General features: G+C 39.0%; 2 protein-coding genes across 2 annotated transcripts; both read right to left on the minus strand.

Moving 5' to 3' along the window:
• Positions 1-2,759: 2,759 nt before the first annotated feature.
• Positions 2,760-16,148, minus strand: ripk4 (receptor-interacting serine-threonine kinase 4). The gene is made up of 8 exons (XM_084730534.1): positions 15,854-16,148; positions 11,769-12,060; positions 9,729-9,877; positions 9,370-9,419; positions 7,240-7,398; positions 6,356-6,471; positions 5,081-5,321; positions 2,760-4,547 (listed from the first exon to the last, which is right to left on the minus strand). Exons 1-8 carry the CDS (start codon positions 16,033-16,035, stop codon positions 3,292-3,294), a joined length of 2,445 nt encoding a protein of 814 aa, XP_084586660.1. The 5' UTR covers positions 16,036-16,148; the 3' UTR covers positions 2,760-3,291.
• Positions 16,149-25,612: 9,464 nt separating this feature from the next.
• prdm15 (PR domain containing 15) lies at positions 25,613-52,200 on the minus strand. The gene is made up of 24 exons (XM_084730535.1): positions 52,101-52,200; positions 51,484-51,523; positions 51,289-51,382; positions 48,699-48,852; positions 48,435-48,587; positions 46,360-46,468; positions 46,184-46,267; positions 45,759-45,971; positions 43,924-44,157; positions 43,679-43,773; positions 42,580-42,667; positions 42,296-42,463; positions 41,990-42,084; positions 41,737-41,868; positions 39,487-39,627; positions 39,089-39,252; positions 38,397-38,476; positions 35,519-35,638; positions 35,262-35,393; positions 35,047-35,130; positions 33,291-33,466; positions 33,101-33,181; positions 29,315-29,536; positions 25,613-26,691 (listed from the first exon to the last, which is right to left on the minus strand). The coding sequence occupies exons 2-24, from the start codon at positions 51,512-51,514 to the stop codon at positions 26,158-26,160; spliced, it is 3,384 nt and encodes a 1,127-aa protein (XP_084586661.1). The 5' UTR covers positions 51,515-51,523; positions 52,101-52,200; the 3' UTR covers positions 25,613-26,157.
• Positions 52,201-57,534: the final 5,334 nt, after the last annotated feature.

Consider the following 57,534-nt stretch of genomic DNA (forward strand, 5'->3'; position numbering starts at 1 on the left):
GAATTGTACTTAGTTACTTTCTAATACAGCCTGCTGTCAGCTGACCTGTGGACAGCAGGCCTGAGGAGTACAGGTCTGACCCATCAGACCTGGCAGGGATTCTGGACACCAGGCTGTGCCACATGCTGTCAGTAAAACAACAGTCAGTAATTTGTGAGGCTAGAGAAAACACCCGATAGGCTCCTCCTCAGCACAGTGGAGTCTGGGCCCCAGGCTGATTTCCTTCACTCAAGGCCCTATGACTAATACAAAGGTGAAGGACTGACTCCATCCATCTTTCATCAAGATCTGATGAACAGACTGAACTCTGAACTGAAGTGAAGTGAGCAGTAAGAAAAGGAAATGACTCATGGTTAAACTGTAAAGACACATTTACCCCAGACATTTTCCCTGTGCAATAATATCACGACAATGTCTGAATATAAGCCACAAAAAACATCTTGTCCAACAGTGGAGACATGTTCCCAAATATGTTCCTAAAACAACCACAAAGAAAGACAAAATGACCACAAAGAGACACAAAATAGCCACAAAAAAACCCAAAGCAACATAAGTGACTACAAAGAAGCATAAAATGACAGCAAAGAGAAACAAAACAACCACAAAGTGAAATAAAACAACCAAAAAGAGACACAAGAACCAAACAACCACAAAGAGACAAAAAACAACCAGAAAGAGGAATAAAATGACTAACTGACATCAGAGAGACACAAAACAACCACAAAAAGAAACTAAACGACCACAAAGAGACACAAAACATGTCTGTGCCCAGGATCCCATTGCCTCAAAATCTGTCCATGCTTTTTGGTCTGTAATAATAATTCTTATGTTAAGTTGTTGTTTTTTTCCTGCCACATTGTTTTGATTGGAGTAACAGTTGTTTTTTCTATTCTTTTATCCCAAACTGTTTGTGAGATTATTCATTTGCTGAAATAGATTTCAATTTTAACATATTTTGAAACTGTAATGTATGGAATACTTGTAATAGTCCTTTATGTTTGTCCTGTCATTTTATTAGTTATTTCAAAACTACCAATGATCTATTTGAGTGAAAGTATTTTATGGTAATGGCTCCTGGCTTGTTGCAGAAGAAGGAACTGTAGATCAGAATGAAAAGAAAACACAGCACTGTATAAGTTGCTATATATAACACAAACCTAACCTACCAGTCTATCAAACATAAGAGCAGTCTTGACAGGAGATAGAAGATGAGATTAGACTACAACACACCCATAATGTGGAGCTGAGACACATCACCAGGCAACAGAGAGGACAGAGTGCTGTGTACGTAAACAGAGACATCAGATAATACACATTTCAGCCGTCATTTTCTGGCTCTCTGCAAACACGAGCTATAAAAACAGGACAATTACAAGCACCAGCCACCCGCACTCAGTTTCTCCGGTTACGAAAAGCAGAGCCCCTGAGGCGTCAGCGATGGCACGCTGGTTTTAGTGAGTGCTGAAAAGTTGAAGTGGTCTAAGGAATTAGCCAACAGGCTGGGACTGCAGGTAGGAACCTCAGCGCCCCTTCTCACTCATCTATCATCCTACACTGCAGCATGTGATCCCCCTCAGGGGCAGTTCCCATGGTCTGTGCCAACCTGAGCATGCTCTGTGGGGTCTGGAGCAGAGACATAATAATCATAACACCACAGGTGAGGCTGCAGATGCAGACATGCCAACCCTGGCCGACATCGAGGCGGATAATTCAGCGAGATGCGATAAGAGCAAACCTTGTCCGAGACACGCTGACAGACTCTGGAACAAGACACTTTCTCCAACAAGCCAGCAGAAACACAGGAAGTTCAAAACATACTTTGACTTATTCTGGAGACTTTTAAAAATACTAAGAACAAAAGAGAGCGTGCATACAGTTCTTGTTTTCTTTCTCAGTGTTACATTTAAATTTTAAAGGGATTGTTCAGATTTTTTCATGCGGGGTTGTATTATCCATAGTCAGTGTGTTACCTACAGTAGATGGTGGTCTGCACACTCTCACTTTGGAGAAGCAGCAGGAGCACCGGTGTTGGAAGCACAGACATGTACTGTTGTGGACAGGGTCAGCAGCAAAATATACCTCAGCTGCTTAATAAAAGGCCAAACAAAAAGAAAAATCAGCATCAGTTTAAATGAACACTATATTTATTATATTTTCACTACTCCACTTTGCCATCATGCAGCTTTTTCCAAGGGGAAACCACCATTACATGTGCCAAATATTACTCTCCCTACAGCCACCAGACTCCTTTAGCAAAAACAGAAGACAGTGTTGAGAGAGATTTTTTCCCGAATACATACCAACCCTGCCTGTAGAACATAGCAGTTGCTGGTCTCTCACTGCCTCCACTGGTTAGTTAGTTTGTGTTTTTGTATGACTTCAGTGTTTTACTTTGAAAAGAATGATATTTGGCTCATATAATGTGAGTTTCCTGTTGGAAACGCCTGCTGACCACCATCTATTGTGGGTAATACACCACCTCATACAATTCCACTTCAAAAAATATGAATTATCCCTTTAAAATGTCTAACGCTAACTACAGTTTGTTCCCATCTTCAGTGACTAAATTGAATTGAATTAAAATTGGCATGCTTTCAGTAATAATGATATGAAAAATGCAAAACCATATTTTTCAATTGCTCTACATACCTTTTGAGGAAATATACAATAAATCTGACAGACTAATGTTTTATTTTGTCTTATAGAAACATTTTTTTTTTTTTGGTAAATGTGAAAAAACAACAAGTTCAACCAAAATAAAAGGTTTAAAATGTTTTAATGGTCGATGCAGCACTGATATGTAACAGGTACAGAACACTGAAGGTCAAAATGTTTTCATAAATGCAATGGCTCCATTGATCTACAGCATTCACCTAATACGGCCCGTGACCAAAGTTTGTGCTCTGTTAAATCTAACTGACAGGCATACCAGCTGCAGTACAGTATTACAGTGACAGGTCCACACAGGCCACGGTGGGCTTCCTCATCATCAGATATACAAAATGCGCTTATTCAGTAAAAAAAAAACATGTGCTTGTTCAGTAAAAAAGTAAACAAAGTCTAAAATAAATCAAACAGAGTATTTATACTTTCTATTTACAGTGTACATATTTACATCAAAGCTTTTACCACCATGAGGAAATACCTACAGTGCTGAAAGGGCTTTAAGTCCAAAAAAAGACTCTAAAGTTTGGAATGATCCCCGCCCTCCCCCACTCTGAGGCACCAGTGGAGGATAAAAATGAGATTGGAGATAGTTCTGTACAGGTGTGGCAGTGTCTTTTGCTCGTGTTAGCAGGATGCTGAGGCGCACTGTGAGCTGCAGGACTGTGGACAGTCTTTCTCTTTGTCGCTGTGTTCTGTCAGTTTGAGAATGACGACTTTCCTCTGGAGCTGTTTGGCCTCGGGTGCGGCGGGCTGTTCAGCAGCTGGCTGCACTGAGCTCTCAGTGACTAAGTCCTGGCAGTCCTGAGGCAGCAGCATAGTGATGATGTTTGAGTAGCCGCCCTGCACCGCCAGGTGTAACGGGGTCAGCCCCTGCTCGTCTGACAGAGCGCCGCTGTCTGGACAGTGCAGGAGCAGCTCTTTGAGGACTTCACAGTGTCCGTTCTCTGCTGCCAGGTGGCAGGGGGTGCGTAGGGCGTGGTTGGACCTGTAGGGGTCCGCCCCCTCCTCTATCAACATCTTCACAGTGGCCAGGTGGCCTCGCTGGCAGGCCAGGTGGAGAGGAGTGAGTCCGTGGGTGTTCTGGCCGTTGATATCCGCCTTGTGTTTGATCAAGAGGCGAGAGGTGCTGGTGTGACCCGTCTCCGCCGCCACGTGTAGGGGTGTGTTTAACCCAGGAGACGTCATGTGAACATCTGCCCCCAGTTCAGTCAGGATCCTCGCCACTCTGTACTGCCCCCTCTGGGATGCAAGATGCAGTGGTGTGCGGCCATCTGTCGTCTGCCCATCTACATCGGCGCCGGCCTGTTTGACCAGCAGTTTGACGATGCCCAGATGCCCCTGCCAGGAAGCAAAGTGGAGTGCCGTCCAGTTGTCCTTCCCCTTGATTCGAACATCAGCACCACGGCTCAGAAGCACCCGGATGACGTTCTCCTGGCCGTGCTGGCATGCCACATGAGCAGGCGTGCGTCCTTGGCCATCGGTCTCGTTTATGGCGGCGCCCCGGTCCAGCAGCAGGCGTGTGATGGCCTCGTCCCCATTCTGGGCGGCCCAGTGCAGAGCGGTGTACTGGTCCTCATCCTTGGCATTGACATTGGTGCTGCGGCGGCTGAGCAGAAGCTCTGCCAGCGGCTTCAGATGCCGCTCCGTGGCCAGGTGCAAGGGGGTGGAGCCACGGGCGTTTGCGAGGTTGGGATTGGCGTTGTTCAGGAGGAGGAACTTGACGGCCTCTTCGTTGGCCATGGTGATGGCATGGTGGAGCAGACTGTCTCCTCCGTCGAGGAGAAGATCTACATCCTGAGGCTGGAGGATCTTCATCAGCTTGGCAATGTCTTTGGTCCTGATGGCCTCACACAGCTTCCGTCTCTGGATCTCAGCAGAATCTGAGCAGTGAAGAAGAAAAGGATGAGTGTGAGGCAAAAATCACAAGTAGGGTACACTGGGGACGGTTGCAACAAGTCTTTATTCTGCAACATGCTAGACTGATGATACTCGTGCACATTGTCAGTTAGACCCTCTAATATATAATATTATTGCAAAAATAATGCATATTTTAAGAATACTTTTGTCTTATCATGACAAAAAGCAAAAGTTATTTCATGAAATTTTGTTGTGAAATTGTGTTGCAACCATCCCTTGATCATGTTGCAACTATCCCCAGAATAATCATCTTTAAATGGTGTGGGTAATTAGAAGACGTTTAGAAGTTTAGAGTAGAGAGTCGAGTAGTAGAGTTCAGAGTAAGTTTAAGATAGAAAAAAACTGGTTGATCTAGTCCAAATAGTCTCTGAGTAACTGAGAGAAATGGAAAAAGTGTTGCAACCCTCCCCAGTCTCCCCTAACTATCCAATACCCAAATAATATTTTTAGGGTTACATTCAATAGTTCCAGCTGCAGTTCTTTAATCAGCTCTTACCATATGTGCTTTCTTTCTCAAAAGACAGTGTGATGGAGTCCTGGGAGGAAAAGGCTGAATCTGCTGACGAGATGCCCGACAGTCTCTTGCAGGTGTTCTCTTTGCTGTGGCAGCTATCCTCCTTCACTCGATCAAAGCTCCTCGAGATCCCAGAATCCACCTGGTTCAACAGTTCCGACAGGCTGTAGTCCTTTTCTGGCAACATGGCCGACTTCGGACGCACCGGCTTGTTTTCTTTCACCTGTAAAACAAAAAGCCAGATAAGCATATTTGGATAAGTTGGTCATTGACATTCAGTACATGCCATTACTTTCATACTCAGGTATGTAGCTGCTGCTCTTATCCAGAGCCACAAACACTGTGCAGTATAAGACCCACTCAATGTTATCACTGTGATCATTTGCTGAACTGAAGTTTGATCCTGTCAAAATCCCTCGAACACATACGGAAGTAGAAAACAGCTTATCTTCTGTCCCTGCACACTCATATCATTTAGTAACAGCTGTCACCTCTCCTGAGCAGGATGTTTGTCACAAGTCACGTACACAACAGCCGACAGCTCGGAAATGACAAAGCAGCACACAGGTGGAACAATCCCATCAGTCAACATTCCTGCTGTGATGCAACTGTTGTTAACGATCAAACATTTACACAACATTTGACTTTAAAAGTCATAATCATGTCTGGAGCACTTTGGAGATAAGGCTCCCTTTGTCTGGCCATGGAGTTATACATTAATGAAAAATAAACAGCTGTTTTTAGTTCACTTTAGTTTCTGGAGTGGGTTCGCTCGTTCTGTTTTATTTTTCATTTACTTTTCTTTTCTTTTCTGTTCTTTTATTGTTTAAATATATTCGGTTTTAATTTAGTTTTATTAGTTTTAGTATTTAAATAATTTTTAAGATGATATTACTGGGGGTTTGTCAGAGGAAAGATGTAAAGAGTTCAGAAAAGGAAAATTCCACACAAACACAACACTTTGTGAACACAGTTGACTCACAGTCCTTAAGACATCCCAGAATTTCCTACATATTTGACTGTATTTATTACTTATTTATTTATTCATGAATAAATAAATGAACAAATAAATAAATGGGAAGGTTAGTTTTACAAGTACAAAATATTTTCTGAAAACATTATTTTAGTTTTCTGTCTTTATATAATGTAGTTTTTATATTTTACTTTCAGTTTTTTAGTTGATAACAGCACAGGGCTGCGTCTGTCACGTGAAGCCAACATAAGTGAATCACAGTTGTTGCAGTTAACATGTCTTACCTGGTCACTGGTGAGCGCGCTGGGGGACGAGGGCTCTGGCTCTGACGTTGATAACGTCGGCGTCTTGGGCTCCTCTTGAGGTTTAGAGCAGAGCTCTTCAGCTTCAGATGTGATTTCTGTGAGGACAACAGCTCTGGGTCAGGTTTCAGTAATAGGAGGGATGGGATTAGGGAATAAAAAAAAGGACAAAGAAAAACAAAGCAGCGCTAAAAGCAGGAGACAAAATCCTCAGTTTAACTGACGGCTGATTCTACGTGTGCGTTATATTCTGTGTTTAGTTAAAGGAACAGGATCAGTTTGATGTTGATTTACTCGCCGTCACCATGACAAAAGATATGGAGTCATAGAAGTGCCAAAAGAATAATTATTTATATTTAAATGTATTTTCATATCTACTTGTTTATTTATTTCTGTATATCTATCCACATATTTTACAAATACTTATTTATTTTTATCCCTATATTTTTCTTCATTCTTTTCCCTGTTGCTTTTGCTATTCCGTGAAGGGCTAAACTATCAATGAGCAGTCAGTTCTTGCACACATAAATCCTGCAGATGCAAAAACAACAGGGAAAATAAAAGGGGAAAAAAGGGATAAAAATGGATAAATTACATTATATAAAGATAAATACATTTTTTAAAATATACAGAAAAAATACAGTAATTTACATGCAAAACATAAATAAATATATAATTTTTAGATAAATACAGAATTTATTAATTTATTATTTTGATTTCTCTCAATATTTCCACATTTCTATTTGCTTATCTATTCTTCTTTATATTTCTGTTATTTCTTCTGTTTATTCTTATTTATGGCTCTCCTATGACTCCATAAGAAGAAGGTTGACATCAGTTTGTTGGAAGAGAGAGGCATCATTTACCCTGGAAGCTGGGTCTAGCTGCAGGGTTTGTGGCCCAGCAGCGCTGCATGAGGCTCAGGAAGCCGTTGCAGGTTGAAGGTCGACAGCGCGGCACAGCAGCCAGGTCTGGACGCACCCCCTTCACCACCTTCACCATGATCTGGAGGATGTTATTCTCTCCTGGGGAAAACAAACAGATACGGCAGGTTTATCATTAATGAACCAGGTTTTTATACAAAAAAATACATAAATACAACACAAAGTTTTGGTTCATATTTGTTGGGTGCATACATCAGTATATGACAACATAATATAAGCTGTTTGTAGGCGCCAGTGTCTATAGACAGTCAGCTCTGCACACTTTATCACCATCTTCCCGTGTGCTCAGATAAGGTAGTTTGTGCTGGTGTTTCCCATGGGAGCAGAATGGAAAAGCTCTCAACAACAGTCCCTGGTCTGACCTCTTTGTATCTGCCTGTGGGATCAGCCCAGTCAATGATTCAGAACAAACAGGTAGAGCCTTAATCACAACTACTTCACCTCCTATTGTAGCCTTAATACCCTCCGCAGGTGGAGGAGGAAGATGGGAAGGGAGGGTAACCAGGCCATTTCTCACTATTTAATTATGTCTGGATCAACATAGGCGGTGCCAGTGCCAACCTGGAAGCCCTCAGCTAGACACTGGTCTTCAAAAGGAGCCAGATTCCTTGATGTGAGGTGCTATCTGATACGCCTGGGAAAAATACACTCTGTTTGCCAGTCTAGCCCTGTCCATGTGTCTGCTCTGGAATCCACCGAGTAAACACAAACACTACAGCACCTGTACACACACACACACCTTGAAAGGTGTAACCTGAAGTTTTCACCTTAGGTTATGTCTTTACTGGAAAGCTTATTCCTGCCAGAAAAAATGTTATTCACACTGGAGATGAGAAGTTAGGCGGGATAAAAATAAATATTTATGGTAAGTCAAAAAAATTTGAAGATACCACATCAAATGTTTGATGTATGTAGTAGAAAACTTTCATAAGCTGGGTGTTATTTAGAGTATTTTTGTTAAGATTTTTTTACATAAATATTTATAAAATGATAGAGCAAATGTAGAATAAATCACATATTAAGTAAATAAATTGATGTTTTGATGACTCCAGAAAAACTCTTCATACGTGTAAAACAAAAAACCCTCAGCAACTTATTTTGTTAGCTTTAAGCTGTGCTAGCTGTTCATGATGGGAATAAAGGCTCTTTGAAGGGAGCTGGATCTTATGGCTCTGTTCCTTTAAATTACTCCCATCGTGGGACCTTATGTCAATGATCTGCACTGTAAACATTACACATGGTGACGCCATATCTCTCTGCTTTGTCAGGGAATTTATTACTTGGAATTTGCCCTCTGTATGAAACATGTTATGTAGATAAAGTTGCCTTGAATGTAATTCATGCAACACTCAATAGCCAACTTCAGTCAGACCGTTCAAGATAAAAAAAAAAGAAAGAAAGAAAGAAAGAAAGGGAACAGTTCTCAGATGGACGCTGGCTGAAGCCGACTTGCTGTGTGGACCTACAGGTTGTAATGTCAGTCCAACTCTGTGGTCCAGACTGAGATATCTCAAGTACTGGATGGAATGTGGTGCCAACATTCATGTTCATGGTTTATCACCAAATGCCCCAGAGCTAATGAAAGTCCCACAAGCCTCAGCTGCACTTTTTGTTCAGTGCTGATAAACAAATGTTAGCATACTAACATGCTAAACCATCAAGGTTACCATGGTAAACAATATGCTGCTACCTGCTTCACAGCACAATGTCAGTGTTATCATGGTGATGTTAGCATTTAGCTTAAAGCACCTGGGACATGTGTCCGTCTCCTTCAAAATGACTGACAGATGTAAGTGTGTGATATTTTAAATTAAGACCTGTGGCAAACATGAACTGGGTGTTTTTCACTGGGTTCCCCCAGGACCGCAATTCATTAGTATTTTTTAAAAAGTGCCAATTAAAATAGAAACGGAAAACAATGATATAAAGCCATTAAGATTAGATACAAATTGACTGACAAAGACATGAAAAACCGGACTGACAGAATAAAGCACCCAACTGGTAGGATTATGGAAATGTTCCATTGGTTTCATGCATCAATCATAGTCTTACCTTGGTAGGGTTTCTTCTGTGTGAGAATCCCCCAGATGACAATGGCAAAACTGGAACAGAGGCAAAATGAAATTGAAAGGCTTCAGTACGAGGAAAGTATTACACATAATGTTGCCAAGACACTGGCACACATTTTCTATTGAAGTTGCTTATCCTTCAAATTGTTCCCCTGTCACACTCTTACTGTATAAACCAGTACTTCCAGAATGGGATTCATCTGCCTTTATCTTGTTAAACATAGAATAACCCACTCACTCTCAAATGTCCCACATGTGACTAATGATGGTGACTGATATGAGTCAGATCTTCACTGAACATTCTGTAAAAAGTGATTGCATGCAAACTGCTAACAACCCTACCTGTATACATCATGCTTGGTGTCCGACACTCTGTCCTTTTCAATGATGCTCTCAGGTGGCAGGTAGGCGATGGTGCCGCAGAAGCCATCTCTACTGATGTCATCAGCCCGTGACAGGCCGTTCCACCGGGCCAGGCCGAAATCAGATATCTGAGGCAGAGGAGGGAGAGATCAGATAAGACCCTCAAACAGAGCAACCGCAGCGCCGCCTTTCTCATGAAGCAGCGTGACACTGATGACTAACTCTGCCCGCTGACTGTGACAGGCTGCTAAGCTCTTATTATGTGCACTCAGTGGTATGATGAGGGCAAACGCAGCCATGTCCCAGCCTGTAGGAGAGGAGAGGCCTTTCACGTTTGTGTTGAAGAGTGCACACCCACACACACACATTGACAGAGGGAGATTTAACAGGAGCTGTATTAATCCTGTCTGGGCAGGCCCGGGTGAGGTGTTTACATCCAGGTATTAAACTCCAGAAATGAAGGTTCCCACCCATTGCTCTCAGTACAGTTGAGCTGTTCAGAGGTTGGACAGCAGCTGAGAGACACCTGTCTGCCCAGAGCGTGTGCAGGGCTGTCATTCTGAAATGGATGAAAGGGACTAATAAACCCGCCCACAGCTGGAATTCCTTCTAAAACTATTAAAACTGGGACTTTCAATCAAATGTGAAGTGAAGATTTGACTTCGTGTCAAATCTGCCTTAGAGCAACAAAACAATCACTTTACTTCATAGGAGCTGTATTAATATAAGTTTCAATTAGGGCTGGACAATGTATTGGTTTTAAACACACAATATGTAAATTCTGCAACAAGGCGTCCATCTCACGTTAACACAAAAACAAAAGACTGATGACATCATGAAGTGGCGTGGGATCATGGGAGTTGTTATCTTCGCTCTTTAAGCAACCACCATAGCTGATGAAAATCACCCAGGCAGAAATCGTGTTCCTAGATGAGGTAATATTTACGTTTTTTTCATCTGAAACAACTCATGTCTCGTGTTTTTAGGCATTTTAATTCACATTTGTTACATATTATAGCTTTTAAGGCTGCATTGCCATAAAGTGAAAGACTTTTGCTTGCTGTTCTCTTATTTTCTTTACACACTTAGAGCTCCAACAATTAGTTGATTAATGGATTAGTTGATCAGTAAATGGAAAGAAAATTAGTTGCCAACTATTCTGATAACCGATTAAGTAAAAATGTCAAAAGTTTGATGGTTCCAGCTTCTTAAATATAAAGATTTGGTGCTTTTCTTAGTCACATATGACAGTAAATGAGGAGTCTTTGGGTTCTGGACTGTTGTTTGAGCAAAATAATTTATTTGGACTCTAGGAAATTGCGATGAGCATGTTTCACAATGACTAAACAATTAATCATGAAGATAATCTTAAGGTTAATCAGTAATGAAAATAGTGATTTGCAGCCCTAAATTAGTTATCAAAAATCTCTTTTTGTGAAAGGGCCAATAGCCATCCCTGCAAAACTGCTGCAATATTGATAAAGTATTGATTTTGAGGTATTTGGTCAAAATCATTAATTCTTTCACATATTGTTAGTGTCATAGAAAAACCTGAGGTTGCAACTTTTCTGATGAGGAGTTGTTTTAATTCACTCAATCAATCGTTTTAAGGGTATTTTTGGAAAAAACCAAAACTATGTACCTTTACAGTTTTACATCTCAATAAAGACAACAAAATCATCCGGACCATATTTGATAAAAGTACCAGCTGAATATGATCATCATCTTTTCTCTAATCTTGAAGTTGCCCTTAAAGGTGCAGTTGGTGATTTTCGAGAAAGATAATTGGTGATTGTTGAGTCTCATTTCCAGGTTGTCAAATACTGACATCTTGGGTTGCGAGATCTGAAGACCTGGGAATGAGACTCGACAATCAATTATTTTACAAACCTGTGACCGAAGTCTCCTGTCACAGGCTAGATTTTCTAAAGCCTGAAAACAGAGTCAAGATGAGGAGCAGAACTCTAGTTGCCTCCCGCAGCCTTAAGAGGCACTAAGGATTTGTGATGAACTCTCTACCTTGACATGATAGTGAGCGTCCAGCAGGATGTTGGCTGGCTTCAGGTCCAGGTGGAGCAGCGGTGGGTTCATACAGTGCAGGAAGTTCATTCCCACCGCCGTCTCGTGGATGATGCGGAAGCGGAGCTCCCAGGGCAGCGGCTCAGTGGCCAGCAGGGTCTCCAGGGAGCCCGTCTCCATGTACTCCATGACCAGGCCCTGGGGGTCCTCACAGATCCCGTACACTGGGAGGATGTAGCGGAACTTGGCCGCCTCCATCTTCTTGGCCTCCTCCAGCAGCTCTGAACGCTCCCTGTGATTTAAGAGAATATTGATTATGTCATTTTTATGTTACATCACGTTTATGTTACATTCAGTGAGTCAGGCTCTTCTGCTGGAGCGACTGAGCAGTTGACCCACAGAAGACCCACCCCTTTTTGCTCTGTGAACCAATAACAGTTGCGTAAGCTTAATACTTAGCGAAATAATGTCACACCCAAGTTGACTGCATTCCAGTACAAGTCGGAAAAAAACCCAACCATTCATGTCCTTGAAAACAATGCACTGCTGTTCTTTAGAGCTGCAACAATTAATCGATTATTAAAGTAATTGCCAACTAATTGGTTTGAGTTTGTCTTTTGTCTTTTTCCAGCTTCTTAAATGTTAAGTCTTCTAAGGCAGTAAACTAAATATCTCTGGGTTGTGAACAAAGACATTTGTAGATGTCGTCTCCGGCTTTAGGATGGACATTGATGATGGTCATTTTTCACCATTCACCAAAAATTAATCACTTAATCAAGAAAATAATCAACCAATTAATTGCCTATGAAAATAATCATCAGTTGCAGCCCTACTGTACTCCATAGACAGAACTTTGACAGTATCGTGTGTGCTGATTTAATGAGACACATAAGTCATGCTAAAGAAGTGCTAATACACTGCTTCCACTACTGTTGATGTATATTGGATTTTGAGGCTGGGGTTGGTGAGGTTTGTCTGACTTTCCAAGTTGGAAACTTCAGCTGGCAGAAGTTCAAATTTCCAATTGGGAGCTCAGACCTCTCAAACTAAACTCAACTCAAACTTCCCACTTCAAATATCCTCTGCTAGACTCGTCTATGTAGAAAAGAAAACCAGATTTTGAAGATGGTTAAAAAATGCTGCTGGTTGGACCTGTAAAAGTGACATAACCATTACTATAACTATTGTCACATCTTAAGTGAATCAATATGAACCAAACACCAGGTAACTAGCTAGCTGATGTACATAAATTGTTAGCAAGTGAGGAAGTTAACCATGGTTCCAAGCTTGCTCAACTGTTATTAAAGCACAGAGCAAAAAGCAGTCAGACTAAGGAAGAGTCCATTTTAAGAAGTACAAACCAACCGCAGCCAAAATAAGATGAAATGTTGCTTTCAAAGTACTTAGCTAAGCTTATTTTTAACCACATCCACTGGCTTACACGTATTTATCAAATCTATCACCTCGTGAAACATTAACCTGGTGGCTCTGAGCTCATGCTTTACTCACTGAGCTGTAATATTTGGCATAACTTTTGTCCTGACCCAAATTCCGGCACATTACACATCACCCTTTTTGAGCTCCTAGCTATGCAAAATCTTTCCTAACATTAACCTGAGAGGCTGTGAAAGTGTGACCTCTATAATTAATTTACCAGTATCCATCCAAAATATGTGGATTGTGCTCTTCTTAACTGTCCGCAGGCTCTTTTTAAGGCCTTGAGGACATTCCAGCCAGGCCTGGAATGCATCAGGAGAGCATTAAACAGAGCTCTTGTTCTCTGTTGTTGCTCAACCTTTGCACGGCTCTCTTTATCAGCCCGCTGGCTCTGCTGACATACCTCAAACAGACCTGTGCAGGTCATTCATGACCTCAGAGCACACATATCTCCAGGAAGAAAAAGCAAAGTCTTAATGAGGACAGATGGGAGAAAGATAAGTCACTGATGCTTGTATTCAGAGGAATGTGCTTCAAAAGAAGAATTAGGTGAGCTGGACTGGGAATTCTGTAAATAAAATGAAATGAGATGCACAGCGGAGACTCCTAAGACTCCTGAGAGTCTATTATGTGCAAAGTGTATCAGGTTACTAAAAGAGTCATGTTCTATAGGAGAGAGCCTGGCTGTAATTCTCCTTTATACTCAGCACAAGTGAAGGAGGCACAGGCCCCCAAATCTGCCAGGCAGGAATAATCAAACATGATATGGGAGAATGGACAAGTGCTTGTTTGCTAAATCCTTCATCTAATCCAAAGTGCTCTTCAGCAGCTCCTCAGAACCAAACAATGTCCGTGCTTTAGCAGCGAGGCCTGGTAAGACCGGTTTTACAGCTTCTCTTATTGTCGATGCCACACAGCGGCAGCCTGCAGACAAAGGTGGCTTTGAGTCAGTGCTGCTGGATGTTACGTGTGGGTCAACGAAGGCTGCAGCCTAATGACTGTTTATGTACTCTGCAGATGTTTGGAGGCGATAACATCTTTGGTTCAGGTTCAGCGGAAGCTTTAAGTTGCACCACAGGTTCTGAGAGGACGTCAGGTCTCTCCGTCTCTTTTTTTTCTCTTTTCAACAGTGTTGAAATCACGACTTCCTGTTTGTTAGTTTTAAATGTGATGGTGGCCAGATGAGATCAAAATCTGATCTCAGACCATCAATAAAAACAAAGACAAACAAAAAAGATTAAATCAGTTGAGTGATCAACTGAGGAAGGGAATATACAAGATAGATGTGTCTGAAGCCTAATCTCACCTAAAGATGCAACTGATTGATTAGGTGCCAGCTATCAAATTAATCAACCACTATTTTGATGATCGATTAACTGCTTTCATTTTTTGAGAAAAAAATATTCAAATTCTCTGATTTCAGGTTCTCAGATGTGAATATTTTCTGGTTTATTTGGTCCTGTATGACAGTAAACTAAAGATCTTCAGGCTGTGGACAAAACAAGACATTTGAGGAGGAAACACTGATCGACATATTTCAACAATTTCTAGACCAAACAACTAATCAATTAATCGAGAAAATGATGGACGGATTAATCAATAATGAAAACAACCATTAATTGAAAAGCAGGTGCATCTCTGTTAATTGCTTCATGTCTTTTGTTGAATCACGTAAGAATTACTAATCAAATAACCAGCAATGACTTATTTATCTACAAATGTGATGTTATTGTGAGGTAATATTTGTGTGTGCGTGTGTACATGTGTGTATACACAGCTGAGAAAAATGGAAACTTCCATTGTACAGCAGGTTGCTGTGCTGCTGAAGGAGTCAACTCATATCGAACATGACACCGGTCACACACACAACAGCCCAGCTGAGACACACACACATGCATACATACACACTTTTTCTCCCATGCAAACACTTCCAAAAAATATACACATTTTTTTTTTCTTTCCTTTGAGAGATCCATGCAGGGGAAAGATTCGCGGTTATGCAAGCTGTCAGATTCAGGAGGGTTGTGTAATCTCTGGAGAGAAAGACCACCTTGCTATCCACATTGAAATGCACATTTAGTTAAATCAGCACCTCCCTGAGGCCAATGAGCGAACACCTCACTGTTGATTGGGGAAATCAGAGGCTAACCTTTCATGTTTGGGTCCGGCTGGAGTCAGTAAACAGATATGGCCCTGAGCAGTGTGGGCTTATTTTACCCCTGGGCATGAATCAGCAAGTCAATGTGCGCTGTAACACAACTTAAAGTGTTTAAATATCTGAGCGTGGCCTCTTATTTGCTGCTTCAGCTGCAACGTGGGCCCAGACAGGCAGTAAAGTGAGTCATTCCTGGTGTTCACCTTTCAAGGTCTCTGAAGCGCTGAATGACTTTTCACCAACAGAGTCATAATCTGAGCCTCTGTCTGGCTACTACTGGGTCATAAACTGCTCTTTATATGATAAACCTGAGAGACAAAAGCTGAATAAAGACAGATTTGTATATCTGGTACTCAGAAAGACCAAAAACAGAAGTAAAGAAACAGCTGAACTATGTTTTTACATGCTGATATAAACTCTTTTAGACTACTTCATGGGTTTTACACACACTAGATTAAAGATTAACCCATGTGGTTGAACAGCTGTAACTTACTTGTCATCCACATGAAGGCAGGGAGGCACCTTGATAGCCAGACATGTTTTCCACTGTACGTGCCGGACTTTGTATACTTGTCCAAATCCACCTGAGCCTATTTTCTCCCAGCTCTCAAACTCAGAACAATCAAAGGTCCTTAACAGCCCCATACTCCCATGTGGAGAATCCGGGACGTCCATATCCGTGTTGGGAAACACACCAGCCGGGTAAACTCCTTTTTTATTCGTCTCCAAGGCACAATCTGGGCAAGTGAACACACACACACACCGACCTGCCTGCTTGTGAGCTCTTCCTTGTTTTTCCCCTTGTCAAGCTCGGTGTGGCCCCTCCCTCTCTTCAGGTGAAAGAAGGGGGGTTGGGCCTGTTGCTGTGACATCACTTCCTGGTTTTGAAACACAGGGAAGAAGAGATGGAAAAGTTTAATGAGACAGGCACCGTGCTGCCTGCCACAGTGTCTTAAGACAGTTACAGATGCCCCGGAGTCTCAAGCTTTCTCATGTTTCTGCCATGAAAAGGAGAGAATAATCTCTGCCATGAGCCGGAGTACATGACCCCAGGAATGTGTCTTTCCATAAACACGCCATTGTCCCAGTGTAGACCATTATCTAACTGACGCCCCCTGAGGTAAGAAGAGGGAATATGTGGTAACAATGGGTGGGTTATGTGATATTTAGCAGATGGTCTTGGAATGTGTGGACTCATCTACTCATTACAAATCCCCCCAGCAGAGGGATCATCATGTTCCTTCATAGCTGTGGACTGGCATTAGGGGAGACCTGGGGTAACTGTAACGGGCAGGAACTGTAACACTCATTCCTACAATCAGAAACAAGCTGGAGATGCTAATGATGATTCAGGATCATTCCACCGCCGCAGAATTTTCAATAAAACTGATTTTGAGATATGAAAGTTACTTTTTTTCATCTGCTGTCAATGGTTCCCAAGCTGCGGTCTGGGCCCCCCTTAGGGGATGCCACAAATCACAGGGGGTCCCCAAGACTTTTTCTGCTCTGAGGTAGCGCAGAATTAGATTTGTACATGTTAACTAAAACCACAACTTATAGAAAAGTCTGTATATAAAACTATTTTAACAGATGCCTTTCTTTGTCCTCAATTAAAAACAGTTGGCCACATAGTGAGCCACAACTGTGACCTCTCAGACTGAGTGACAGCGAATCATTTTTTGTTATTTTGGTGAGGATGAGTGTGTATAGGCTACTCTGTTAGGTTATTAAAAGAAAAACAGTTAAGCTTATATCAAAAAAAGAGACATTTACAAAAGGTAAAGGTGTGTGTGTGTGTGTGCTCAGCTTTCCTTAGACTTAAGTCGGAGGGGCTCCAAGAAAAAAAAAGGCTGAGAACCACTGGTTTAGATGACTGTGAATTTAAACTGACATCAGTTTTATCTCTGGGTTACTGATTTAAGTTGCCATAAACAAACTATGCTAATATAGGTGTTGCTAGCTTAGCATATGAGATTTTATCATTTCTGCAAAAACGGGGACAGTTCTAACATTATGTTAAAATTGCCCCTGAGACACATGGCCCAATGTAAGCACCTTGTTTGCTTGTGTGGACATACTTTTAGAAAATATACATATTTCACTAAATTTAAATGTAAAATTTCTTTTAACTCAATTCAAAACAGACAGTTGCTTAGCCTTTTGCAAAAATAGAAACCAACTCTTGATGCCTGACATGTATGATTTTCATACTTTAGCAGTAATGTGATTTACTTTGGGGTGTGTTTTTATTTGAGATACAATGAGTTAATATGACTTATTTTTTCAGTGTCATAATTGCTACCTGCATTAAATGTATTATTATAGTCTTATCCTTATGAGTGAATTTTATGAATTTCAATTTTATTATTAGTGCACATATTTATCTCACATATAAAAAATAACTAATGTATTTCAAGTAGAAGCTTTGAAGGAAAATATAACAAATGGTACAATTGCCCCTGATCTCCCCTACATGAAATTTATCAGTGACAAAACTGTCTGAGACCACATTGAAATTCCCAAATATTTTCACATAAACCTGGAAATAATCAGAAAGTTTCAGGATTTAGAAACATTTAAAAACACAAGAAGTTATTATGACATGTAAAATGAAGAAGAATTATTTAAGATTCTATACTATTTCTAGGCCTGGAGTCAAATTTAAGCACATTTGTGGCACTGACCAACTAAACTCCTTAGTACGAAAGGCCAGATTTCCTTGAGTTGGATCTCTTTCACTGAAGTTAAATTGTTGTTCTAAGCAAAGAGAGACTTTATCAGTGTCAAACCACGGTCTGACTAAAAGAATCTAAGGTGACAGTGCATGAAACTCTAAAACTCTTTGCAGAAACAGCAGTTGTATCCAAAGCACCAGCCTCATTATTAGTAGATCAGTGTGTGAAGCTTGATTCTCTGACTGATAGAAAAGCAGCTTCAACACTATGGCTGCAAGTAACACTTACTTTCATTATTGATTTATCTGTTGCTCATTTTCTCCATGAATCAATTATTTTAGTAACTGCAGCTCTATTCAACACAGACACAGGATTTGCTAACTAAACAACGACTCCACAGATGTTATGCCTGTGTGTATGTGGCCTGCAGGTGCACATTACATTTCAAACAGTTCTAGTTCAGGGTCAGAGACAAAGCGGAAACGAAGCTGATATGGAATCTTTGTTTTGCTCAAGGACACTTTTTGTACATAAGAGTTCTTGAACCCGCGTCCTCTGGTGCTACACTGTAAATGATTCATTTTTCACTTATCATAAAACAAGGATGTAGTAGAAGTTAAACCAGCCTTATCTCAGCTCTCTGTGTTTAAAGGCTGACGTAAATGTAAAGAAGGAAATTCTACAATACATCATCTCCCATTTCAGTTTTATGAAATGATGCAAGACTGCATTCATGTGCAAGAGCGCTGCAGGAAAACAATTAGCTGTGAGCCTCTGAAAGTCAGATGTCAGATTGAAATGTCACTCAAATGTAGGCTCTAATACATGTAAGTGTAAGCAGTAACTTACACACACTCCCATTCCTCCTATCAGTATGTAGGCCTTTCAGAGGTTTGGGCTCAAAAAAAACCAACAAAACAATATTGTTAGACTAGAATCCTTATTGTTAGGGGTTATACAAAAACTGTTGGGGGGCGCTTGGAAAACTCAGTTGGTAGCAAACTGTTATAACTCATGTGAATTTACAGCTGTGGTGTGGAGAGCAAAAGTCACCTTTTTGACACAGCTATCTGATCTTTAAATTTTTCTTTTCACAATTAATCTTGTAAAGGAAGAGCGATGATGGGAAAGTTTAAATACCCACTTTTGATCTCCCCGGAAAAATCCTACTACCCTCCCTCCCCCTAACTCTATTTCCTCCCTAATAACATTTCATATTAAGTTTCAATAAGTCCTTATAAGATACCTCTTGACATTATTATGTGTTAATAAGAAGATGTGACTGAGTTGCACCAACAAGGATTAATTTTAACCAGGATTAAATCATTGCGTCAGTTCAATTTATGTTGCACCAAAGTGTTAAACTAACTTAAAATTAAGAAAGATTACATTTAAACGTCTCTTAAAACCTCTAAATCTGTAGTTTTTCCTCTAAACTTCAATTAAATTTAGCTCTGTTATACCAAAACTTTAATCTCTAATTTAATTTAATTTTAGATTATTTATCCATACTGCTCTATCAAATCAGCCAACAAGTTTTTCTCAAAGATGGAGAAATTAGAGCTTCACTGCTGAGCATGAGTAGGATAACTAGGCTAACTAACTTTTTTGTCTCACTCGAACACGTTGCATTCCTTACAAAACATTTTGTAAGAAATACAGAGCGGCTGAAACGTCACAGTTTAATAACCTGTCAACAGTCTGCTTAAGAATGTTAAAAGCTGCACGAAGCCATAAGTTAGAGAAACTCGTTTTTTTTAAATATAAAAATAAACTTACCTATTATGTATTGTAAAGCTTTTTTGGTGCTTTAAGATTAATACATAATACTATCTATTTATTAGCAATTAACTTCACACTTATTAACAGTTAACTATGCTTTTTGCAGCTACTGGATGTAAAGCAAGAATAATGCCTTCTTCTTATTATTGTTATTATTAATCCTTTATTATGAACTTATTAACATGTCAGGTTTTTGTCACTTCCCCATGTTGTCTTGTGGTTCATTTTTTCATCACTGTCATGTAAATGGTAGATTCAACCACAAAGAGAACATTCCATATTATCAACACTTATATTTGTCTTATTTACACATAATAATGTTAATAAACATCTTATAGGGACTTACAATTGCATGAATAGTTAATACTTCAAGGACTTTAATATAAAGTGTTACCTATAATAAGTGTATCCACCTGCAAATTGCAGCACAAGAGAGGCTACAATGCAATTTCATGCATCTCTGCAAACAGAATTATTTATTGTGTATTTTTGTTTGCTGTCTGGTGAAAATCTTGTCTCTGTTTACCTTTTCTTTATCGACATACCACATGATGATCTCGTTATCACCCAACTCCACCCTGCTCTCCAGATTTAATGAGGAAACTGGAAGGACGAGGTATAAAGACTAAGTGTAAATATGTCATCAGGGAGGCTGTTGAGACAATAAGCAGATCTTATTGGTCCAAGTGGAACCAGGCTTTATTTCAGGCTGCTGGCTTATGTCAGTGCACACAGATCAGTGTTTGTCCCCCGAGGCTGCTGCTGCTCTGCAGACACACTAACACGAGCAGCAGGTGAAAGTTAGTCGGCAGTGTGAACGAGAGACCTTTGAGGTGTTAGTCCAGCCCTCACTTCAAGTGTAAATGTATTCTCTCGGGCGGCATCACACCTCTTGATCATTAGAATGAAAGAGGGACTTTTTATTGGTGTGTTAATTAAATCAGCTCTTTTCATCTGCTTTTACTGCTCTGGTGAAAAACAAGAAGATAAATCAGGATCGACCACTTTTCCCTTCTGTGAGAAAAATCGCTTCTTTTGTTTTGACTCAAATGAATAGAAGAGCATTAAAGCCAGGCACAAGTAAAGAAATTAGAGGAGGAAGATTTTTTTAAATTCAGCATTTTGATAATGAAGTTTAGAATAAAGACAAAATGTTAAGAATAAAGTTTAAATGCTGAGAATAAAGTCAGAATGTTGGGAATAAAGTTGAAATGTTAAGAAAGAAGTTAAATGTTGAGAATAAGGTAGAAAAGTCCAGAATATAAGCAAAATGTTGAAAATAAAATTCAAATGTCCAAAATAAAGCCACGAAGTTGAGAATTAAGTTGAAATGTTGTGATGACTTTATTCACAACATTTCAACTGTCAAATGTCAAGAATAAAGCTTAAGTGTCGGGAATGAAGTCCAAATATTGAGAATAAAGTCAGAACATTGGGAATCAAGTTGAAAAGTCAAGAATAAAGTTGAAATTTTAAGAATATAGTTGACTTGTAGGAAGTAAAGTTGAAATGTCAGGAATGAAGTCAAAATGTTGAGAGAAAAATTGAAGGGTCAAAGAGAATACAGTCAGAATGTCAAGAATGAAGTTAAAATGTAGATGTAAATGTAGAAATATCAAGAAAAGTAGTAGAAATGTTGAGAATGAAGTCAAAATGTCTAAAATAAAGTTGCAAAGTTGAGAATAAAGTCAAATATTGAGAACAAAATTGATCTGTCAAGAGCAAAGAGGAAATGTCCAGAACAAGGTAGAAATGTAGAGATAAAGTCAAGATGTCGAGAAAGTGGAAATGCCAATGCTATTTTGACTTTATTCTTTACATTTACATTGTTTCTTGATATTTCAACATTTTAACTTTATTCTCAACATGCAAAACAAAATAAAAAAAATAAATAAAAAAGCCCACATTTCTCCCCTTTATGCCTGGTTTGTGTGCTCATATCAACAATAAACAGTCTCATAAATGAGATACCTGAGATGTTAAAACAGTAACAAACAGTGTGTATCTTATGTTTTTAGAATGTTGTACAGTAAATTTCAGCTTGTGACAACATGTTGATGGCAGCTCAGGCATGTGCTGGCATATGATTTAAAGCTCATACAGTTTCCAGTGTATTTTGATTCCCATCAACCACTTTCCTCAGGGTTTCTCTGAAGCATGTGTGTGAACATGCAAATTATCACAAGAATGCAACTAAATGGGTGGAAACAATTCTGCATGAAGGCTCTTATCCTCATCTACATCTTGTTGGTTTTGTTTTTGAACATCTGGGTTTAATCTTCACTAATTGAGAGTATTTCTCTTCACAGGAAAACAAATATTACACAATGTTTTTTATTTAATTTTCAATATTTGATATTATTAATACTGTTCAGTTTTGCCCCCCGTGTACAAGATGCTGCCAGGCTTCAGTGCCACCTACTGGAAGTTTTGTATTAAAACATTTAGTTCTAACAGCTTCAAAAACAAATGCATAAAACTAAAGCTAATTTGACGTTGTAAATAGTAGAGCAATGGTAAAATGTTACTAAATCAGGCAGTGGTGAGAGTATGACTGTTTTTCTTCTCAGTAGAGGTCAGTCCTGGGTTACAATATCTGTCCCTGCTCTCAAACACTGACAGCTGTGTTTGAACTATCCAACATTAAACAGCAGTCTGAGATATGAAGAGGATGAAGGCCACCGCTCACCTGTGCTGTGCTCATGCTTGAGGTTTATGACTGAGTGACAGTATTCTCTTCCAGATTATCCACCATATTGCTGCAGCCCGGAGGAAAATTGTGTTTCTCACGATCGTCATTTCTTTTGTCCTACGACAAAGACAGGCTCACTGAGCTTAGTGACATCTCATCAGTTCCTCCTAAACCCCCACAGGTGAAAAAATGAGCAAAACAAAAGAAAAGCAGATCTTTTCAAAGCTCATAGATGTTTCAGAAGTTTCTCCTTTGCAACCACACAGAGCATCAAGACTTTAATTTGACCACTGAGACAAATTTAAGATCATTTGAGACAGCTGTGTTCTTCTAGATCTCACTGTTATCTTAAGAGCTGATTATTTATGACAAAGCTGAGTGCAGTGAGACAAAAAGGACATGATAAGATCTTCAATTGGGCTCAAATTAGTCTCAGGCTGAGATGAGACAAAGATCAAGTAAGTCTGATGAAGGGCTGGTGCCCCAAACGTCACGTGGTGATACTATTAAGTATCTATTAAGTCTGTTCTACTGTCCAGCACCCAGTACTCATCAGTTTTGGATGTGCATGCTATTTTTTGAGTCTACAATAAGATGAGACAAATATTGTAAAATATTGTCATAGCCTTAAGTCAAAATATATACTACGTTTGAAGTAGAAGTCGACTAATTGTCAATATTCATCATTTTGATGATGATCAGAATCTGTACTTTCTTTCATCAGATTTCAGATGAGACAAATCATTTTAAAAATGTGCTACTTTAAACATATGCTTAATGGAATTCAGTACAAATTTTACTTTTACTAATTTTATTTATTTTTACATAATTCTAAAATTTCTGGGAAACTATTTTGTTTTTTTATTTATTAAAAATCTCAGTTAAAAGTATTTTAATTTAATGTATACTTAAAAGCATTTCAGCAATGTTCTGATCGGCACATCCATATTGACATTTTTACTGCCAATATATGTTACTATTCTTAGATTTACTTTGTTTCTTTTATTTAGTATATATTCTGCCTTTGTCAGTCTCTATTTAATTAAATTATTTATCTATCTTATTGTAATTTTAAAATTCTTTTTAATTTGCTTGTTTTTGATAATATTCCATTCCCAAATACGATCCTATATATTTTATTTAATTTGTTTTGTATCTATAAATGTACATGAATATAATTCATATCAGTGAAAATGAGCACTGACACAATATACAGTATGTAAAATATTCAAAATATTTGAAACACATGGACATTTGTAGAACAAGGCTGTTCAGAATCAATATCAAATGTATGCAGCTGATAAGAAATACATTTGTTAGTCTATTTCATGTTAATGTACCGGGCTGGGCCTGAGGCAGTTTAAAGATTTGTTCTGTAAGAGAACCTTGCTTACCTTGCTTGGTTTGAGATAAAAGAATTAGAGGGTGAAGTGATGAATGGTTTCTCAGTCAAAGATAAAACCATCCTCTGGTGTTTCTGGTTTAAATGTGTCTCCTTGTTTGGCTCTTTGTCTAAAATGTGGAAAAAAGACCTGGCTTTAAATAGAGATACATGATCATGTAAATGCAAGACACAACATTTCTCTTTTACACGTAATAAAGTTAAGAAGATACATTTTCATTCCTAAGGTACTGAAAGATAATTCCTATACTGCCTCACATGTAAAAGCAAAGAAAGAAAGAAATTCATTGTTTCACAGAATCAGTGTTAGAAATCAGGGTTACATCCTGATATGAAACAGCAGAATTAAAGTTCTGTTCCATGCAGGTCAAACAGTCAGTGTGCTGCTGTTCTACATGTTGGCTCTGCTACACTACACATAACAAGACCTTAACTAGCATTACTGCTAACACCTGTGTTTACCACAGTATTTCATATTAGCATGGCTGCTGTGAAGAAGGTTTATTTTAGTCTGTGTCTTTTAGCTGTCATGATGAGGCCTCTTGTTATCATCTGTCTAGATAAGAGAACACAAGGATGAAGGTAAACTAAAAGTATGATATGGAACCCTTAATTTACTGAGCATACTTTCATGGTCACATGATTAATGGACTAAAGTTGTGCTGTGTTCGATGTACTAACAATATACTTAGTATGCTGATGATACATATGATTTATCATCAGTGCCACAGATATGTGCTAAAGATATACTGAAATACTATTAAGTGGATTTGACTGGACTGTTTTGAGACACTACTATGATACACTTCAATATATTTCAGTACATCTTTAGCAGCATGAATGATATATCATTAACATACTCAGTACATTGTTAGTACATTGAAAATACCACTAAATAGCAATCATAAGTATACTGAGTATACTTAAATTAAGTGTATTTCACTGCACTTTTGTAAAACTGGTTAAGTCTATTTCAATTTTCTTTTTTAAACTTGGATTAACTGTACTTCAACTTACTTTTTAAAATGTGGATTATGTCTACTTCAGTTAGATTTTTTTAAAATTTGGATTCAATCTTCTTCAGTTTACTTTTCTAAACTTTGGTTAAGTCTACTTCAGTGTATGTTTTTTTACATGGGATATTTTGGGGATCATTTTCTTTCATATTTAGAAAATTACAGATATGAGGATTTGTTGATTTATCTAAATCTGGATGGGATACTGATTTTAAACAGCTTTTGTTCCAGGGAACAGAAGCTTTTTCTTTTAAGGATGTGTATGAGTTCAGGACATTCTACTTCTTAGAAAGGCTCATTATTTGTATGAACTGGAGGTTAAACACTCTGCGGAGTCTGAATGTATATGATAGGAGACTCAGTGAGCTCTGACAGCAGGCACATACACACACATACAGTATATTTAGACTGATCGTGTGTGTTACACTCACGTTGTGCTGTTTGCAGAAAAGCCATCAGCTCCTGACTGACTGGAGGACCACAAGGCTCACTGGTCTGAGATCTGAGGAGACCCTGGAGGACAGATGGTCACACTGCTATAAACAGATCAGGACAAAAAGAAGCATGTTCTGTTGCCATTTGCAGTGTGATTCAGAAAAAACTGAAATCTTCCCCCTTGTGGGCAGCTCTCACCACTGACCAGTGTTAACAGAATTTATCTGAAGGCAAATAAAAGGAACAAACATTTCAAAGAGGTATTTTCTTTAAAAATAACAGTACAAAAACTCTTCCAGTATTTTTCAGGACAGTTCAACAATAGTTACAGTTTACAGCATTCAAAAATAACATTTCACGAGTGAGCCACTTTTAGGAATATGCCAAAAGAAGAAGTGTCGACTGCACCAAATGTGTCTTCTTTTTCAGCTTTGTACATTTTCATATTTTGACATTTCGAGCAGCAGATTGAACTTGAAAACATGCATGTTTTGAAAAGGCTGGTAAGGCATTTGAATATTCAACATGTTGCTTTGGTTTGAAATGGAATTCTTCCAGAGAAGTGTCAGTGATTTTGGCTAAATGTACCATTTCTCTCTTTTTTAAATATTAATTATTGTCAGCCACTGTGTTTCATCAGTATAAAAAAAGAAAACAAACATGACAATGTCATTCATGTCCATGGGGCTGCAGAGGCATCTGGGTGACAGTGATCAAAGCTGTATACAGTTTGATAAAATCTATTCTACTATGTAACAGTATCAGTGAGCGTGAGGTGACCAGCACCTCCAGTCTCTAGTAGCTGAACATCTGCTGGGCGGCGCCGCTCTGCTGCTGTGGGGTGGGCGGCTGACTCTGGATGGACCGGCCTGGCTCCGGACCCTGATTCTGGACCTCCTGACCGTCCTGAGCGCCCTCCACCACAGGTGTGACCTGACTGCCTTCAGCTGCTGGCACGGGCCTCCAGGCCAGAGTCGGGGCCTCCAGCTGGTGGCCCATGGGGTTGACCAGAGTGGTGACGTTGATGAAGTGGGCGACCGACTGTGGCGCCGTGCCTCCGCCCGGGCCCACCGTCTCTGGGACGAGTTCGGCCGGCCGGTTGTGGAGCATGGCGGAGCCGCTGACGGTGTCGAAGGTGACGGTGAGGATGGAGTTGTCCAGAGTGAGGGGCCGGTCGCTGGCGGTCAGGTGGCCCACGGCTACAGGCTGCAGGCTGGTGAACTGGGCGGGGGCGTGGGTGGTGATGGGTGTCACGGTGATGTTGGTTAGCCCCACTGAGCTGTTGGGTGAGGAGGCTGATGGAGCGTTGGGGTCGGCCAGGACCACCACCTGACAATTTCAAACAAATGTTTGAGTTAAGCTGAATGGTGGATATGTGAAAAAAATCATATGCTTGATGGAAATTTGCTCTCAACTACAAATGTTTTACAGACTTTTAAAAAAAAAGAGAAATAGGAGAACTACTATATTTATTTACATTTATACAAATACTGTAATATCTGTTGAATAATGTAATGGAACAACAATTTATTTAAATCTGTTATGTATGTAAGAAACTGCAAATGTCATAACATTGTCTCTATTCCCACCAATGTGATAATAAAATCATAGTTAGTCAAACAGATACCAACTCAATATTTTCACATAGTTATCATATTTAAATACTAACTCATAATTTGGAGAAAGTTGCTCATTAAGATGACTTACAGGATTTTTTCATCAGAAAATAGGCTTTCATAGTTATTACTTATTATGGGATGTAACCTATCCATGATCATTTTATAAAACTGACTAACTTTGGTTGTTACTTTACTCCTTCCAAGACGAAATATAATTACTTTGTTTATTTTACCAAAACTAATTTTCCTTTATTTCTGCAGTTTTACTGAACTGATTAATTTGTTTGCCTCGTTCAGCTGCTGCAAAGGTTCACAGTGTTAAATCTTCAGTTCAGTTTGTAACATCCTGTATAAAGTGAGAACATCTGGTTAATGTGATATTGTGATGTTATGACATTGTCAGTTTCAGTTTTATTACATTTGTAACCATTTGGATTATTGCTTTTCTAAAGGGACGTTTTATTTATGGAATGTCTTCTAAGTCAATATCAAATGACCAAAAGTTTTCATGAAATAAATCCTTTAGTAGATAAATCAGTCAATGAATATATTAATTCAGGGGACTTTTGGTCTGAATCCACACCCCTTTCATTTGATATCACAGATTGAAATACAGAGCTGGGAGATAAATGTGGCATTAAAGCAATAGTTCACCCAAAAATGAAATTTCACTCAGTATCTACTCACCCCTGTGCTGATGTGAGGATGGGTGAAGATCTCTAGTTTATAAAACACTCCTGGAGCTTCAGCAGAAAACAGTCTTGCAGACAAATCCAGTACAACTGAAGTGAATGGTGACCAGTTTTAAAATGTAAAAAAAGAACACAAAAAAACCCACAAAATGTCTCCATACTGCTCGTGTGGTGTAATCCAAGTGTCCATAAGTGTGCCGCGACATTAAAATTTGACCCATAAAGATGCCATTTCCTCCACGTTTTTAGCCTAAATGTCAACTGTAGCCTCTCAGACCTGATCCTCGTGCACACGCCTGAAGCAGGTACACAAGCTCTCGCACAAGCAGCGCAACTCGAGGTATACAAGATCTTGTGATACCTTCACATCTGAGTTTACATGCTACCTGGAAGAGACTCAGACAACAGCAGAGATCTGCTCAGAAATAGTAACTTGTTATGTGTACAGTTTACTTAGCAAACTTTCAACAAAGAAGAAAATGTCAGAGGACTTTGACATAGAAGAGGAGCATCATTACTTTGCTGCAACCGTGCTGCTTTGGCGAGATCCTGTGTACCTGGATCAGGTCTGAGAGGCTACAGTTGACATTTAGGCTAAAAACATGGTGTAAATGGTGTCCTAATGGGTCAAATTTTAATGTTGTGGTTTACGGACACTTGGATTACACCACACGAGCAGTATGGAGACATTTTGTGGGTTTTTTTGTGTTCTTTTTTTACATTTTAAAACTGGTCACCATTCACTTCAATTGTACTGGACTTGGCTGCAACACTGTTTTCAGCTGAAGCTCCAGGAGTGTTTTGTGAACTGGAGATCTTCACCCATCCTCACATCAGCACAGGGGTGACGAGATATTGAGTGAAATTTAATTTTTGAGTGAACTATCACTTTAAGAAAGAAAAGTCCCCTTAAAAAATGTCTGTGAATATCATCCAGGTCATGGTATTCATATCAAGGTTTGTAGTAGGCAACTGGACTTGATAGAGTTCTTGAAGACGTTTCGCCTCTCATCCAAGAGGCTTCTTTGGTTCTGAAGGTACTGAACTGAACTGAAGAAGCCTCTTGGATGAGAGGCGAAACGTCTTCAAGAACTCTATCAAGTCCAGTTGCCTACTACAAACTTTGATATGAATCCCCTTAAAAAAACCCTTTAAAAAAAAGTATTTATATACTGACTCATTTATATATTTATGTTTACATCCACTTCTATAATTTTTGCCTCATTTATTCATTTATTTCAGGATTTACTCAATAACCATATTTATTTATTTATGTGTTCATTTCGTTAATATCAACTTAAATAGCATTCCATATCTATTACAGAACAAAAACTACTGGATATTTGGAATCAGATCACTTTACCAATTAACAAAACAACAAAAAGAAAAACAGGCACCAAGTAACACAGGTCCAAAATGTTGAGGGCATTATTTTAGAACATATATGCATAAATCATCATTGCTTCTGAGTATATTTAGTGATTCAGTTTGCCATCAGCAAGGTGTGGCCATCCTCTCTCTCTCTGCATTTGGTACACCAGCAAGAAAAACATGTTGGCTTCTTGTCGTCTTGGGAAAAAAGAGATTAGACATGTTATTATGACAATAAAACAGAAATTCTGTGTAAATCTTCATATATACCTGTTGGATACTCTGCACAGCAGAGCTTGTCTCAGTCTCGTCTCCGACAATGACGGCGTTGAACTCTGCCATGGACTCGTGCCTCGGCTCGGTGAAATCAACATATTCATCGGACTCGGAGAGCTCCGGCTCAGCTTGAACTCTTGGCTTCTTCTTGGGGTGTCGGGGGGGTCGGCTGGGTCTCTCCTGAGCCATGCCGTCTTTCTCCAGGGTCAGAGTGGGCTGAAGAGGAAGGTGAAACATTTAACAAGAACATATAGACAGTGAAAGGTCATTGGATCTAGAGGTCACTCATTCATATTTATCATCCTGGATGATCTGATCACAAGTGGAGTTCTCTAAATTAAGGTGTGAATGCACCTCAGACGTGTTGAGGATGCACTGAGATCTACTACTCAACCGACTCAAGTACACACTCAAAACTGCTGTCTGATTTCCATTTGGTTTACTCTAATGGATGTTTTTACCTGCTGAGATGAGCAGATGTTTGTGAACACGCTGTGATTTCACTGTTCAACTAGTAAACAGAATATTCTCTAACTCCCTGTAAAATCACACCGTTCGGAGAGTTGTTGAGTGAGGAGAAACTTTATAAACTTTGCTAAATGGTTATGGCAATTTTGTAATAATTTTTTGCCTTTTTAGTAAATTCTGCATTCAGTTCAGTACATTAAGGTGTTTCTTTCCTCGTGATCAGTTTGTCATGGCTGTACCAGCCTGTCAGCTACTCCCTGTCTGAAGTGTGTCTACCTGCCAACATTTAACCGCTGGGTATTTCAACACACTCTTTCAACTGATTTCACCATTTACACTAAATTCATGAAAGAAGGCAACGTTTTATTGACAGTAATAATGTCAAAATGTCCCAGAAAAATCACCAGATTTTGTGAGTTAAGAATTTATCATAGACAGCTTTTCACAAAGTTTATACAGTTTCTCTTAACTATTTGGGCCTTCTTGTAAACTTGGCAAATATTAGACTAAGTTATTTCTTTCTTTGTGTAAAAAAAACACTGGGCCTCATGTAAGATCATTTTCATATTCTTAACTTAAATTTCGTACTTTTTTTCATATGAGGGACTCAAACGAACACACCATGTTAGATTCAGCAAACACCTGTAACTTCTTCAGGTGACTGTGTAAATGATCTGCCTGTGCGTATTTTAATGCACATGCATGAGACTTGTAAATTAGCATAATTAGTGCCCAAATAATACCATATAAGGCTGCGTTTCCTGCTCCATATATCAGGAAGTGTTCATTCATGAAAATAGAATCAAAGAGAAAAAAAGGTTAACTTTATGAGTTAGGAGTTTAATGTCCTGCTTTCAGAGATTCATAAAGGAAAATCTGTCAATTTCACAGCATCTGCAGTGGAATTAAAAGACCTGCTACTGCAAAGAAACAGGAAAAACGAGTGCTGTTAATGCCGTGTTATGAGGGCTGGACTGTCACTGAAATAGAGGAGGAAAAAAAATGCCTCGCCAAAGCAAGGGGTGATCGATGACTGCAGCAGGAGGGGGGGGGGGGGGGGGGTCAAGGGGAAGTTTCCATCAGAGAGACAGAGGACAGAATGATTGAGGATGTTCCCCAGGACAGAGACTTCATAAACCTGCATGTGAATTATACGGCCAATACACCTGACAGCAGGTAATGATACATCATTAAATTGGTGATGAGAGGCTTTATGTGTAAATTTACATTTATATTATAATTTGAAATGCAGTCAAACAGGATAATGTTGACATAATTATGAAGTGTCATTTTTCAAAGTTAAAACATCTTCAAACTAAAAAGGGTTATCCTGAGAAAGTGGAAATCTGTCTCTCCTCACTGCTTTAAAAATGGTTACATGACTTGGTTTCTTGTCTATATCTTGAGGAAATTTGGTTTACTCTGTCGAATGCCCACCTCAAGTTTCTTAAGATCTGGGGAGCCTTTATTGATCATATTAGGAAGGAGAGGCGTCATACTGGGACCTAATTACATTGTATCGTGCTGTATTACATGGGATTTCATTGTGATTTGATCCACCAGGTTTTCGTTTTTTTTTTTCCTGGCCTTCCTGGACCTCACTCTGTCTTAGCAGCGTGGACTCTCAATCCACTTATGGACATTTCAATCATTGTACGGACTGCCATGCATGTGTGAAACTTCTGTATGAGCTGGTAGTTTTTTTAAAATTTTATTCTGTTTTGCCGTGGCTATTTTTGTACTCTGTTTTGTTGAAAATGAATAATATTCATAAATTTAAAAAACGTCCTGAAACTAATGAAATATACAGTCATTATTGAAAAACTGTGGTTGTGATAACAGCAGACTGACTGCACATGACAACAGGTCTTGTAAATTGTGTGAAAGAAAATTCAAATTATGAGAAAACTGGTGAATGTGACAAGTTTTCCTTAATCACTTGTACAGACCACTTCAGAACAAATCAACAACAACAAACAACAAATCTGATTGTACTGTATTGTGGTTCTTGCATGAGGCCCACTCTGTCTGTTAGTGCCAGCATGTTGGCTACTCCTGTTTAACAACAGATTTGGTATTTGCAAATGGAAATTCTGTAGTTTATTTGCACATGAAGTGGGAAAGAGAGACCTGATCACAAGTTCTCACTGAAGACACATTGTAATTCCAGGCAGGTATAAACGGGACCATAGTGATGTTAGGACAGACAGTTGAGACAATAACACTGTGCAGTAGCTGCATGCCTGATTCATTGCTCATACTGTTAATAAACAGGAACTCTTTATATTTGCACCCTGACAGTTCTGTATTTAATGTACAATCCAACATACTGAAGTGAACTACGAGGAAGTTAAGAGAATAAAGAACATGATATACAGTATGACAGGCATTAGGCTTGGGCTCAATGTATTACAGCAGACCAGGGTATTTAAAAATCCCCAAAGTATGATTTACAATACTGTCATAAATCATCTGAAATACTGAAGTTGTGACTGTTTTTTTTAAATTGATAGAAAATAAAAACATAAAATGAATTTAATTTATTACTAAGAAACTACTAAAACGTAATTTATAAATGAGGAACTTAGTCAACAGAAGAATTATTTGGAGGTAGAAAAGAAATAACTGGTTGGTCATTTCTGCTCTATGGCCTAGATCTCCTTGCTAATTTTAAAAATATGACTAGATGTGAAAATAATAATAATGATGAAAATGTTGCCACATATAACTTGATTTTGACATGACTTCTTCCTACTATAGAAACAGTCTATTAGCCACATGATACATCTGTAAATCATCTCCATTCAGCCATTCAGTGTTGGTATCTGTGGCAACAAGTACATGCTCATCATTATTATTTGGGCCATAAGTATTTAAACCCAGTAAGACTTGTCTCAGAAGGCTATCTGTATATTAGACACAAGCACTGTAACCTAGACAATGGCATATATGTTATGATGATTTCTATCACCAGCATCAATCACTATCATCAATGATTTCTTTTTTCACACAAATACAGTCATGTGTCGTAAACACTGGTGAAATGTCAGGTATGAAGGCATGAAAAGACAGATATTACCCAGCCTAACTGGCATCAATATAATTTTGATTAGATCTGTAAATCAAACAAAAAAGGCTGTTTGAAAGTCAAACATAATCAATCATCATGATCATCATCAAGATGATTGTGTTGCCTTGTAAACCTGGTGGCCAGTGTTTCACACAGCTGGATCAGAGCTACTTCAAATAATGTGTTAAACTGTGTGTTTTAATGTGGCATAATTCTGCACTGTGAAAGAACTGTACTCTAACCTGCACAATGCTGATTGACGAATCATTGATTGTCGACGTTTCCTGAAGATCATCAAACTCATCGATTCTTACTGACACCACCTGGAGGCAAGAAGGAGAACAATATTTCAACACACACATCGACTTTCAGGATTTAATGACAGTAACTGGCCCGGGTGGGAAAACACAAAACATGGCTGCCCGGACTCACCTCAGGGTGTTTGCGTCGCAGATGCCGGTTCATGGAAGCGCGGGTGGACACCTTGGTCCCACAGAGGTGGCAGGACTGGGCCTCCACCTTCTCGTGAGTCAGGTGGATGTGCTTCTGCAGCATGTACTCGGTCAGGTACTTCTTATCGCACGTCGCACACGTCCATGTCTTACCCACTGCAGAGACAAAGAGGGAAAACTGGGTCAGTCCATGCATGAACTGATGTGAACACTACTACATTTAAAGTTTGGACTTGACATTTCCTTTCCCCTCAGACAGACTTTACTATGGAGCTCCCAAAAGACAAAAGATTCAAGTCAAAAATATGACTGAAGAAATCGATAATAAGGCTGCAACAAATGATTATTTTCGAGTTGATTGATAGGTCACTTATTTTCTAGATTAATCAGTTTATGGTTGTTTGTTTTAAAACGTCAGAAAATATTGAAAAATGTTTCCCAAAGCCTAAGACGAAGTCCTCAAATGTCTTGATTTACTCAAATCCCCCCCAAAAATCAGTTTACTGTCACAGAGTAGAAAAGAAAAAAAATCACATGCAAAAACATGGAATTGGAGAATTTGATGTTTTTTCTTTAAAAAATTACTCAGTTAACTGATTATCAAAATAGTTGCCAATTAATTTAATAATCGTTTAATAATTAATAATTCGATTAACTGTCGCAGCTCTAATTAATAACAGTAACTAATAAAACTTAATAACAGTGCTATCAGAACATTTCCCAAAAAATGTCGAACTAGTCTTTTAACGTCCAAGAATAAAATAAAGCACTTTCTCTTCTTTATCTTTTACTGCTATTTTTGTTTTTCAACTCCTTATTTTCCCAGTTTTCTTGGTCTTAGTATATTTTGAATCATGCATCTATTTCCTTTTGACGTGCAATATTTCCAATTTTCTTCAAATTTCAATTTTTTGTCATGTTCATATGATAATGAGATGTCTCTGTGTGTCCAGGACCAGGGAATGGTCCAGGGTTGGAGAGTGTGTGTGTGCGTGTGTGTGTGTGTGTGTGTGTGTCCAACATCATTACTGAATAAACTGGAGCAACTGAAACCTGAGAACACCAGCAGCCCAGCAGTCCTCTGCAGCGGCCTTGGGTTTGACTCCCACCTGTGGCCCTTTGCGGCATGTCGTACCGCCACTCTCTCTCCCCCTTTCCTGTCTTATCTTCAGCTATCTTGTCAATAACGCCATGAAAAAAATGATGTTGTCCCGCCAATAGAATAAAATGTTTAAAAACTTAGCCAGGCTGTTACCATCTCAAGTGGTTTAACTTACTCCCAGCTAGATCCATATTTAGAGGTAGAGAGCTAATGTTGCATTGATTATACCTATAAAACATTAAGACAGGCCTTTATATTATACTTACATTAATCTAAAAATTCAGAGACTCATCCCAGTTTCTGATGGTTGTAATGAGATCTACAGCCTTGATTTATTGGTGTTGTATTTTTGACTTTTTTTTCTGGGCTCTCTGATCCCAACCAATCCATCTTCCATCCTTCAACTAGTGTTTTACAGTAAATACGTCCTTTAATTTTTGAGCGGTGTCTTGGTTTTATGTTCTGGCTGCATAATTTAGGCTGCAGAATCGGTCCTCGTTTGACATAAACCACTCGATTTTTACGGCTCTGGACACAGAAGAAAAAAAAGCTAAATTACAAGCTCCCATGTTCAGTTTGCAGTTGTCTTGTAACAGACAGAGGAGTGTGTTTCAGCCTGGTTTGAGACACTTGCCTGTGTGGATGAGCTTGTGTGTTTCGAGAGTCGTTCTCTCACTGAATGTCTTTCCACACAGCTCACACATGAAGTCCTTTATACCTGCAGGCAAAGAGTCACGACAATAAACACACACAAAGACGAACTTGACATGACAGACTTGGATGGTCTATTTATACTCAGTGTACTGGTTTTTATTTTCTTTCACCTTGTGTGAAGCAGTTGTGACTCACCCGTGTGTCTCTTGTAATGTTTGAGCATGTTGACCTTTTGGGCAAACTTGCGGTTACACTCCTTACACTCGTACTCTTTGATTCCCTTGTGAAGCTTCATGTGGTGCCTCAGAGCGTGTTTGGTCTTCATGCCTGCACAGGAAAACATTTACTTATTGTGACTAATGATCAAAACATCTCTTACTGCATGTTCATGTGTCGTTTGCACAGCAAGAACAAAAACAAGGTTTGAGATGCAGCAGTGAGGAGGATCTGACCTTTCCCGCATTCTGCACACAGGAAGTCTCGGATATCATCATGGACCCTGAGGTGCTCCTTCAGCATGTCCTTCCTTGCGAATGATTTGTTGCACTTGTCACAGCTGTGGCTCTTCACCCCTGGATGAGCAAACACACACACATGCACACACACTTAATGACCACATGAAATTTAAAAAAAGCTTTGTGTTGTGTTTGTGTTATTTTTTCTGTTACATTTTGTTATGTCAAGTCAATGTCAAAAGTTGTTTTTAATGTCAAAATATCTTTTTTTTCCTTTCTAATAAATCTAAATCTGATAACTGTCTCACTATGCCCTTGTGTTGCATATATGAGGCGAACATACTCTTGAGAGATCTATGAATCTATGGAGCTCCTAACAGCTAATTCACCATGACTGAGTTTGTACAACCCTTAAAGAATAAAATTTGGGCATCTTTCAAACACGTTCAAGGCATTTAAACAAAAAAAATCTAGACTTTCTAAGCCTTAATGATCACATCTTAAGTGTGACTACAAGTGGAACAGACAAAAAAAAAAAAAAGACAGAGAGAAAGAATAACGCCAGAATGGAAAAAAGGCTCCCTTTTCATTGCCCATGGCAGCCAATCAAATCTACTCTGCTCCACGTCTGGTGTAAGACGCCAGGAGACAACAAACAAATATGAGACTGCACTGTTTCATTTCAAATATTAAAATATTGATTTAAATGAGTAATAGTGTAGATGAAAGTGAAGAGGATGAATAGTGTAGGTGATTATGTGGAAAATAAATGATTTTTCAAGGAGCACATTCAAACTCAACTTTTTATATTTATGCTGCTTTGTTTTCCATCAGTGCTGCTACTCTGCAGTTTCTGATACTGGTGTTGTGTACTGGACATTGTATATTTTTTATGTATATGTATATATATAATTTGGATTTTATACTGTAATTGTACACAATGTTCCTCAGTTATTTATCTCTATATTTTATATTGGTACTTCAGGTTTTTGATACTTTATATATCTTCACTTTTATATTTGTCTGACTGTTCAATGGTATTCTGAGTGGAAAGTAAAGGAAGAAGTTTATTGTGCAGGGAAAGACTCTGTATGGACCTTGGTGTGACTTTTCATGGCACAAATTTGCCACCATGTACACAGACATGTACAAAAACCAGGACTCAAGGTGCAGCTCACAGGTTACTCACTAACTCCATGGCAACGATATACTTCCTGCTTGCATCTGTCCCAAAAACATTATGGGAGCTGTAGTTCCACAACTCTAAACACTGTTTAGCGTTCACAAATTCATAATATTAAACTTTTTTGGTTGTACTGTCAATACATTCTTTGACATTACTAAGGCTTCTTTAATCCCTGGAGCACTGAGAATCTCCTGTCTGTTTCTATAGATATTTGCTGAGTACTGAATATCCATGGTAAAAGTTAAACAATTTTAAATTGTGTAAAACTTTTTTTCTTAAAACCTGTTCTATGAATGTCACATTAACATGTTTCATGGCAAAGCTACAGAAGCTCTGAGAGGCAAGTAAGTAAAAAAATCTGGTGATTCATTTCCTAAATGTGATCTAGACTGTTTTGTCTCCTGTGTTTATGTGAAAAAAGGGGTTTTACAGGATACTCCTCTTTTTTTCCTTCTGTGAAAATACTTGTTTACAAGTATTGTAACAAGTTATGTAACATTACTGTCATGTTTTTCTTTTGGCTAGAGATGGATTTTAATCTGTGCCAAAACAAATGCATGACAGTAATGTTACAGAACTTGCTAACAACAAAACGTATGTGCCATGTGTTCAGAGTACTTAGCCAAGTTAAAACTCACCTGGAAAAAAAACATGATTGTTTGTAGTTAGTACTTGGGGTAGTGGTGCACTGCAGCCTCTTGTGGCTGAAGTGAGTATTACAAAAACAAACAAAATGATCCTGACAAAAACAAAAAGATTCACAAACCAAAAAAGTAAATTAGTCATTTTTTTTTCAACTGGACAACACAGGAGAAAAAAAAACTATTGAGATAAGACTTGAAACATGGATTACCTGGATTTTCATCACTTGACATTCTGTCCTTTTTAGATTTTTTGGGGGGCTTTATAGTTTTTATTTGATAGGGCAGATCTAAACAGACAGGAGATGGGGAGACATTGGGAAAAAAGACACGCAGCAAAGGTCCACAAGCTGGAATCAAACCCTGGTCAGCTGCTGATGACTAAGCCTCTATACATGGAGTGCATGCTCTACTGACTGAGGCACTGAGGCACTGAGGCACTGAGGCAAGACAAGACAGACTTGAAACCACAGAAAGTAAATTAATCAGTGATTTACATTTTGTGGACTATTTGGAGGCAAAGCAGCAGATCATATTAAACTAGAGTTTCAATTCATCAAGTTTATTGAGAGGAAACATGACGTACTAAGAAGCGGGTTACAGTGACCGTAAGGAATAGCATTATTTTAAAACTATTTTACACGATATGGAGAATCAACGCAAAAATAAAGGAAAAATGGTCGCACTCTTCCCACAAGTTCCAACAGGTTGTCTTCATCAGTATGATGCCTTTAATCAACAATATTTTTTTTCCATCAGGGTTATTCCTTTAATGTCCAGGGGATAAACCAGATGAAGATGACCTGAAGGAACTTAAATGGTAATGTGAGTGTGCGGTGCTTTTTCTTTTTTTTTCATGGTCAAGCCTCACTGTCAGTGTCGGCACTGCAAAAAGACTTTGGTGTGCGTTTGCCTACCCTCTCAAAGGAGAATCAGCTCACCATATGTCTAAATATGTAACTTTAAAATGAAATGGTCCAGGATCACACACACATAACAAAAAGTCAAGTGACAAAGTTTTCCACAGAGATCCCAGGCCGTTTCTTACCAGTGTGGATGATCTTGTGCCTCTCGAGGTTACCGATACTGTTGAAGATTCGGCCACAAATCTCACATGGATGGATGTACCTGTGTGACAGATGAGCAGATTTAAAATGATGACAGTGACTGTACTGCAGCTTGTTCATTTTATTTATTATATTTGTTTCAGTTTGACTTTGACATGACCTTTTCTGTTCTAAATCGGACCATTTACATTTCATTCTTACAATGACCTGACCTGAATCTTATCAATAGTCATTACACTTGATATACTGTACAAATGATTGGCAACTTTACTGTTATTTTGTTGCAGGTCTCTCTCTTTACCTCCATCTCCATTTTGGTGACCTGTATATATTAGGGCTGCACAATTTGTTAAAAAAAAGTCATATTGCGATTATTTTGAAACTGTGATTGTGATGTGTGATATGATTAGTGGAAATGATCAGTTCTGCATTACAATTTTCATGTTAACTGAAAAAAACAACTATTGTGCAGCCCTGGCATATATTAAAGGGAATTTAAAAAAGGGTTAATAGCTTTCACACTCTCATCAGCACACGTTAAAATCTTGTCTTGCCAAACCTCAGCTGACATTCTTCTTCCCATTCATACTGATTATCTCAGCCCTGATTGGACGAGGCCAAACAAACATAAAAACCGCAGCCGATAATAAGTGGTGGAAGATGTTTTTCTTACTTCTGCACCGCGGGGTCAGGCAGCTGCTCCCTGTGGATGACCAAGTGAGCGTTGTACGTGGCCTTCAGTGCGAAGCGTCGGTGGCAGATCCCGCAGCCGTAGGCTCTCTCCTTGTGCTGCTCCTTGATGTGCTTCAGGTACTCTCTGCCCTTTGCGAATGACAGCTAGAGACAGAGACGGAGGGAATTCATGAGTATGAGTGAAAAATAATCTGTTGCCATAGTTTTGATTTGTGAGCAGCCTTGAGCTGTTCATGCACACTCTGCTCAAGATAAGTGAGGAAAGACTAAACATGGCAATAGGATTACAAGTTAATAAGTGGGTTGAGATAAGAACTTAAGTTAAAGTGTGTGTTGCAGTCTGCAGGCTGTCTCCACGCCTGTCGGGTCGAAGCTTACTTGACATTTCTTGCAGTTGTACTTGTGGTGCTCAGGATCGTCTTCCTCCTCATCGTCGTCTGTTTCGTCACTGTCGCCGGCTGAGATGCCGATCTTCTTGATGAAGTCCTCTCTCTCCTGCTCGTTCATTAAGGCGATGTCCTGGAATAAACGCAACTCTTAGAAAAGATTCAACTCAATGAAAACCGTCAAAACCTAATTTAATGAAACATGTTGCATCAGACAAGGCGCCATCCACCACTTTTTCATTTTAGTCTGATCCATGGTGGTGTTAGCCTGGGAACCAGACAAATCTGCAAGCTCCTGTTCACACAGATGTCCACCTGTCCTGGTTCTGGTTGGGCCAATCACAACAGTTTATCTAATATGAGGTGGGTTTGGTATGATGGCAGTACAGAGGAGTGTGACCTCATTTCCACTTGAGGCTTTTTTGTAAACAACCAAGATGGCCGCTGCTTAGAGTTGCTGCTTACAGTTGCTAATTACCTGTTAAAAATATAGTCAGTAACATAATCCAAAAATCACAATATTAAAGTAATGAAACTTGATGACTTTGTTACTTTTTGATTAACTCAATACCAAACATGGTGAAACTGTCTAGCCTGATATGATGCATTAATCAACACTAGATCCTGACGATCATGTCAGACTTAAACAATCAGTAATGTTATAGATCCATGTGTAAACTGACAGTGTCTCTTCTGTGCACACATCATCCGCTATTAATAAGAATGTTAATTTTTATGAGCTGTAGATGAACTGCAGTGCCTCAGAGTGTATGTGCACTTTGTGAACCCACCTGTGTAGTCTCATCTTACTGTCTGTATAATGTGTCCTTTAAACAGCAGAAATATACAGCGCCATTGACTTTAGACCAGGTTTTTGTTGGTCAATGGTACAGTCTTTTTATGCTGCTTCAAGATAGCAAAGCACCAGCAATGTGCCTGATCACACCTCATTTTAAGACGAACACATCCATGAGCGTACAGAGGAGCACAAGTACATTTGCTACTTACACAATAAGGGCTCTGGGCAAGAAAATGAAAACTGCGTCAGCCACAAAATAGCAGTGACAGCTGTGCTGCACTGAACTGTGCACCGGAGATGGAGCCCTTTGTGTTTCACTGATGATGCTTTGTGCACAAAGTCAAAAGTTGATGGACAACATTTCCCAAATGTTGAACTTTTTATTTGAAGATGTCACCATATTATCATCGCCTTCTTTGCTGCTGCTGTTTAAATTCAACCTGATGCAAGTTCAAAAAAGGAAACCGGAGACAGCTGTGATGCTGGACATATTTTATATTGTTGGATGACAGCTTGGTCATCAGTGTTTTTAGATGTTGTTGTTCACTGACAATTATGCTGTTCAGTGATGCAATGCTGAGTCTGGGTTATACCCCATTTTTATTATCGTTATGTCTTATTCCATATGTGTTTTTAATGTTGCACTACATGCTGCAAAATCATTCAGCCACTGGGACAAACAAAGCTGAAAGTTAAAGTTGAAAAATGCACTACAGAATGATCTCCTGGGTTTATACGTGCATATGAATAACTGTATATTGTTTGATTTTCATTTATTTTATATTTCATCTTATGCCATTCTAAACTGAATGATCTGTATAATGTTTTATATGTAGCCTGAAGGAAGTACAACTATTATTTTGTGGTACAACCTTGTGCTGTATAATGACTAATAAATTACCTTGGTACCTTGCTATTCATTGGCTGCCTGGAACCAGTAAATTCCAAGAGCAACAGTAGCTGATAACTGGCAGAACTCTTTAATTCAGTGCACACACAGGCCCAGGCCTGTAACATGGTTGTACATTAGAAGATATTCTGGGAGAATTTTAGTACAAATGTGTTTGAAATGCAAAGAGTGTATGACTGCGTACCAGTGATTTAGACTGTGCTGTGTAAGTAGTTTGGCTTTGATATTATTTTGCTGTTTGTTGCATCAAAGAGAATTCCCAGAGTTAGAAGGAAGGATACACTGCTGTGATTAAAGACTACATGGACTGATGCATCGATAAAAAAGGAGAAAAGGAATTCTCTTGTTTACCAGTCAAATGTGAAATATATATTTGGAGAAGCAGCATGGATTTGAGATCCTTCAGATATAATAGACTTTTTTAGAGCCACAGAAACATGAAGAGACACTACAACAAATGATGCTGTTTAGTGTGAGTGACAGAGAAACGTTTGTGTAGTGTTTTGCTCAGCCTCCACTCCGCACCATCTCACCTTGAAGTGGACGTGAATGTGATCTCGTAGGACGTCCACACGGAAGAACTTGCGGGCGCAGATCTCACAGGTGTACTTCTTATCACCGTGAGTCAACAGGTGCTTGTTCATGTTGCTCCTGCAGGAGAACACCTGTGCACACAAACACACATGTCACTGATGAAGTATGTCTGGACTACTTCCTCACACATTTACGTGCAGTTGTTTGACCTGCTGCCATGAATCTTTGCTGCGGCGCAGACAGAAAGCTCACCTTGCCACAGATGGGACAAGGTGACGGCTCCTTCCTGTACTTGGTCCCTTCTTCTCCATTGGCGTCCAGCTCCTCCCTCTTCATGTGCTTTGGTCCTGGACAGATGCAGTTTTAGAAAGAAACAGCTCTGTATTTTAGGAATCTGAGGCATTTTCATGTTTTTCTCTAAGAAAATGACCTTAAGTCATTTAAAATGTGACTGATGCACTTAATCACAAGGTAAATATTCCTCTCTTACTGAGAACGAAAACCAAACCGAAACAAAAACCAAAATAAAGCCTTGCTCTCTGCTTTTGTGCGACTCACCCACACCGTGCCTCCTGTGGTGCTCCTGCATCACGTCTTTGCGGTAGAACATCTTGTTGCAGATCTCACAGGAGTAGAGCTTCTCGCCGTGCTTCTTCTTGTGCTTGGAAAGGTTGCTGTTGGTGGAGAAGAACCGCGAGCAGATATCGCACTGGAAAGTCTTGTCGTCTGGAGAGAGAAGACGATGGAATGAATGAAATATGACAGGATGAGAGCTGGCAGGAATGTGATCAGAAAGAAAAAGGTAGAAGCAAGGAGAACAGGAAACCCAAAAACTCTCCTACCTGTCCGGCAGTTGTGGAACTTTAAGGCATTTTCCAGGCGAAAGGATTTTTCACATGTGTTGCATTTATATTTGTACTCCTGGTCAGGCTGTAAAAAGAACAACATATGTAAACACATTAAAGGAATAGTTCCAGCGGAGAAAGTTGAAGCAGAATCAGGTTTTGGGGAAACCCAGCCCGATGTCACCCTCTGTGGCCAATCATAAGCATGTGATCAGACTCTCTACAGTCAGCCTGAAATATCTCTGAAAACAGGTGGTGTCCAGATGGAGTTCATGGTCATACTCTACAGTCCCCGTTTGGCTTATTTCATGTACTGAGCTTCAACGTCTTGGTCTGGCTTGCAGTTTATGCTGCAAAACAGTGATATGAAGTAGCCTCCTTTGGTCTGTGTCAATATGTTTGAGAGAGAGAAGAAGGAAGAGACAGTATGCAGCTTTGGGCGATGGACATAAAGATGCAATGGGGAGAGAGAGCGGTGTGAGAAAGCTAGGGGAGCTAAGCAATGCACTGCTGTGGATAGGATCAGAAATGAAATGAATTTTAGCCACCTACAAACTTACTATCATAAATAACATAAATATACACTATATTTAGGATATTTTCACCGCTTTACCTGGCAGTCGGACAGCCTTTTCTGGTGGGAAATCACCATTATATAAGCCAAATATTGCTCGATTCAAAGCCATCAGACTCCTTTGGTAAAAACAGTAATTTTACCTCATAGAACATGGGAGTTGAAGTTCTACCTTGGACCGATAAATCCAAACTAACCCTGGATAACACTGAAGTCCCACAATAACACAAACTAACTAAGAAATCAAGGCAACGGCAGAGCAGCAACTCCCAGTTCTGTGAAGTAAAATGACTGTTTTTGCCAAGTTTTTGGTGGCTAAAATACATTTTGTGCCGACCCTGTCAACAGCAGTACATTGCTTAGCTTCCTACACTTTTACTCCTCTCTGCATCTCCAAACTGGGGGTGTGGATGGTTATGGATAAGTGCCTCATACAACCCCACTTCAAATAATCTGAACTGTCCCTTTAACTAGCAGGGTAAGTTAAAAACTACTGAGCTAACAGCTGGGAGAGTTACTCACCATATTCTTGCTGTGCTTATAAGAGATGTGCTGCTTTAGACTCTCCTTGCGGCTGAACAACTTGTCACATTCATCACATTTGAACAGTTTATCACCTGAGACAACAGACAAGAAGACATTTGTTAACACAAACAGCAACTCACTTCAAGTGTAACTGTATCTGACTTGTGTGATGACAGGAAGACAATTCAACACTGTTTTGAAAGCTAAAATTTGCTAAAATCAGCTTGCTAATCTCCACGTACCATGAGATCGGATGTGTCGGTTCAGGTTGCTGCTGTTCTGGAAGACCTTGGTGCAGAGGGAGCAGCGGTACACCCTCTTGTGCTCTCTGGCTTTGTGTCTCTTGAGGACGGCCCCGCTCTCTGGAGCCGTGCTCAGCAGGCTGCTGCTCTCTGACCCTGCTGCTGCTGCTGCTGCTGTTGGTGCTGCTGCCTCTGAGGCCACCAGCTCAGAGCTGTCCACTGGAGGCTTCACATCTGCGCACATCAGGAATCCAATGTCAAACAGAAATCTACAATATATGCAGTCCTACTGATGCTGAATTGTTGAGCCCAATAATGTTTAAGATGAAGAGAAACCTTAAAGCAATATACATTTACAGACACTCTTTTGTTAAAACACAATAAATTTGAACTGTATTTCAGACAGATATTATTTTACGACTGAACCATAAACTACACCGTGTTCTATAAAATGATTCTAATTTGAGCCATTTTGAGCTAATTGCTGACTGTAAACATGTAACACGCTTGGGATTACTATGCTAATATGCAGACGTTAAGCATAATGTTTACTATCTAATTACTAATTTATGTGTCAAATTTTTTTTATATTAAATTGTTATACTATATTTATCTCCATATACTAGGTATGTAGCAATATATCATGATACTGCAAAAAATAATGCTGGACTGTGATAATATCTTCTGTTACAATGCATGGTTAATTATATTATTTTATTTTTTAAAACTGTTTTAAAACTACTAACTGCTGCATTGTTTTTGTTTAGCAATTGTACATACATAAGTCAAATATTCAATGACAAAACAATTCATGCCAATGTTTTGCACATGCTTAGGTCATAACTGGATACTTTTATTTCATCAAAGAAGGAAAGCTTTAGGTCAAGGTCACTTTAAGTTGAAAAGAAAAACTAATTCTATGTGAACAAAAATACTTAATTCATTAGATATCTGTAGGTCACTCTGTAAGTTGGTTGACAAAAATTTCCCTAAGCTTTGGCAGCCACAGTTTGTCAAACTGTTTGTGTTCATGCCAGTAAGATAAAGTGGGTGTGGTAATGGGAAGGGCCTATTGCATATGGGCACACAACTTCTTAATGGATTTACAGACTCACAAAAGATTTAGTGGGAAGTTTGATCATGAACTAAAGGACAGCTGATTGAACTGTTTATGCCAACTGGCAAAAGAGGGTGTGATGGTGGAAGTGGCCTATAACAAAAAGACACATAACTTTGTAATGGATTCACGTAACATACATATTTTATCCAGTCTATGATCTGGATCAAAGCGGTGGACAGACGTCATGAAGTTGCTCCATCTCATACTACCTCACATAGATTATTGAAACCTTTTCCCAGAATGCCATCTGACAGCCTCTGCAGAATGTGCCTGAACCTGTTGCAACTTGTTCAGAGTTATTGTGTCACACAGGCAGGAGGACACAGTGACAGTGATGGTGTAGTGTAGGCAGTGTAGTGACAGAAAACATGACTGATACAATTCTCACTTTTTACCTCCAGTCAAAAAAGAATTTTCTCCTTTGCTCTGTGTGTGGAATGTAACTACAGTGGAATAACTAGTATCTTTGCTTGCTTGCAATGAATTTCTAACTGTATTAATTGTTAAATGTCAGTACAGGACATCAAACCTCCAAAGAAGCTTTTGCTCTTTCGTGGACTGACACAAATCCTGATGTTTACAGACAAGGTCCTGATGCCTCAAGCTCTTCACAAACTGGTTCCAGAAGTACATAACAAAAAAATACTTTTACACATTTTTTTTTTTGTGTTTTAGGTTTTTTTATTCTGCTCAAACCTGTCTGTTTCTTCCTCACCTTTGTTTTTGCTTGTGACAGCTGCAGCTCCAGGCCTGCGTCCCTTAGCTCTTCTCCCTCGACCCTGTCCTCTCTTGGGACCCTGTTGAGCTGCAGAAGAGGGGTCGCCGTCCTCCTCATCAAGGCCGACCTGGCTCTCGTCATGGGGCAGGAGCGGGTCGACTGGAAGCACCGTTACTGTCTTCCCCTCGTCAAGATGACTCAGCATATTGCCTGTGATCAACAAAGGAAAGGAGAAGACTCTGAGCGTGTAACCATGACACAGCATTTCCCCAGCCTAGAGACATTCTGAAGGGGTAAACAACCTGACTTACACAGCTGAAAACTACCATCTAATGCAATTTAAAGCTTAAAACAAACCCAAACATGACCCTAAAGTTAGAGAACGCTTCTAAGATGTACTGACTGGAGGTGATGGATGTTACCTGCACCGTCTTCTTCAGATACTGGGGGGATGAGGCCTCCAATTTTCTCTGAGGGCTCTGCTTTAGCAGATGAAGGCGTCATGTCTGAGTAAGAGAGAGAAAAACTACAAGATAAAACATGGACTGTTGCCATGGCACCCTACCTACAACAACATCAGTGCTGTAATGTCATCTACCTGATGGAGGTGGTGGTGGCTGAAGAGGAGGCTTAAGCATGGGCTTCTCCATCTTCTTGGCATAGAAAGCTCCGTACCAGACCCGCAGCTCTGTGCCTGGCAGCACATCCTGGGAAACAAAAAAGGAAGAAAACACCACACTCCTGTTAGAAGTCCGTAAGCTGCAGGACTAAATGAACCCCTGAAATGTCAGACCAGCAGCAGCAGAGGCCCCGAGAGGCTCAGTTTTAGGATGGATCTGTGTTAATTTCAAGTTTCATTTAGTTTTAGTAATGCATTATTTAAACTTTTCTCTAGAAAACATCTTGTATTTATCTTTTTGTAATTCAATCTTGAAAATCACTGAGAGCAAAACCCTCCTTCACAATGATGTCAGGAAGATACAAAAGAAATACAAGATAAAAAAAAAATCAATTAAAACAGATATATTGCACAAAATTAATTAAAACAGGTATAAACAGTAGTTAGAAGGTCTAAGATTATGGATTTAAAATTATCAAGAGTTACCGACAAAATTAATTGTAGAGTTCCAGGTGGGTTAGGGTTAAAAGAAGCTAAAAACAGATCTTCCAAGCTCAGTATTAACTCGAGGGACATGGAGTGTGAGCCAGCCATTAGCCCTTGTATAATGTGGTGTAGTGAACCAGACTAGCAAGGAAGAAATATATGGAGGCAGCTTCCCAATAAGGGCTATATAAATAAGGACCACTCAACCTTAATAAACCTGTTATTATCAACAAGTACACTAAATGTCTTCAAACACACATTCCTCTTCTTTCTCGCTACATATTTGTTTAAATTTGAGGACAGTGGAAAATTTACACTGCTGTAGTTTCTTGAATTGTATTTTAAGTTTAGCCAAAAAACACAACAAATCAAATCACATAGAAAAATCTATCAAACAGCAGCAGTGGTAGCTGAAGCACAGTGGTGCTCTGAATTAACAGCTAACTATAATCTGCTAATATGCTCATGACGACGATGCTAATATGCAGATGTTTGGCAGGTATAATGTTTACCATCTTCATATTACAGGTTAGCATGTTAGCATACTAACATTTGCTAATAAGCACTAAACAGAAACTATTTGTGCAGGTTTTAGGTCATAAACAACAAAGTAAATGTTTGACAAGGGGAAATGTTAGGGGAATACCAAAGTCATTCCTCATCCCTTGAAGACAATGTCTGTATGAAACTTCAAATCCATCCAGTAAATTAAGACCAAAGTTGGTGGACCAATCAAAATTCACTCCTAGAGCCATGCTGCTTGTATGGCTAAAATGAAGGTTAAATGTACACAAAAATGCAGCCTGTAAAACATTCTGTGTGACTTATAAAAAGTTGTTCTGAGAGATTGAAAATCAGAACCAAGCTCGCAGCTCTGTGAGGCTGTAATTAGACACATTAGCATGCTAACGTTCTCACAATGACAGCATGCTGATATGTGAAGGTATGTTTACCACTTTCATCATCTTAGTTAAGTGTGTTAGCACGCTAACATGTACTAATTAGCACACTAACTTGGTTTAGCTGATAAAATAACATTAGCTTGTAAAACAAAAACATGTCAGTGTGTGTAACTGTGCATTAATTTTAGTTTTAGTTTTTGTCATCATAAATTTAGGGCTGCAACTAACAATTATTTTCACAGTCAATTAATCAGTCAATTATTTTCTCGATTAACAGTTGTTTTAAAATGTCAAAAATGTGCTAAAAATGTTGATCAGTGTTTCCCAAAGTCCAAGATGACGCCCTCATGTGTCCTCATCTTTAGTCCACAACTCAAAAATATTCAGTTTACTGTCAGAGAGGAGTAAAGAAACCAGTAAATATTCATTTTTAAGAAGCTGAGATTGGATAATTTGGACTTTTTTTTTGACTCAAACTGATTAATCGTTCATCAAAATAGGTAGCAATTAATTTAATAATCAATTATTAATCAATTAAACATTGCAGCTCTGCATAAATTACTTTTCATTTAGTTACTGTCTTGTTTTCAGCAGTGAGAAACTGTTGGTGACAAAAGTATGATAAAAATTATTAGTCAACAAACTTGACACAGGAGACACACGTACCTGGGAAGTGTTGAAGTACACGTCATCGTCCTGCTGGTAGGCCGTGAGATTCTGGTGCTTGTAGTCAGTGGCAGGTCGTACCAGCATCATCCAGTTGCAGTCCTCTTCACTGCTGGAGTCAAAGCACACCACCACACCATCCCTCTGGAAGATCTGATCATTTAAAGATCGAGGATTAACAAGAGAGGAAGTGAAAATAACAAAGATTTAACTATCACATCCATCAGTTTATTACAGAACAGGTCAGGATTCATCAGGCCTCACTTTCAGAGGGAAGACTCCTTCCTTCTCCAGGTGTGGGACCCTCTTTGCCTCAAAAGGCCCAAATCGTGTCCTCTTGACCAGCCGGCGCAGGACAAACACCCCCTCCTTCCCATCAGCCACCTGTCTGATCTCCAGACTGTTTGGTAAAGATGACCTGATCCAGGACAGGGACAACTTAGTGTGACTGTTAGGACATGGCAGTAACACACAAGTTACCAAGAAACCAGAAATGCCTCTGATACTGCCTAACATGCTGGATCAAGTATCAGCGAGTACAATATTCTATGCACTAGTGTTCCGTGACAAATATATCAGCTAATACTTATTGTTTATTTTTTGTTTTTTTTGCTAATTTAATGGTCTGCAAACGTGACAGGCGCTGCTGTGGGATGAACCCTCATTCAGCGGCACAATACGCACAGACTGAAGCCAGAGGATGAGTGCACTAAACCAGTGGCCGAGTGAGAGGAAGAATACTGTCACGCTGATTCAAGGATTTATTTCCACCAAACAAGAGTTGGTGATGGTTATAGCAGTGGAAATACTTATCAGGACGGTTTTTATAAAAATTAAAAATTATCATTTCCATCGGTTAAGTTTGAATGAAGTGTGTTTCATGGAATTAACAAGGCAGTTAAAGTTCATCTCCTGTAGAAAACAAGTGTGAGAATATTTCCTTTCTTGACATTTGGTAATTTTCTTTTGTTTATTTATTGGATGTGGTCCCTGTAATGTAGCAAACTTGCATCTCACATCTCCCAGGTGAAAGGAGAGCCATCGATTGCTGAGCTGATGGTGGCCAGTTGGAAAATTTTGCCAAATCGCTGAGCTCTGCTAAGAACCTATCTGATATCACCTAATTTATTAGCCCCAATACTATGGCTGAACAACTAATCCAAATTGTATTGAAATTGCAATCATTGTAAAAGGTGAAATGTGACTCAAAATACAATTTAAAATAAATATTGTAGTACTGCAGAGGTGTCCTGGTCTAAACCTCATATTCTACAGACTTAAGAAAACATCTTTGTTTGGTACAGAAATCACACCATAATCATGGTCATAATCATCACCACAAACTCTTACATCAGTCTCCATCAGTATGTTTTACCAGTAGTGTCTTTGTCCTCTGTGATGTGAAAATATCAGATCTCCACACAGAGAAAGTAAAAGTGAACCTGTTACTCATAGTTAGGTATAAAATCACAGCACACTGCAGAGTGTGCAGCATAGGTGTGCTGCTGTGGCCCCCTGCCCACCATTTATCAGTCTTCTCTGCTTCCATCACAGTGAGTTTTGTGGTTTGTGGTGATTTTTACAATCAGTTTGCAAAGTTTACTGACTGTCATGCTGCATGTCTCTGTATTCAATGATGCAGCTAAAAGAAAAAGAGCTGAAACTTGTTTACCTTCTCTCATCAGTTAACCACCAGCACATGTTGTCACAAAGATCTTTTTTGATAAATGTGCCAAATACATTTATGATTCTCCTTATTTATAATTCTTCATTGACATGTTCTCCCTGTGCATTTTTGTAAGCTTCTATTGGTTTTATCCAGTTAATGTAAGACACACTGACTGACAGGGGGAAAAAAAGTGAGTGCTTAACTGGAAGAACCTCAGTCGACTGAGAGGTGTTCAACTGATGATTCAAATCTTCAACTTTCAGGTAACACTTACATTTGAATATATTTTCCAATGAAAATGAGAATAAAGTAGAGCTGCACAACTGATTGAAATTTGACCAAAATCAATTCAATAAAAATAAGAATAATGATGTCAAAATTATCACTACTTCTAATACCATAAATCATATTCCAACTGCAATATCAGTCAAAATGATCGCCGCAATTAGATTTTTTTTTTTTTTAAATTGTTCAGACCTGGAATAGAGATGTAAAAATTCTAAATTATAAAAATTATAAAATTATTATTCCCTCTATTAAAGCAGCTCATGTGGCAGTTACAATATAAGTGAATATAAGTGCAAATTGTTTTCAAAATTGTTCAGCTCTAACTGAAACAGGATCCTACCTCCCAGCTGTATACTGTATCCCCAGTTTTTTTTAACCTGAGCCAGGCCATACAATAATGATATCAATCAAATCACATACAGGGTTAGTAGTATAAAAAAGAATTATAATATGTATATATTGTAAATGCACTAATATCTAGAGATGAAATGGTATAAAAATTTCATATCATGATTATAGTATTATTTCTGTACTTTGGTTGATGCTGGACAATGTTTACTGTTGGTTTTTACAATAATTAAAATTTAAAACAGTAAAACTAATCGTTAAGAATTTTATTTCGGTTTATTGTGTGTTTACTCATAGTTTCGTCCCTACTGGTACCTGACTGGCACTTGAATCTGCCAATACACAAAGTTCAGCAATCAGAATAAGTATCAGGAAGTAAAATAAATAAAAAATAATGAGAACTGATGACTGCTGGCACTTGTAAGGTTTGAATCTGCCCGTTTTTTTCCCCCTCTGATTGAATCTTAGAAAATGAACTTCAGTTCAGGATGTGTTTTCACTAGTTTGACAGCAGTCAGTGAAGTTCAGACACCTCGTGCTGTCACTCACCGGGCCCGACTGAGGACGAAGGAGTCCTGGACGGTCACTAGTGGTCCCAGCTCAGGACACTCAGAGTCATGGTACTGGCCACAGTCCTCACACCCTGCAACACACACACACACACACACACATCTGTCATCACTGCCCAGCAGTCTTCCTGCTGTCAGTACAGTATAGTACATTATCATCTGGATTCATACTCACAGATGAACTCATCTGGTGTCTGCTTAGCCATTATGCTGACCTACAAACAGAGACACAGACAGTTTATTATAACCAGGACAGGGGGGAACTGATCCACAACCAAGTCCCACAGTGTCTTACATACACATTTATGAAGGAACTACTTTTCAGAGTGTTTTGGATGTGATTGTACTTCCACGCCTGCACACACATGAAACCTGGAACACTTAAGCCGTTTGAATGCATCAGTCTTCCTGGCGAAACAGTATCATGTATTATGACATGAATCGGTTCTTAGTGTGAGCGGTACAGTGTCAACATGCACATTAAACGTCTGCAGTCTGGGCAGCAGGAGATGGGATCCAGGATTTGAGTCGTTCCCAAACTCTAGCCGGGTTTTAACTCCGATCTGAGCGGCTCCTCTTCACTACAATGTAACAAAGAACAGTCGGCATGGCGGATGGACCGGAGACGCAAACCACCAAACCGGAGTCGATGCTCTTCAACGCCAAGCATTAAGCAGCGGAGGCGGCTCAAGAAACCGCGGAGCGAACCGGACAAACCTGCTGCAGATTTACTACAAAACTGCGCCGCCATTTTGTACAAACTCGACGTATATTTATGGGAAAACACGTTACCTTTTCTGCAAAAGACCCTTCATTTATCGAGTCCTGACTCCGGGTTCCAATCCGCTCCAGAAACGGCGCAAGACAGGAAACGAGGCGCGCCGAGTGTATTATGGGTGCTGTAGTCTTGTTTATAAATGATACAGAGGGAATCAAATGAGCATGAATTACGCAATTACAAGTTGTACTATAATTCACTGAACAATAAAAGATGTAGAGAATTAGTAAAAAACAACAAAAAAAAAAACAACTTTATTCTGTCCATTTAACCACCACAAAACCTTTTTTTTATGTTATTTATTTCACTAGTAGTATAAATTAGCGGCTAATTAGTAGCCGCAGGCCACCTAGCATACAGCTAAGTGGCTTTAAATTTAGCTTAGCGTTACATCACTATTCTACATTGTTCTGACTTAAGTATACAGCACACAGGGGTAACATGAATTATTGCCAACAGCAATGTAAAAATACTCCACTACAAATAAAAATAATTCGTTAAAAAAATTAATTAGCTAAGTTAAAGTACAACAGTATTATCAAAGTATTCATTGTATTCGTATATTTTACTGCGTAATCAGGGTGAAGTCAAGTAATTTGGAAACACGTTTTTGTAGATTACCACCTAACCAACCACCAAAAATTTTAACCTACCTCAAGTGTCACTGTTAAAACTTGTTACTTACTTAACTTGTTACACTAAAACTTGTCTGCTATATTTCTACAAGAAAATATGTTGCCAAAAAACACTTCTTAACTTGGGTTTCCCGCTTTCCACCAGGGGTCGCCAAAGCTTCACAGGGGTCACAAGGTCTTGATTTTAGGGGCTGTAAGAAAACGTAAGAAAATATACAGTAGGTCTATATCTCAGCATTTTTTATTTATTTCCGTGAAGAAAACTAAAAAAAGCAATTTTATAATACTGTTAAGTATTAAGTTAAGTATTAAGTGTTAAGTACTATTTAAGACATAAACTACTGAAAATTTCAAAGGAAACAGGACGGTACAGAACCTTCACTCTCTCTCTGCTAAACAAAGTGTATTGCATCAGAAAAGTGCAGTTAAAACAACCAAAGAGCTAAAAGGACAAAGTGTCAGAGATAAGAAAACATTGAGTTTGTCAAAAAAACAAAAAAAAACAAAAAAAAAACCCAAAACAGATCTATTAAATATGATTGTTAAAAATTATATTTGAAAAGTTCCTAAAACATCACGAAAACGAATCTCTGCTGCAACATTCACAGGAAATAATGTTCAAAATTAATTAAAATCACTTGTTTTAACCAACCCTCTGTAGTTCATCATTTGAGTTAACTGTACAATTTAACAGTCGGTATACATTATGAACTTCCATAAACTGTCACTTAATTAGGGCTCATCAGTTTACTTTTAGGGGTTCCTTTTGGAAAAAGGTTGGGAACCACTTTGTTACAGCACACAGGGCTTCAGAGTAAAGTTAAACCGAACTGTACAACAATGTAGAATGCTACATTACAAATAAAAGTTGAAGCACAATTGTGTTATAACCACAGAGTTTTTTAGGTAATAAAAGTCAACTTGGGGCAGTCTGGTAGCTCACCTGGTAGATCGGCAGCCCATGTTCAGAAGCTTTGCTGCAGTGGCTCTCTGCTGTATGTCATCCCCTCTCTCTCCAGCTCACTCAATCCAATAAAGGCATAAAAGCCCCAAAATAATCTGAAAAAAATCCTCCTCACACCAAATAGCCTGTTATATAGTGTTATATACTTAACTGGATTATTATCACAGATACATTAATGTCTGCAGCTTTTTTGTTGAAGTTGATTGAGGTGGCACTGCTTTGATTTACTTCTTTAAGTTGTCTGCATTTGAAATCTGCCAAAAACTTCAGTCTTCTAAAGCCATCTTTGTCTATAATTACTTCCTAAAACATACTTTTTAGTGCAGTTAAAATATTTCCACCACTATTTCATCTAAATAAATGTTTAAAATTGAAACAAAGAAAAATGTAGCTTACAGCATTAGAAGCAGGAAAAAGTCAGACTGCACTGAAAACATTCCATCTACACTGGTAGATTCAGGAAAATCTGAGTAAATAAATGAGTATACAAGGTCATTTCTGCCAATGTGATGGAACGATCCTGTAAGTCATTATAGTACGATACTTTTTCAAAATAATCTAAGTCATTATTTTGAGACACTAAGTCAGTTTTAAAATAAAGCTTCTCGTTATAATGACTTACAGAATTCAGTTTTTCCCCATCATATTGGTGGAAATGGGCTTCCTCATCTGAGAACTCCAGACTAAAGAGACTTAGCTCGAGTGATAGCTGGTAGATAACTGTTACACGGTAAAAAGTGCCAGATTTCCCTGCGAAATGTAGCGGAGTAAAAGTTGAAAGAAGTCATAAAATAGAACATACTCAAGTACAAATACCTTTATACTTAGTACTACTACTACTTATTTTCCACTACAGATTATGCATTATTTTCAGCCAGTAAAGTAGGATACTGGTGATCCTTCATGAACAAAAGCCTTTGTAAAATAAAAGTGAAACAGTAATTCAACATGTGGGAGTTTAGAAGAATTCACTCCGGCCAGGAAACTCAACGTGGCAACAAAATCTCAGTTATTCAATCAATATTTATTGTTGAAAATGAAAGAATTCGATATGAATATTAGTTACAATCCCTGCAGGGAAATGACTGACATTCTGCAACACCAGCTAAGTCAGTTTCTGTGCACAGAGCAGATGCCAATAAAAAAAAACATCAGGAAGCAGTTTATTAATCACATACAGACCTACTGCTTACTGAATGCATTACAGAAGCCGATGCTTGCAGGCTGCCACATGAGCAAAGGCTCTGAAGCTGAGCAAGCTGTTAAAACAACCCGTTTTCCCCTCTGTTCCTCAAGAGTTTAAAGGTGATTCTGTCCAAATGGTTAACTGAACTTTCTGGTTTTTAGCCAAAAAAAAAAAAAAAAAAAGAGCAGGTGATGAGAAGGGATCACAGCTCTACCACGTACTGTTAATACAAAGACACAAAGACGACCCACATAGGATCTGCAGCAGAGTGTTGTCATGAACAGCAAAGTGAGTGTTTTTTAATTCTGATAGTCTCCTAATGTAAACACTCAGTTAACAGATATGTTATGTGCATAGGCTTCTTGATTATAGACATTACTGATGGAGCAGGAACATGGTGGTACGCTTGTCTCTCAGAGCCAGTTCACCACAGTCCTTCAGTCCTCTGGTGTGATGGTGGATGCAGCCTCGGGGGAAACTAAAAAGTCACATCAAGTCAAGCCCACCCGCGACATCATCCTCAGAATAGCTGTAAGGCAATCTGTTAGTTGTCTGTCACTGCGCTGCATCAGTTCTCTGAGCAGATTCACTCACTGAAAAAAAACAGTAGTTAACATGATGTACAGAAACGTCTTCAACAAGCTGCTTACAAAAAAAAATTACAATCATTAGCTGGATAAAAAAAAAAGCAGCCAAACTATGTGGTTGCCCCCAAAAGGTGTTCACACTTTTCTCTTGTTCAAAGCTACATCTTTTAAAAAGAATAAAACGTCAAATAAAAAGACAGAGGAAATGCAGGATTGAAATGAGTGTAGAACAAATTTCATTAGTGCGTAATGCGACAGGTATGGCAGAGTGTGACGTCACAGTTCCCTTTTGACACATTAACAACCCTGCTGATGACAGTAGTGTAGAGGAGGAAGACAAAGAAGAAAGTTTGCATATCGTTTGAAAACACTGCAGAGAGGAGTAAACATAAAACGCTCACGTATAGCTAAAGTTCCTGTTAGCAACAGTGTCACTGATTCTTTTTTTGAAGGATTTTATGTTAAAGGGCGAGTCTGAATTATTTGAAGTGGGGTTGTATGCGGTGGTTATCCACAGTCAGTGTATTATCTACAGTAGATGGCGGCTGGCACACTCCCAGTTTAGATAAGCAGCAGGAATGGTGTAGGAAGCTAAGTAATATACTACTAAGGACGGGGTCAGCAGTAAAACGTTTCAGACAGTTCAGTTTAAAGGTCCAATCGGTGTGAAAACTTTATAGGGATTTGCTTTTAATTTCACCAGGTGAACAAGAGTTCCAACTCTCTTCATCAACACTCTGGATGGCGTAACTAATCAATCTGTGGATTTAGTTGGACAAGAGTTTAAATTTTAAATATCATATCGACTACCTTGCCATGAAATTAAATTTTACTCTTGGCTCTTTGTACAGGTTGAAGTCCTGTTTTTCCATGGATTTAAGAAAACACTTAGTTGCTGGTTCTTTCTGCCTCAGATTGATTTCGGTGATACTATTTACAGATTTGCCTCACCGTCCACCTTGTCCAAACTTGATCCCCTGTATCACTCAGCCCTGAGGTATGTGCCTAATTCTAGCTGTAGAACCCATTGCTGCACCTGATACATTCAGGTGGGATTGTCATCCTTCTCTACAACACTGGCACATCTTAATCAGTAATTTTCCTGCTTAAGACAGAAGTTTTTCTTGTGGCAGAACGGTCAGAATCTCAGGTTGCATAATTGGCTTCAGTTCATAGTTCCTTCAGTCAGATCAGAGAATGGGAAATCAAGCCTGTTCTACTTTGGTCCTTGGTCCTGGAATGATCTGCAGGCCAAGCTTAAACTTGAGACCCTTGTATCTTTAAATGAATTTAAATGCAGTAGAAATGGAATAGAAGTGATTATTTCCACCTGCAGTTGCTTCACACATGCCAAAATATTGTTACTTTGACTTCATACTGTATTATGAAATACGTATTTTTCGACTTACTGTTACTATTGTGATTTGATGTTGTTGTTGTTGTTGTGCTGCCATTCATGCAGCTATTTTAACTCTGTCTTGGCTAGGCCTTACTTGTAAAAAGATTTTATTCTCAATGTGACTTGCTAGTTAAATAAAGGTTATGTTTATTGGCAGAAAATGACAGAAATAGAAAATAATATTCATTGTTTCTGGTTGGTAAAGCATCCAGAGTATCAGCTAAATAATGAGAAAGTAAGAAGGTACAGACAGGCACTGCCACACACTAATGGTGAGTCGTGAGTGATGACTTTTTAGTCTATGCATTGTTTTTTGGGAAAATGTTGCATAATTTGCCTTAACATCTAATGATGTTTTAAAGGTCCAGTAAGATATACTGGAATATATTAGCAGAATATGGCAGAAATAAAATATAATATTCATAAGTTTGTTTTCATTAGTGTTTAATCACCTGGCAAGAATCATGTTTTTGTAACCTTAGAATGAGACCTTTATATCTAGGGAGGGAGAGGGTCCTCTGCCATGGAGGCCGCCATCTTAGTATCCCAGAACAGACAAACCTAACACTGACTACAGATGCAACCTTTTGCGTTTTGCCAAGTTTTGACTCCACTGTAGGTTCCCCTACATACTTGGAAAGAGAGAGTGAGACAAGGTGCAAGCATATCACTAGATG

The sequence above is a fragment of the Lutjanus erythropterus genome, chromosome 11, assembly GCF_056507025.1.
Source record: "Lutjanus erythropterus isolate fLutEry1 chromosome 11, fLutEry1.hap2, whole genome shotgun sequence".
In the NCBI taxonomy this organism is placed as follows: Eukaryota; Metazoa; Chordata; class Actinopteri; order Lutjaniformes; family Lutjanidae; genus Lutjanus; species Lutjanus erythropterus.

Coding starts and splice junctions, on each gene's coding strand:
- ripk4 (XM_084730534.1), bottom strand. CDS start 16,035: ATGGACGTCCCGGATTCTCCACATGGGAGTATGGGGCTGTTAAGGACC. Junction 7,399..9,369: donor ACAGAAGAAACCCTACCAAG/GTAAGACTATGA, acceptor TGTTTTCCCCAG/GAGAGAATAACATCCTCCAG. Junction 5,322..6,355: donor GCGCGCTCACCAGTGACCAG/GTAAGACATGTT, acceptor TTTGTTTTACAG/GTGAAAGAAAACAAGCCGGT.
- prdm15 (XM_084730535.1), bottom strand. CDS start 51,514: ATGGCTAAGCAGACACCAGATGAGTTCATCT. Junction 48,853..51,288: donor TTCGTCCTCAGTCGGGCCCG/GTGAGTGACAGC, acceptor GTCCTGGATCAG/GTCATCTTTACCAAACAGTC. Junction 42,464..42,579: donor GTTCCACAACTGCCGGACAG/GTAGGAGAGTTT, acceptor TTCTCTCTCCAG/ACGACAAGACTTTCCAGTGC.